The 72,089-nt window shown below is 36.0% G+C and overlaps 1 protein-coding gene across 2 annotated transcripts; it reads left to right on the top strand.

The window, feature by feature from the left end:
* The first annotated feature begins 37,289 nt into the window (after nt 1-37,289).
* Nucleotides 37,290-68,175, top strand: LOC113514445 (DENN domain-containing protein 2A-like). 2 transcript variants are annotated; one of them, XM_052902060.1, is made up of 11 exons: nt 37,290-37,768; nt 53,481-53,589; nt 54,469-54,923; nt 55,733-55,872; nt 56,967-57,063; nt 58,303-58,619; nt 59,401-59,550; nt 63,439-63,610; nt 64,546-64,653; nt 65,554-65,724; nt 66,116-68,175. In XM_052902060.1, exons 2-11 carry the CDS (start codon nt 53,493-53,495, stop codon nt 66,434-66,436), a joined length of 2,028 nt encoding a protein of 675 aa, XP_052758020.1. In that variant the 5' UTR covers nt 37,290-37,768; nt 53,481-53,492; the 3' UTR covers nt 66,437-68,175. The 2 variants fall into 2 exon arrangements, with proteins under 2 accessions (XP_052758020.1, XP_052758019.1); XM_052902059.1 differs by lacking the exon at nt 37,290-37,768 and adding an exon at nt 48,851-48,942.
* Nucleotides 68,176-72,089: the final 3,914 nt, after the last annotated feature.

Raw genomic sequence — 72,089 nt, 5'->3', positions numbered from 1 at the left:
TCCTATATCTACACTAATATTATAAAGAGAAAATATTTGTATTTTTATGTATACTTTGCCGATTTCAAAAATTCTTTCTCCATTAGAAAGCTACATTCACCCTGAGTACCATTGGCTATATTTATTGCTAGAAAAAATTAGGGATCTTTACTAAAACTTTAGTAACGTAACTCAAGGTGTAAAAAAATGCTATAAAATATCTTTAGCCGCGTGCGTTGCGGAAACTATTGGTGATAGAATGAAAGTATGTTCTACAATATTGAAGAAAATATCAATAACTATAAAAAACTTCTCGATACTATATGTCAAACTATTATCATTATGTCAGAATAACCACTTATCAAAATGTTTTAAAAATGTCTACCGGTGCGAAGCCGGGACGGGCCGCTAGTCTAATTATAATTAAAATCATTACTGAATTCGAAGTGTGAAGCAAGAGTGCAATTTCTGTGTATAACTAGAATGACTGCCCAATTCAAAGTGTGAACCGATCGATATCGATATATCGGAGTCTCGATAATGGTTCGCTATATAACTTACTATTCCTTAGTATTATGTTAATAACAAAAAAAAAACAGAAAAAATTACCTATATTCTAAGTAATTTTTCAACTTTAAACCTACGTTTTAATATTTATTGTAATTTCAACAATTTTATTATTTTATATGGCTTAAAAAGTTTCTAAATAGAATAAAGTGTCTATCCAAAAAAATCTTCTTTCCTAGACTGTTAGACTGATTTCAATTATATTTGCGTTTATACCTCGAATAGGCAAAATTCTTAATATGATGAATAGTTTTTTAAACAATCATATTTACATGTAATATGTTTAAAATGAAAAAAAAAAATGGTTGTATTCCGTAGCTTTAAATCAAGGTAAAAAGTATTTTAATTCACGTAATATAAAATATGTGTTAATCATGGATTACCAAGTTTCATTTAAATCCATTTAGCCATCTGAGCATAACTAAATAACAAATGTTTAGACATCTAAATTTACAAACATCTTTACAATCTTTTATATTTATTATACTGATATCCGACTCGAAGGACCATTCTTAGCTATGGTGGTAAAAGACGTTTATTTTATCTTTCTTCACACTTGAACTCTTATGGAGTCTAAGTTAATACTGTATTATTAGATAACCAAGCAATATTTTTACGCAAGTCACACTGAAAGCTAAGCTAACTTCGTTTATATTAGCGCACGTACTTGAATCGTCTTTTGGTACATTGCTACGTTCACACTACGAACTACATTTTTGTTGATTTATAATTTATTAGGAGACACTATGAATAGAAGAATAGAAGAGGCAAAATGCTGGGCCACCTTATGACGATTTTTTTAAGAGCATAGTAGAAGGAAAGATAGAGGGCAAAAGAGGAAGAGGAAGACCGAGGAATAACTACATGGGACAGATAAAGGAAACACTAGGCGTCATGTCGTATAGGGAGTTAAAGGATATGGCCTAGGATAGAGCTGGCTGGAGGAAGATGCATGAATTTGTTGCACCGACAAGAGGAAACACTAAAATGAAAAGAAGAAGGAGACACTATAGTAGTAACAACAGGTTAAAGATATGACCTTAAGTAATAGTGATAATCAACAACAGTTTAGTGACTGATATAAGTAAAATATAAAAGATAAATTCTATTGACATGACAACCCAATACGCATACTTTGTTATGAATACTCTTAAATATACGCTAAGTGAGCTTAGCTAAACGAAGCTATGTTTAGTTAGTTTAGCTCTCAGTGTGGCTTAGTTTTAATAGTAAATTACAGTCCATTGACCGCGTGCTTCTCTTGGACAAAAGCGGAAATGGATGTCGCGATAGATCTTAACAACGCGAATACTGTCCCGTTTGGTGTCCACTTGCAATAAAACTTGTTACTATTAGGGATAATATAACTTATTGTAGCTTCTTTGGTTTTCAAGAGTTACAATTTTCATAGTAAACGGATATAATATATTTGTGCAATTTTTTTTTTTTTTACAACACAGGGGGCAAACGAACATGCGGCTCACCTTATGGTAAGTGACTACCGCCGCCCATGATCACCCACAACACTAGCGGCATTGCAGGTGTGCTGCCGGCCTTTTAAATTTTTAACTATAATAATATTTAATATAATTTCTTAAACTTATATTAGGTTATTGTTTATTAACTGGCGTTGATTGTTTTTACAGTAACTATTTTTAGCTTCAATAACATCAACAATTTAACTGTTTTATTTCATTGTCATTTTATTAATAAAAATAAAATAAAACTATCTAGCAAATTTCAATATTTGTTGTATGGCGAATTATTAATTTCTTTTCTTCTTATAAATTAACTAATGACTTATTATTATATTAATAATAATATATAGGAGAAAATAAGAGAACAAAATATTATTAAGCATTAAGCGCATATATTAGAGACGCATATAAAAACAATTCCATTTAAAGTTACTAAACTCATTATTACAATAAAAATTGTCCAAAATCAAATAACTCCACTCGGTAGTACATCTCTAATTTCTTACAATATCAACTTAAAACTCACAGTTCTACAATAATTTAATAAGTTATAACAGAGACGGGTTTTGTGCAACACTGTAATAAAGTACAGTCAGAATATGCAGCGGATAAAGACTTAATTTTTATAATTTCTTCTAAAGCGTGTGAGATAATTAAAATATTTGCTATAATAATAATAATAATAATAATAAGCCTTCCAAAGTCCAACCCCGCGTCCGAGCTCACCATCTAGCTCACGTGGAAGGCGGTCACGCGTATAAATTAAACCTACGCGGCTAAAGGGGCAATGGCAAAAATAAAGATGGCGGATAATAATAACGGAGAGAGTATAGGGTCGCTGCCCGGGGGTCGCCGGGGCCTCCGGCATGCCATAATGAACACGTATCAATTGAAGAGAATGAAACAAAAAATATACAAACAATGCTACAACTGGCGGTAGGCGCGGCAGAATGCGAGCCAGCCGACCGGCCCCACCACCTGGCCGGTCCGACCCCTCGCCATCGACATCAGCTGGCTTGGCGCCGGCAGGGCCGTCACAGGCCCAGCAATCGGTGCCCGCCACTGGTGGTACACGTCGCATGAGGTGGACAAGAGCCATGAATGAGGACCTCATGCGTGCGTTCTTCAGGGCTACAGGGACAGAAACAGGCAGAACAGGATACCGGGCAGTAATGCACCGCGAGTTTCTGCGTCTTTTACCGGATCTAACCGTCTCGGAACAGAACCTAGCCGACAGAGTTCGGTACATACAGCGCTCTGGTATGTTTAGCGCGACCGAACTCGAACGATTGCGAAGTGAAGTTGTTCCAGAAGCAAATTCCGCGACCGTAGAGCAACCCATCTCAGACGTGCTACCTAGCGTAGAGGTGGTTGCCTAAAGAAACGATAGAACTTATCTTCTACTGAAACGCTTTCAGAAGCGGATGCGGACGGAACAACTTCCCAGGATATAGAGCATATGAGGAGCATACTAGAGGAGGCGATTCTAGAGATCCGAAGAACTCCCCTCGAAGAGAGACCGAAGCTTCCCCGGATATATCCAAATGTGGCGACGCGGGATGCCATTGAGGCCACAAATGGACTGCTGCCTCAGTACCTTGAGGGCAGCGGTGACCTGGGAGAGACGAGTTCAATCCTGTTTGGCGCTGCGTTGGCAGTATGCCGATATACCGGCGCAAAAATGCCCCGGGCTGGACGTAATATCCAAAGGGATAATATGAAACCAGCCTGGAAAAGAAGGATTGAACGACGGATCGCCCAGGCCAGAGTCCTCATTGGTAGACTGCTCTGCTTCAGGGAGGGCAACACACGCCCGAGAATTATGCGCTCCGTAAAAGAGGCCTTTGCTGGGACAGGTGTACGTCTGTTCCAGCCGGACTTCGGGCACAAACTTACGGAGCGCATAGATGAACTGAAGCAGAAGATCGCTGCATGGGGGAAGCGACTCCGACGGTACTCTGAGAGGGTTGAGAGGTATCAACAGAATCGCCTCTTTATGAGTGATCAACGGAAGTTTTATAGGAACTTGGAGCGCCCAAAACTACAGCCCACAGGACAAAGACCCGAAACAGCCAATTTCGTCGCCTTCTGGAGACAGCTGTGGTCTGAACCTGTGGAACATGAGGAGGGCGCATGGATGCACGATGTTGAGGAAGCATGTGCTCGAATAACGCCGATGAACGCCATTGCCATTACGGAGGAAGACGTGGTTGCCGCGATCCGTCGGGCTCCGAACTGGAAAAGTCCGGGGATCGACGGATTGCAGCACTACTGGTTAAAGGCGTTCTCGGCCAGCCATGCGACCTTAGCCGTGCAATTCCAGAGTGCCCTCGAAAACAGGACGCTCCCGAACTTCCTTACAACCGGGATCACTCATTTAGCTCCTAAGACGGACGATACCGCGGATCCATCTAAATATCGCCCCATCACTTGTCTTACGACAATATATAAGACGTTAACATCCGTTCTGAGCGCTAAGATCTCTCGTCATGTGTACGAGAATAAGATCCTATCTAGCGCTCAGAACGGATGCAGGGGCGGTAACCGCGGATCGAAGGAGCTGCTCCTCATTGATGCTGTCGCTGGGCACGTGGTCAAGCGGAACCGTCGGAATTTCTCCGCCGCCTGGATAGATTATAAAAAGGCGTTCGATTCCGTGCCCCATTCATGGCTCCGGAGGATACTCGAGCTGTACAAGATCGACGGTACAGTTCGAGTGTTCTTGGAGGCATGCATGAGGCAGTGGACGACGATCCTGACTATCCAGGGCGAGCGATTGACGGATACCGCTGACCGGATAGAGATAAAGAGGGGAATATTCCAGGGCGATTGTTTGAGTCCACTTTGGTTTTGCCTGTCCCTGAATCCACTCAGTACTTTACTGGAGAATTCGGGGACTGGATTTCAGTATCGGAGAGGAGGTACACGAGTGTCTCACCTTCTGTACATGGATGACTTGAAACTGCTAGCTCCGAGCGTCGAACGCCTGACGGAGCTGCTAAATATCGTAAACGATTATAGCAGCTCTATTAGGATTGCGCTCGGAATAGACAAGTGCGCGGTCCTCCATGTGCAGAGGGGACGGGTCACTCAAACTGAAGGGATCGCCACAGATCCCTCTAATATTAAAACCCTCTCCGAGGCTGAAACATACCGGTATCTGGGCATGTCACAAAACATCGGTGTGAAGGAGACGGATATGAAACAGTCAGTCCGCGAGGAATTTTTTGCGCGCCTTACAAGAGTACTGAAAAGTTCTTTGTCGGGCGCCAATAAAATCCGAGCTTATAACGGCTGGGTCATACCCGTACTCCTTTACACTTTTGGCGTGCTCAGATGGTCTCAAACTGATGATGATGAACCGATTCGAAGCCCTGGATCGGAAAGTCCGCACAACTATGACCCTCCATAGAATGCATCACCCGAAATCGTCAGTCATGAGGCTGTATATCCCGCGGAAAGCTGGTGGTCGAGGCTTGTTAAGCGTTAAGACCATGCACAACCGCGAGATTGACAGCCTCAGGACATATTTTCTGGAGAAAAGAGACGAGGGTTTGCATAGAGAGGTCATAGAATGTGACAAAGGATTCACCCCTCTTTCTCTGGCTAAAGAGGACTGGCGAAAACCCGAAGTTTTGGGTACCTCTCAGCGGGAGGCCGTATGGAAAGAGAAGGAGTTGCACGGAAGGTTCTTCAAAGCCCTTCACGGGCCGTACGTAAACACGAAGACCTCCGTGCACTGGCTACAGTTCGGTGATCTCTTCGGAGAGACCGAGGGTTTTGTCTGTGCAATACAGGATCAGGTGGTTAAGACGAACAATTACCGAAAGCACATTCTGAAGGATGGCACTGAGGACATCTGTCGAGCATGTCGCCATCCCGGAGAGTCACTCAGACATGTGCTTTCGGGTTGTTCAGCTCTTGCCAACACTGAGTACTTGCACAGACACAACCAGGTAGCCAAAATACTCCATCAAGAGCTAGCTCTGAAGTACGGCCTCGCGAATGAGAGGTTGCCGTACTATAAGTACGAGCCCCAGCCGGTCCTCGAAAGCGACAGCGTAAGGCTCTACTGGGACCGATCCATCATCACGGACAGGACCGTTCTTGCGAACAAACCTGATATCGTGGTGATGGATCGGGCACTCTCGAGGGTGTTTTTGGTGGATGTCACCATACCGCATGACGAGAACCTCGTGAAAGCCGAAACCGAGAAGAAGAGAAAATATCTCGACCTGGCTCACGAGGTGACCGAAATGTGGGGGGTGACATCTACCGAAATCATCCCAATCGTTATGTCGGTGAACGGTCTTATCCCAACCAGTCTGGAACAACATCTCAGACGGTTGGGATTCCGAGGCGGCTCACTTCCGGGAAAGATGCAGAAAGCGGTGCTCTTAGATTCTGCCCGCATTGTACGCCGGTTTCTCTCCCTGGGGCCCTGAACCCCGGCCGACTGTGCTTCTGCCGGGGGTTAGTTGCCATCTCCTCTCCTTAAGAGGGGAGATGAGAATTTTAGTGAAATTTAAAAAATAATAATAATAATTACCGAAAGCACATTCTGAAGGATGGCACTGAGGACATCTGTCGAGCATGTCGCCATCCTGGAGAGTCACTCAGACATGTGCTTTCGGGTTGTTCAGCTCTTGCCAACACAGAGTACTTGCACAGGCACAACCAGGTAGCCAAAATACTCCATCAAGAGCTAGCTCTGAAGTACGGCCTCGCGAATGAGAGGTTGCCGTACTATAAGTACGAGCCACAGCCGGTCCTCGAAAGCGACAGCGTCAGGCTCTACTGGGACCGATCCATCATCACGGACAGGACTGTTCTTGCGAACAAACCTGATATCGTGGTGATGGACCGGGCACTTTCGAGGGTGTTTTTGGTGGATGTCACCATACCGCATGACGAGAACCTCGTGAAAGCCGAAACCGAGAAGAAGAGAAAATATCTCGACCTGGCTCACGAGGTGACCGAAATGTGGTGGTTGACATCTACCGAAATCATCCCAATCGTTATGTCGGTGAACGGTCTTATCCCAACCAGTCTGGAACAACATCTCAGACGGTTGGGATTCCGAGGCGGCTCACTCCCGGGAAAGATGCAGAAAGCGGTGCTCTTAGATTCTGCCCGCATTGTACGCCGGTTTCTCTCCCTGGGGCCCTGAACCCCGGCCGACTGTGCTTCTGCCGGGGGTTAGTTGCCATCTCCTCTCCTTAAGAGGGGAGATGAGAATTTTAGTGAAATTTAAAAAATAATAATAATAATTACCGAAAGCACATTCTGAAGGATGGCACTGAGGACATCTGTCGAGCATGTCGCCATCCTGGAGAGTCACTCAGACATGTGCTTTCGGGTTGTTCAGCTCTTGCCAACACAGAGTACTTGCACAGGCACAACCAGGTAGCCAAAATACTCCATCAAGAGCTAGCTCTGAAGTACGGCCTCGCGAATGAGAGGTTGCCGTACTATAAGTACGAGCCACAGCCGGTCCTCGAAAGCGACAGCGTCAGGCTCTACTGGGACCGATCCATCATCACGGACAGGACTGTTCTTGCGAACAAACCTGATATCGTGGTGATGGACCGGGCACTTTCGAGGGTGTTTTTGGTGGATGTCACCATACCGCATGACGAGAACCTCGTGAAAGCCGAAACCGAGAAGAAGAGAAAATATCTCGACCTGGCTCACGAGGTGACCGAAATGTGGGGGGTGACATCTACCGAAATCATCCCAATCGTTATGTCGGTGAACGGTCTTATCCCAACCAGTCTGGAACAACATCTCAGACGGTTGGGATTCCGAGGCGGCTCACTCCCGGGAAAGATGCAGAAAGCGGTGCTCTTAGATTCTGCCCGCATTGTACGCCGGTTTCTCTCCCTGGGGCCCTGAACCCCGGCCGACTGTGCTTCTGCCGGGGGTTAGTTGCCATCTCCTCTCCTTAAGAGGGGAGATGAGAATTTTGGTAAAATTTAAAAATAATAATAATAATAATAAAGCCTTTATTCTCTGACATTTTTACTTTAACTTATATACTACTTATTACTAAGGTAGCTTTCTAGCAACCATTATGTTAGTCAGGTTGTCTGTCGACATAGGCCTCCCCCAACTGTTTCCACTTTCCCCTATCCCTAGCTGACTTTCTCCATCCTTTAGGTAAATCGTCCTCCCATCTTTTGATTTGTCCTCCTCGTTGTCTTTTCCCATTTCTAGGATACCATTCTATTATAACTGCCATATCGCACCTTTCAATCCGAAATAGCGATGCAAACACAACTGCTTTACTGCTTAAAACACGAGTGGGACAGAGGTAATCAAGTAAACGACTTTTGTACAGTCTCCTTCTTGTATTTTTTTTTATTAAAAATATATCGAAGGTGATGTCGTCGCGATCAAAGCCGGAAAATTTGCTAAAAAGCTTTATGACAAGCTCGAGATATATTATGCTTCTCCCCTTCCCGTAACCTTGACCTTTGCTCGTTATACTTACCACTGGAAGCGACTGTCCACCTAATGGAAAGTGGGAGGGAATGTGATTGTTGGAATGGGGATGTTTGAACCCATTACTAATGGGGTTTGTGTATAATGTGTATGTATTTATTTACATTACTTTCCAGTGGGTGTCGTTAGAAGTGACTATAGGAACTTAAGGGACGAGGGATGGGCAGTAGTGTCCCCCCCCCCCCCTCTCCTTCCCAGTTTATGTGAGAGGCCTATGCTCAGTAGTGGACAGATAATGGCTAATATGATGATAATTTATTTACAAAAATAATCTTTCTATTCTAGAATCCACAATACAAGCTTTGCTTAGTTGGGACTAAATGGAAAAGTCCTGGAGCTGTCCATATATAGAAACAGCTGAGGTGACTCCTATTACCAGCAACATTAATTGTTCTTTTTTCTTTTTGTTGTTTTAATTTTTAATTTTCTTGATAATGGTAATAAAGGTCTATCTATCTATCTATCTAAAAGTATAATATATCCAGTAGACGACGTACTCCAAAATGATACCACTTTTATAGTTCCACTAGTGTTTTTTATATTTATTTACATAACAAAATTAAAGTTATAAAACATTACACGAAGAGAAACAAGAATGGTATGCAAAAATTCAAATTATTCTTTTTCTTTTTTTTTTTAAATATACTATATGGTTTCTTTCCAGCCATGACTATCCAGTGATACTTATTATTTCTCCTAACTTATCATTTATTATACAGCACTATCATACCTACTTGTACAACAATTAGTCCATTACCCTAAGGTTGCCTTGAAAAGATTGCTCTCAGTAATAAGACCGCCTTACTGTACTTATACAATTGTATCGTTGTGTTTGTAAATTGTCTTGCTTATTTCCTATATTGTATGATGCAAATAAAGTATACTCATTCATCTCTCACTGGTTTCCCTCCAACGTATACCGATAGCACAGGCGGGGTGAAAGTTCTATTTTTTTATTTCAAAGAAACCTGATGGAAAGTGGAAACTACTACTATGGTTGTAAGGATAACCGGATTGATTTACATGTATTTTTGTCGAGAATGTTTTATGACTAGTTTTAAGATCATCCGGGACCCTTAATCGTGAGCTGCAGTTAGGCCGTGACGCAAGCTGTACTGTATTGTGGCTTTTGCGTCAAATATTGGACAAGAGTATTTTTTCTTCTTTACTTTATAATCTTAAATAACTCGTGCATTGCTGTTTCTTATAAAATAAAAAATAAAATAGTCACATTAAATTTTAAAGTATATATTTACCCGACTTACTAAGACTGTAGTGTCAAGTATTATATTATCTATGGTAGTGTTATAATTTTTGGATGGATGTAGAGTCATGTGGGGTAAACGTACGCATTTTTTAGTTAATTGCTTCCAGAATAAAAGATTTTGATAATTGAAAAGAAAAAAACTTTTATTTTAACGTTAAAAACATTTGAGAAGAAAAACAAAATGTAAAATTTCAATTCTAACAATAACTATTAGTTTTATTTAATAATTTAATGAACAAGGGAAACGCGGGTTTTTACCCGCATCGGCGGATATCCGCACACCTTCGGTTAAGTGTACGCACGTAAACTTAATTTACTATTGCACAAAAATCACATGTGAATGTACCCTCTTCGTAACTTGTACAGGCGTCGTATATAACAGATATAACTTTATGGCGTTGTATCTCCTTAACGTCTACTGTGCTTATAGAGTTCAAAGAAGGTATATTTTGAGCTATAGCATCAGCAGATAGATTACACATATCAAGAACTGCAGATGGTGTAAATTCTGCTTCTGTAAATAAATCGTCTTCCACGCACAACCACTCTTTGGAATCAACTTCCAGCAGTAGTATTTCCGAACCGATACGACAACATAATCTTCAAGAAAAGAGTATATTCCTTTTTAAAGGCCGGCAGCATACCTGCAATGCCGCTGGTGTTGTGGATGAACATGGGCGGCGGTACTCACTTACCACAGGGGGCAAACGAGCATGCGGCTCGCATGCTCGTTTGCCCCCTGTATATATTCCAGTCATCCTGAATGCACAAACTGTGTTACCTACAGTAGCAATTTTTTTAAACGCTCTGTCGAAAATAGAAGTTACTTGGTATTGATTAATAGATCTATCAGGATGCTGTGTTATCCATTTATCAGCTTCAAGCGCGTACTGATTTTTTAGAGGACTGTAAATGGTTCTATCCAAGGGTTGTATATTGTGACTACTGTGAGGTGGCAATGTAAGTACAACGATGTTATTCTCTCTGCAATACAGAGTAGCTTGCAAGCTGATATGACTTGAATGATTGTCAATAATCAGTATTGGTGAAGTGCATTCCTTGAAGTGTACCAGCCACTGAAAATATAAGTCCGCGTTGGTGAATCCGGAATCAGATGTCATGCCAATGCTACCAGCCGGAGCTCCGTCCATAAGTTCACCCTTCATTCTTTTTCGAGGCAAAATAAATGCAGGCGGCACATAATTTTCAGTTGCATTAACACAACAAACTACGGTTATAGTTTGACCACGTTCTCCGGAAACAATTTTGTCAACTAGAAGGCAAACAAATATGACTGGGTAAGTATATGCATTTTAATTAATGCGGACACTTACCCCATCCCATTAAAGCAAATAAAAATAATAAAATTTCGAAGTATGACTTACCTTAGACAAAATAAATAGATTCACACAAAATATTGAATAACTTCTGTTCTCAGTCACTTTATTATACAATCAGACTAATAACATTGCTTCAGTAACTATGCAAATTAATTTTAAAGAAAAAAATAACAAATCCGTGCAAAAGCAATACTGCTGTGTAAGTTTCTACAGCATTGTGCAGCAAACCTGTAACGTAGTACTCTCACTTGGTGGTCAAGTGCTAACTAAACGCGATAGGTCTCGACCTGGTGTCATCCATGGGGTTCGCAGAATGTTCACTGCGGACACTTTTTCGCCGCGTACGTTTACCCCACATGACTCTATGTGTGGTTTAATTTATATGACATTACATTTATTTATCGTTTATATTTATATTTTTATATAGCTATTTACTTATCGTAAAATTACCTGTATATATATATATATATATATATATATATATATATATATATATATATATATATATATATATATATATATATATATATATATATATATATATATATATATATATATATAACCCAAAAAAAAATTGCCTGTGTGAAAAAATATGACGATAGTAAATTAAAAATGGCGGCCATAAACTGTCGAAAAACTTCGAAAATTATCTTAACATGCGGGTTTTTGTAACTTTGTTACATCAACCTATTAATGTTCCACTTCACAAATGGTTGAAACATCATTAAGTTCGTTAATTGGATCTAATTACTTGAACAGCCGTGCATCGCTTGGCGGAAGCCAATTTCATGGGAGTGTTTCTTGTAGGCTATTGAGAAATAGAATAAAATCAACACTGACAATAGATTTCTATTTCTTTTGTCATCTAAAAGAGCCTAACACTGTATTGCCATGTTCTATATTATTAGCTAGTAACGCCTTTAACTTTGTACAAAAGTCGTTTGCTTGAGTATCTCTGTCCCATTCGTTTTTCAACCGTAAAACAGTTGTGTTTGCATGGCTGTGTTTCGGTTTGAAGGGTGGGATATGGCGTGAATTTACAGGGTACAGAGGAATAACATCTGAGTTCTCAGGAATGGCTACGCATGGAGGGTATCACGGGCGAAACAGTATACTCTCTTATGTCCATGGTACTGCTCATGTGTATAGGCGACGGTCACCACTTTCCATCAGGTGGGCCGTCACCTTGTTTGCCATTCTAAGTTGTATAAAAAAAGCCTGGCAGTTTAGCTTTCGTAAATTAAACTCTTGTAAATTAAAATCTTATCATTGAGGTTTCGACTGTTAATAATTACATTGTACGGCTCGCCATCGACAGGGAGTTCACCCTCATACCCTACAGTCTAAATGGTCGCGTACAACGCGGTTTCAGAGATGTTTTCTCCCACGAACACTCGGGTTATGGAATGAGCTCCCTGCCGAGATTTTCCCAAGAGACTATAGCATGGGGTTCTTCAAAAGGGGTTTCTTCGGGATCGGCGACGCGCGCGTAATACCTCTGGTATTGCAGGCGTTTATAGACTACGGTAACCACTTACTATCAGGTGGGCCGTATGCTTGTTTGCCACCTCAGTGGTATAAAGATTATTGTGTTAAAATCAGTTTTGTTTCAAAAACGAAACAACTGAACCGATTTTGATAATATTTATATGGGATCAATCTGTAAATATATCCTTTCAGATGGAAAAACAAAAAGAATTTTTCTAATTTATAATTAACGCAGTTGTGAATTGACAAATATAAAAAAAAAAAAAAATTGTGAACCTTCTTAAAACCGGTTGAAAATCTTAATGAACGATGAGATGTATGTTAAGTAGATACATTAGACTGATAGATTTGGTTTCGCAACAAGACAAACGGCAGTGTTGAACGTCACAAAATTAAAATGCGTCCAACACGAGAGTGAAGCTAGAAATTGCATAGAGAATTGTAATAATCGATTCAGAATTAGCAATGCAATCGCGTAACGTAGTCACTAGAACGTTTAGTCGAATTGAGTTGTTCCTTTTGGAAGTAATTTTAAAATATAGAGCGGGTAGTAGATACTAGGCATGGGTAATATTTTTTTTATACAACTTAGAATGGCAAACAAGCTGACGGCCCAACTGATTGAAAGTGGTAATCGTCGCCTATAGACATGAGCAGTACCATGGACTTAGCAGAGTTTACTGTTTCGCCCATTATACCCCCTATGCGTTGCATTCCTGAGGACTCAGATGTTATTCCTCTGTACCCTGCAAATTCACGCCACATCTCACCTTTCAAACCGAAACACAGCCATGCAAACACAACTGCTTCACGGTTGAAACACGAATGGATCAGAGGTACCCTAGCAAACGACTTTTGTATAAAGTCTCCCTCTGGTAGATGGATAGATACTGATTCGATATCTATATATTGGATTCCTCTGGATATCATCCCATATCTGTTGGATATCCATTTTCGAAGTCTGTTATTCAATATAAGTTTTTGGATAACAGATTTTTAAAATATTCGTTATTGGACCAATATATAGATATTGCAACTAATATAAAATTAGATATTGCTATATATTATCCATCCCTAGTAGGTACTAATGTTTATAATAATAATAATTAGCGTTATTGGTAAGCGAAAGTACTCCTAGTATTGACGAATTGCGTGTTAACAGAGAAAGTATTGAACGTGGGCGATAGCATAACGACTTTTTGTCGACATGTGGGCAGTCATTGTGAGGTAATCAGTCCGTCTGATGATCCGTGATCGTCAGTTGTATTATTGTTATATAACACTGAATGTATATTCATAAATTAATAGAAAATAATTAGATGATATAATCACACATTATGCTACTTCCTCAAATCACGAATTCTCAAGCTCTGTTATGAAGAATGAGACAATAAGGGAACAGATTCCCTGAATGGTAATCCAGGAAATCTGGGGTGAAAGGGATTGTTAGTAATGGACACTGAGAATCCCATTGCTAGCAATATATCTAATCAGGTCGACCTCCTCGCGGTTCTCCCTGGAAACTATCATGGTTAATTTCTGATTTCATCATGATGGGCTAACTGACCTGTTTTCATTCTCATCTATTATCCTTCACTGGTGCTCCGCCAGCGTATCCCGTTAGCGCAGGCGGGGTTACCATACTATTTTCACCCATCAAAAAAAATACCATTCAATATAATAAATCAAAATCAGCTTGGATCTAGGTATTTTTGATAATATTTTAAAAATATTTATATAGATATTTGAAAAATACCAAAGCTGATTTTGATTTATTATATTTTGAGAATTTATACTTATTTATCTAACTTCTAGAGAAAGGAAGGTAGTCTTAGATTATATAGATAGTGTGGCTCAATACAAAAGCTTCACTAAAAACAGGATATTTTTTTTCATTTAAGCAGCATGAATAAGGTTACCATTATGTAAAATTACTAAATACATGGGTAAATATATTTAGTAATAAATATAAAAAATACGCAACAGAATTCCTAAAACATTTGAAAGAATCAGAAAAACAGTCCATAATGATTCGTAATGATGCTTTACTGAATACTTTGATTTATATCTGAGTAAACACAAAATGATGATGACGATGATGATGTAAGACAAAATGTTTTCTTTTTTATATAATTGAAAATGGCCGCCATTATATTGATTTGTAAGCAATACTTACATTTCTATTATTATATCATAGAAGTAGTTTCCAATTGTAATTTAAAAATATAGGGAATTTTTATTCTAAATACTTGCAACAGTGAAAGAAAAGTGAAAGTTATGTTTCTTTTTAAATCTCTCTGTAACTCTATCTGTCAGCCAATTTGACGTTTGGCTGACTAAAACTTATCACGTTTTTTACACTCGACACTCTATCTACATAATTTAAGTATAAAATATTATAAGAGATTAGACTGTTCTAAAGTCTTCTAAATTCTAGTACCAACTGTGTATCAGTTTGAAGATACAACTGCTTATTTTATCAACCATTTTCTGATGATTAGGAAACAAGATATTAATTACTATTATATGATAGATACAATAGCTAGATCTTAATGTGTTAATTTACTAAAGTCATACTTTAAGATTTTTATGATTTCCTTTATAATATCGGGGTGTCACTCAGGGCACTTCACTCGGTCCACCTTACGTTTTATAGTCTTACCAAAGCTTGCATGATACAGTCGATCATATCTCCGCTTATCGACAAAAAATAACATACGTCCAGCTATTTATAGCCACTAAAGTGAACTAATTTTAGAAACGCTTCCCCATTCATAACTGTTATCCTATGTATATATTATTAGAAACAGGTCCGCTGTGTCGTTTTCTATTCTAACAAAAGGAACGTTGCCCGTGCAATTTTGTATTTCAAACACGTACACGTTTTGAGAATTCATTGTATTTAGTGAATGCATAAGTATTTCTGTTTAGAAATTGAATATTTTATTCTATAACAAGTATGTATGTATGTACAGATGAAGTGAATTCTATTTTCTTAGTGCGTTAATTGTGATATGAGTTTTCGTCAGTTTTAAAAACTTTCTCTTTTAAATTGACATCAAAAAGAAAGAGGTTTTTATTCGCTTGTATTTTTTTATGTTTGTTTTCTCATAACACCGTCAGTTCTAAACTGATTTGGAAAATCATTTTTTTATCTGAAAGTATACTGGTGCTTATAGATTGGCCCCATAGAAATTTTATCAAAATCGGTCAAATAGTTTACGTTTCTAGAACAAAATAACTGGTTTTACTATATTTAAAGGCGGTTTTCTTAAGGGATACAATCTTTAACTATTTTTAAATCAGTTGAAGAGGGTCGTTATAATTTGTAGTTCCGCCTCTACTTTTTTTTTAATGGATGAAGATAGAATGGTAGCCCCGCCTGCACTATCGGTATACACAGGCGGGGCACCAGTGAAGAGTGACAAATGAGAATGAAGGCAGATCAGTTGACCCATAGTAACTAATTGAACAACAATTAACCACTATGGTTTCCAGGGGGAACCGTATGGAGGTCGACCTGATGAGGGGGGGTGTATTGCTAGCAATGGGGCTATTAAATCTCATCACTAACAATCCCACTTCCGCCTGTACTGTCGGGGTATATGTTGGTGGAGTACCAGTAAGGTATGATAAGTTAATATTCATGATCTCTATACTCGATGACTTAATAAGATATACATATATTGCTAGCAATTGAGATGTTTTAGGCCCATCTCATAATTTCTTTGCTCCTCTGTATATACGGTATTTACCATCAGGCGGAGCGCATGTTTGAATGTTAAATTATAGATAAAAAAAATAGTGGCAAGAATTTGCTGCAGGCAAGCAAAGCCAGTTGTGTTACGTTAACAGTGAGCATTTCCTTTAGTACGCAGTTGCGTAAATATGGCCGTAATGGCGTTACGAGGTCACTTCCTCTTTAGATAAAGGAAATGCATAGTAAAAAAAATCAATATTCTGCAATGGCTTGGTTTTAGGCTATTACGTCACTGAGTTTCATTACAATTGGTCCAGCAGTTTGATGTGTTTATTTTTTGTGTGTATGTTACGCAACATCTTCATCAAATTCGAGTCGATAGATTTTTTGTAATCAAAAGAATTTCTTCTTCTGCCTTTTTTCATTCATTCATATCAGCAAATGACTGTCCACTGCTGGTCATAGGTCTTTCTCTATTAAGGAGTTTTGCCAGTAGTAAAAAAAAGCATATTCCTTAGGTTTAGAACTGACAGAGTTACGAGGTAACGAAGACAAAGAAAAAAAAAATTCAAACGAATTCAATACCTTCTTCTTTTTGAAGCCGATTGAAAAAATAAAAACATAGTTTGGCAACCTGGAAAGGTTAAATATTTATAGTAAAATATATTTTACTGCTTGTAAAAAAAATCCATATAAAATACAAAAACTCGATGTGCAAACAACGTCGTGACATCCTTTTTTAAATTATAAATGTGATTTCCTATAAGGCGTTATCAAGTTGTGATAAGGTGACTAAATCGCCGTTAGGTATTCAGATTATTAAGTACTTTATATCATTCTCAATTTCGTGTATAATATAGTAGATTTTATATATGTGTAAGTACATTTTGTTGTAAATAGCAGGATGCAGTAATAAAACATATATGTATTTGTGATATAAAATAATAAGTTTAGTGAAAAAAATACGAGACATAAAAATCTTATAAAAAATAATACATTGACATATATGAATTTTAACAAAATTACTAGTACGCATTCAAGTATTCTAACACTTCCCTATGGTTGACTGGGAGAGAATGCTTTTAGCATTAAGTCCGCCATGTACACATATATGTACTAATAAATAAATAAATTATTATTAAGTTTTTTTCGCCCGAGTAACATGTCAGTAGCCTAGCTTAGAATACGATAGAATAGAATAGAAATAATCTTTAATCAAGTGGATTTGTTTACAAGCTCTTTTAAATCGTCGATATTTTATGATACTACTGCTAGGTTCGAAATGTTGTTATGTGCTGTAAAGAACCAGTAAGAAACTATACAGTAGCTCTTTTTGAATTATTATGTACAAGATAATTTTACATTTGTATAGGTACTGTGTAGGAGTCCTTCGCAGTGTAGGACGATCCTCCACTAGATGGAGTGACGACCGAAAATCATTGCAAGGAGTCATTGGATATTAGTGGCTCAGGACCGTTCTTTATGGCAGTCTATGGGGGAGGCTTATGTCCAGCAATGGACGGATAATGGCCGAAATGATGATGATGATGATGATAGGTACTGTGATTGTAATTAGCATGACTTCTATTTATATGTAATAACTACCAGTTTAACTTACGTGTAATTACATCGTAAAAGCTCGACTATTTTCGGGATAATTTCGTAAGTTCATTCTTAATCATGAGCGGCATTCAGATTCACGCTCGCATCACAGCCGCTCGTAACTAAGGATCACGAAGTGATCCCGAAACTAGTCGAACTTTCTCGATCTATTTAAATTAAATCGGTAATAGCGGTATTAAAATATTATTAAATAGAAAATAAACAAGCTAAAGAAAATGGTGTACACTATTATAATAAATACCTTTGCACATATTACAACAGCGACATCTAGTCGCAAACAAAGCAAAGTTTGTATCGATATTAGACAAGAAATAGTACTTAATATTAAAATATTTTTTTATACTCGTATCTTTAAGGCGTTCGCGGTTTTTTTAGTGAATCTACCTAATTATTGGAGCGGTGAGCGCGACGGTTAATTATCTAAGGACATGGATTCATTGGATCCGAAATCATTTGTTGATATAATATTGAATATCGAAGTCTTGTGTGGAATCATACCCAAATATATCACTGTAAGATCGTAATTGTTCATAACGAACAATCTGCATGTGTGCTGTGGTATGGACCCTTTCTGGTCTGTTCTAAATTCTGAGGTGTGGGTAATCAAAGAGTTTGAAGTAAAAAAGGTATAAAAATAAGTATTATAGCATCAATTTCCCACAGACAAAGAACAATGCACCAGGTCACTGGTACTGATCTTATCGGTTACGTCACAAGTAATTACGTTATCGTGAAATGGCTCAGTCGACTGCTAACAGTTTAATATGCTCTCTATCAGCGAGAAGCAAGAAGAATGGCGAGATTACTGATCAATATGAATTATTACGATCTATCATTGTTTTTAAATTACTTCTAAAAGAAGTTCTTAATTTGTATGATTTGCGAGTTTGTTGCGGAATTTCGTTTTCAACATTGAACCTATACATAACAAGAACCAGCATATTTTACAAACATAACTAGTGGTCCTTCGAGTCGGATATGAACCAGCGACCTATGGATGTATGATTTGTTTGTAAAATATGCTGGTCCTTATTATATATATGTATTATTTAATTATATTATTTGTAATTGAAAATGCCGTCGTTTCAATTGTTTATAAATATTCTTTTTTATAAAAAACTACAATTGTCAATATATAAAAAGGTTAATTTTAAACAGAATCTATTTTCATATTATTTTCAATGTGTTTGTTGGTCCTATTTTAATTTTGTGACTTGGAATTTATTTTAATTATGATTAGGTTATTTGAAAATGGTCAAATGTGTGTCTATCGCCATTTCGTGTAGGTAAAAAAAAAAACAAATAAGTAGGTATTTATGTGTTCATGTACTTGGAAGACCAACAGCTTTTTCTACAATAACAGTAAATATAAGTATTATATCAACATGGGCATTATGATACAAAACAGGTATAAAAATTAATAAAATATTTATTGCCAGATTAGATCAGGTTCTCGAGTTGTTCTATTAGTCGTGATTTCTTGTTTGTGCATCAGAAATAGTACAGTCCAAGCTACTACTCCATACGGAATCAGGCATGCTTGTTGTTACAAAATAGAAAAACATTAGATGGTATTGCAGTGGAATGGAAGTATCAAAACACCGTATTACCGAGTTGTACGCAGTAATATTGGGTTTTTAGTCTATTTAGACAAGTGTTAGTGACGGGTGACAGAATGAAGCCATATTGCTACAACTTGAATCATTTGTAGCTGAAAATGATACCATCCACCAGGTGATTATACAGACAATTTGCGTAGGCAGCAGATTCGCTTCTAGGCAATAGTGTCAAGGGTGTTTCCATCTACTATCGCAATTAGTCTTGTAACAGAGAGTAGGTGCAGTAGATTTGAATGTTCCATTGTTGACTGTGTTGGCAGGAAGCGTTAGAAAGTTGTGCCGTTTAAACTGGGTCTAAGGACCATTCTGGGCTGGGACTATTTTTCGAATTGACTAGTGGATATGGATTTCTGGGCCGGGCCCTAAAATATTTGTTAACGACTATTTGGTCTACGTGTACATGAGATTTGGTACATATAGTCTTTGCAATATGATTCTTATGGACGTGAACAGCAGAGAGTGAATACACATATTTGGTATTTCAACTCTCAAATTTGTTGTACATAGAACCTAAACCACGAATTCCAGATGGGCCAATTGCGAGATAGATGGCTACACTTGCATAGGATGAGCAATATGAGAGGATCTTTTCATTATTCAGAACACTAATTGCATAGATATTGTATATTTTAGTATAAGTGTTCTTAGTTATAAAGACGAATTCCAAATTGCTATATCTACCAACAACCTCCAGCTTGGACAGATAATATGATAAGATTTTGAACATCTGAACTTATCGACAATTTTCACCTCAACCCTACAATATTACAAAGTTATTGCAAGGTTATAATCTTGCTGTTATTAATAGTTAGTCCCGATTTGCTGGGAATTCTAACCTCGTCTCTAATTCTCACTTGGTATGGGATGGGTAACAATATTTTTCTCGTTTAAAAAAAAGTTTTCCCTAAAGCGACTAGTAAGATCGTGGATAAATACCTTATTTCGTAAACTCTATGCGTTTTAAAAAATAAAAGTCAAGGATTGTGTTATCTGTAAAACAACTCGGTAACCCTGAACTCTAATGGCATTGAATTGTAAACTTGTTTGCTAAGATCAAAGTAATTAATTCTTATCATTAATAAACATTAGTATTTGCTTAGATTTACTTCAAGATCTAAACGCAACAGTTACGAAAAGGAATGACAGTACGATAACAAATGATTGTTTTTAAAATTTTTTGGACAAATTTTAACAGTTTTATCTAAGGGACATAGGATAGTAAACGAATCCATTTAACACAAAGTAACCTTGCTTGTAGGAGGTACACATGATTATCAAAGTGGATGTCACAATGAATATTGTGCTACGAATGGCATCGCTTTATGTATTGACATTTTTATAATATAATTGTGTATTGGATATTATCTTTTGTATTGATGATTGATCTTACAGATTTTAAAACAGGTGATCTACCATGAAATGACATTCCGAATTTTGAGGCTCGATTTCGTGTTTTTGTTCATACCAAAATAGGCCCAGTTAATGGAGCTTAATATTTTGTTCGTCATAAACTCTACTATAATAGTTTAAAGGAAAGATATTTTAATATTTTTAATTATTTTAAACGGTATGTATTATGTAATTGTAACATCAAACTTGTTTCGTTCGGCCCCGAAATTTTGGAAAATATGTCTTGGTCTTTAGATTTTGCTGTGAAAAATATTAGGGATTTGAATTGTGACAAAATTAATATTGACCAGTATTTTCTTTGGGTGGGAAATAACAGTGAAATGGGTATCGTAAGTCCTCTTCATGTGACACGGGTCGACTCTGTAGCACAATAGTGACATCTCAACTCTCTTAGACAAGTGGCAAACTAATGGAAGTTGTCGCTGCCGAATACGTGAGATATGATTGTATTGTGTGTATTGTGTTTGATATGGTACGCAGTTAGATGTTTTCAGTCATTTAAAAAGATTGTGTTCCGCAAAAATAACCGACTTCAGTTATTGCAAAACTAGTTATTTTGATTTTAAATCTAAACTACTGATTTCAGGGGGGAAAGGGATTGTTAGTAATGGAGACTGAGAATCTCAATGCTAGCAATATAACCCAACCAGGTCGACTTCCTTGCGGTTCCCCCTGGAAACTATCATGGTTAATTCCTGATGAATTCATCATGATAGGCTAACTGGCCTGTTTTTATTCTCATCGATCACCCTTCGTTGGTGCTCCGCCAGCGTATCCCGTTAGCGCAGGCGGGGTTACCATACCATTTTCATCCATCAAAAAAAAAACTACTGATTTCAATAAAATTTATATTTTTTATCCGAAAGTATCTACTAATTGTAACTAGATTTTTTCGGATAAATGATGCAGATAGATTAGAACTGATGCAGTTATACAACCGATTTGAAAACCTCCTTTTTTTGAAGTCGTTTGAAATTAATTGTAATTGAGCAAGCTTCATACAGACGTCGAAACTAAACAAAACGGATCGTTATATTTATTTATTCAATGTTCATTCCAATAAAATAACTGTAGGCAAACAAAGTCTGAATAGTACTAACGAAAAGATCCTTCTCCCATACTAACACGGCGTATTCAGCTGTTGAGTTTTTTTATGGGTCTTACACATGGAATGGTAAAACCACCTGCCCTCTCGGTGTATATTGGCGACGTATCAGCGAGGATGAAAGTAGGTCAGTTAACCCATCGTGATAAATTCCACAAGAATTAATTAACCATGATGGTCTCCAAGGGGAAACACGTGGATGTCGATAGGGTTTATATCATAACAATGGGGCTGTTAGACCCCATTATTAATAGTTCCTATCCTCCCCAGTTGTTGAGTATGGGAGAAGTTTATTGTCTTTTTTTTAATTTTGGATGCGCGATAATTTCTATTCTATTCTTTGACATGAGTAGATTAGCCTTACCATAGTCCGGACACATACAAAAGTCACGTGTGCTTATCACAACTACAGAAACAACGCCCATACACGTGACGTTGTGTGCGTGTGTAGATGAGATGTGGTGGTAGATTGTGATTAGCGCGGGAAAATAGAGTTTGGGTGTTTGAGAGGGGGTGAGGCCAAATTGCAGCGGGCGGCGGGGACTGTCCATATTGTACTTTATTATTATTACTTATACTGTGGTTTTACTTACCGCTAACGATTTCGATTTCACCATATCTTTTGCGGAGTAAAACGCACTTGGTTTCTTTCTCATCTCATACAATTTGTTTACATCTTATTTAAGGAAGCTGGTGTTATAGGCGTATTTAAATAAGTGCGATCGCTTGTCAGACGGGTCTTATGCTTGTATACGCCGTAATATTATTAATACGCCGCAGACATTGTACCTCGGGCAGGCCAAACAGGCGTCACTAGTGGCCCACTAGGCTGAACTCTTCTATTGTGACACCAGCCAAGAATCTAAACAATAGTGGCGCAATCATTGTTAGCAGATGCCTATCTAACTAGGTTAGTTATAGCGTTACTGATACGCTTCGACGGAAAATGTAAACACCCTCGACGAAATGTAAACAATAGTTTTTTTTTCAATTGATTTTAAAAGAAGGCAATTCTCGATTCGTATTTCTTTTTCACGTTTGTCACTACTCATAACTGTGTCTGTTGTAAACCGATTTATATTTTTTATTTATTTAAAAACTTATTATTATTCTTTTACTGTTCCAGCTGTTAGATATTGGAACACACTCCCGCTTGACATAAGATCTACTCTAAGCAAGCTAGCTTTTAAACACAAATTGCGCACCTATTTCTTAGAAAAATCACTTACCCTTTAAACTTCTTCTGCTGGTTACTCTGTGTCATAGATTGTTATTTGCTCTTCTATTACAGTTGTTATGTATTTATTTATGTATGTATTTATTGTATGTATATATTTATTTATTTAATATATTATGTGTATGTTTATATTATTTTAATATATCAAGTATTGCTTGATTATTTCTTGGGTTACCCGATGGTTGACTGGTAGAGAACACTGTTCGGTGTTAAGTCCGCCAAATGTACATAGAATTTTACTGTGTGTGTGTGTGTAGATGTGCACCGCTTTCGCATAGTAGCGTAGAAACAATTAACACGCGCCTCGGCGAACATTCCCGACGCACTACAAAACCGGGACAGCCCCAACAGTACCCTAAACGCATTATTATACTGGACTCGTATGGCGCTGTACTGTTTCTGTGTATAAAAAGCCCACAGACTACTCGTGTAAACGAGGACGTACAAAATGCTCTAAAAAGAGTGATTTTGACATCCCTCGAACAACGTGTGTATATATTGTGTGTGTTATGCTGTCATAATGTATAAATAGACGGATTTAAATGTGTATGTAATGTCGTTAGGGGCATGTTAATTATTTGTATAGTGAGAGCATGTAAATGTGAAAGTGAGTTTGTTACCTCTTAACGATTTAACGGCTTAACCAATCGCTATGAAATTTGGTATTTATATATACATATATGTACTATATACGATGGAGAGAAACTTTTAACCCTGCCACGCGGACGAAGTCGTGAGTAAAAGCTAGTAATAAATAACATAATGTGTGTAACATAATCACGGTAACTGCCTGATCCTAACATATACAGATAATAAGCCAGAACATCCGTGTGAGCATTGCTCTTAAACATTTTTTTACCCTAAAATTTAACTATTCTTTCATTACTGATGTGACTAAATTCGTTTCAGAGAAAAGAAAATATTAATAACTAGCTTTTACCCACGACTCTGTTTGTATGACCTTGATATGTTTTTCTCCAAACCACATAGTACGTGTATACCAAATAAATACAATAAATCATCATAATTGGTTAATTCATTAAGCCGCTAAGAGAAAAAAAAAATCTATTTTTACATTAATAACAACAGTAAGGATTTCCTTTCTGGGCCAATCGGGTAAAACTGGGGGGAAAGGGATTGTTAGTAATGGAAACTGAGAATCTCATTGCTAGCAATATACCCAACCAGGTCGACCTCCTCGCGGTTCTCCCTGGAAACTATCATGGTTAATTCCTGATGAATTCATCATGATGGGCTAACTGGCCTGTTTTCATTCTCATCTATCACCCTTCACTGGTGCTCTGCAAGCGTATACCGTTAGCGCAGGCGGGGTTACCATACAATTTTCACCCATAAAAAAAAATCGGGTAAAACTCATTATTTCCTATCTACCAAATCTTACCACTCACATGGTTGACAATTTCCGAAGCTAAAGAGCAGGTGTCGTGGACCGGTTCGCGCCGCGACCTATCCCACGTTGTAGTGTCAATGAACGATAGACGTCCACCTCCCGCTTCAGTTCCTCTGCGGTTGCATTCGATATAGAGTTACCTCAGTGATTGGGTATTAATTTGAGACTATTACATTTCATTTGAAGTCTTAAAACAAGCATATTCTCCGTGGAAAGATCAGTAACTTTAATCGTGACAAGAAGTCAATCGCAAACAATAATTTATTTGTATAAACATAGGTACAGCAGATTCCCTTCATTCACCAATTTCCTTTACGCTTTTCCAATGTTCCCTTCCTTTTTTCCTCAATCCTTACCTCCATACCGTAGGTGGCGGAAACCACCAACAAATACATTCCCAAAGAGGGTTGACGTCAGGCAGGTGGCCGGTCGTAAAACTAAAAACCAAATCTTTTTGTAATATGGATAAAATCATATTACGCCGACCCTAAATGATTGGGATAAGGGTAGGAAGATGATGATGATGATGATAGGTACATCAGACTTGAAGATATAAATACAAATAAAAATTAATTGGAAACATGTTTACTTATTCGCCGTGTTAGGTCCCAGCATAGAATGGGCTTAAGAGACGATAAGGGGAACTAAATGGTAGAGGAATAGACAGCAGCGTCCCTCCTAAAACATAACTAAAAGCCTAACTGCGGTTGCCAACCCGCCTGATAAGCGTGGCAACTTCTGGCAAGACTCGTCTTCTGGGGAAGGCTTATGTACAGTTGAGGGCTGATATAATGATGAGGGTAACGTTTTTTTTTATACAACTTAGAATGGCAAACAAGCTGACGGCCCACCTGATCGAAAGTGGTAACTGTCGCCTATAGACATGAGCGTTACCATGGACATAACAGAGTATACTGTTTCGCCCATGATACCCCCCATACGTTGCCATTCCTGAGGACTCAGGTGTTATTCCTCTATACCCAGTAAATTCACGCCATATCCCACCCTTCAAGCCGAAACACAGTCATGCAAACACAACTGCTTCACGGTTGAAACACGAATGGGACAGAGGTACCCAAGCAATCGACTTTTGTACTTATAGCTGATCGTACCATACCATCAAGGTTACAGACCATAGATAATAAAGTACAAAATGATAGTGGCGACACCATGTACCCATACAGACTATATGTGAGGCTATATGCGTTCTAGGCGAAATTTATATTAAAAATGTTTGCGACGAAATGCTACACGCTATTTCAAAAATTTAAGTCGGCGCAAAGGGAATATATTTGAATTTAGAACCCGAAATCACGTGTCTAAAGGAGATCATGCGTCACAATAAGCAGGATTTGCTCATCAGTAAAATTTGTTGATTTGAAGTTCCATACATACACACATACATATCTGTCACGCCTGTCTCCCATTAGGGTAGGCAGAAACAATGGAACACCAAATGCTTCGATTCAAACAAACCTCTTTCGCTTCTTCCACATTCATCAATCTTTTCATACACGCTTGCCGGTCACGGGTACTTTTAATTTGGCTCTTCTTCAGCAGTTCCATTGTTTCGATTTTTTTTTTAAATTCTACATCTCACCGTCACGTCATTAAACCAGACATAACGTTGATACTATTTTTTTTATTAAAAAGCAAAACAAAATCGATGCGATAGTAAATATTTACATACAGTTATAGGCCTTTTCGAGCTGATAAATAAAACCGGTAGTATTACGGGTTTCACTTTCAAATCGTGTACTTGGCGTAACGCGCACCGGTTTGAACCTGCGAGCACTTTGCGGTTTGATACTTAACATGTGACACGTAACTCTGCGTGCAGTCAATAATATCCTACTAGACATATTAATTTTTTTTTATACACCTTAGAATGGCAAACAAGCTGACGGCCCACCTGATGGAAAGTGGTAACCATCGCCTATAGACATGAGCAGTACCATGGACATAACAAAGTATACTGTTTCGCCCATGATGCCCCCCATGCATTGCCATTCCTGAGGACTCAGATGTTATTCCTCTGTACCCTGTAAATTCACGCCATATCCCACCCTTCAAACCGATACACAGCCATGCAAACACAACTGCTTCACGGTTGAAACACGAATGGGACAGAGGTACCCAAGCATTCCTCTGGTGATTATTTCATTGTGATTATTTTTTGTAATTGTTTATATTTATAATAAGTTTACTGTTATATATTCTTTTGGAGGAAACAATAACGAGTATCTATCTATCTTTAATTACAATATAATTTATGAATCAAAACAAAAGATTTGCATTTATGAGGTAATGTTAGATTATCCCGAGTGGGATTAGCTATAAATTTTGAAGATGGTTCATTTTTGGCAAAGAAGTAATTTTAAGATTACTATTTTTTCAAATAATAAAGAAATAAAAATGTACCTGCTGCATCGTTGGAGCGTGACTCTACACCATCATAGGTACTAACGTTCTCAATTATAAAAGTTACTAGAATCATCTCCGTGAACTATTGTGTCATGATGACTATTCAAACAATGGCCGGGTCATTAATGGCGACGTCGGATGTACTTTCTAATGCCAATCGCGTGGCTTATGGCCTATTAAATGAAAGTTGTAGTTCACAATGACATTTTGTCGATGATGATTGGGGTTTGAGATTCGATTAATAAATTGACTTTAGTGACCTCGGTATGATAATTATAATATTTCATTGATTAAGCAGTAAGCGGTGTTTCCCAATGTGGGGCCCACGCCCCACAGGCGAGCAATTTGATAGTTAAGGGGGGGCAATTAAAAATGGACTCGAAGCGATTTTAATTCTCTTGCTCCGGGCCATTTAAATGCAATGCTACGAGTGTATATCGGTGCCAAATTTAACAAAAAAGTAAATTAAAATAAGTGCTGTAAATATTTATTAGGTATAATTTCGTTTGACGTTACCAAAATATCAACTGGGCGATTAGAGTCGTCAAGTAAACTTTGTCGGGAAAAATTGTGTATGGGGGCATAAAAATTTTAGAAATGTTCAAGTGGGGCATGCCACAATAAAAGTTGGGAAGCACCGGCAGTAAGGCTGATCGCTACAGTCAAGGTATTTTTGTGCAACTTGGAGTGACAAACAAATTAACGGTCTGTTGGGAAATGGTAGCTGACGTCTGTAGACGGAAAAGCACGTCTGTCGAGATCAAAGAGTGGTTTCACAACGGGTTACTTGTGGGCGAATAGCAGTAAACTTATTAAAATTTAATTAAGTTTCGATGAATTTTATTACAGAAGTATTCTCTAAATCAAATTAGAACAAATTAAAACAAACAACAATTTCAACGATTGAACTCATTCAACGATTTTTGATTTATATTACTAATGAACATGAGCAAATATTGCAAAATGTTTAGGGCGTACAAAATCTAAATCCCAATATAGTGTATTTCAATAGAACCTAGTGAAAATTTAACCAAAAATAGTAGTGAATTTCCTATGAATTTACTAAGGTATAACACCTTAGTCCAGGGGGGAAAAGGTTTGTTACTAACAAACCTTTTCCCCCCTGGACTAAGCGGACTATCAGTCCCATTGCTAGCAATATACCCTATCAGGTCGATCTCGACGTGGTCTTCCCTGGAAACCATCGTACATAATTTCAAGTGGATCCATTACGGTGGGCTAACTGATTTGCCTTTTCATCTCACGTATCATCCCTCACTGATACCCCGCCAGAGTATACCGTTAGCGCTGGTGGGGTCACCATTCTGTTATCATTCATTGAAAAATAAAACACCCTATTCCTCAGGAATGGCAACGTATGGGGGGTATCATGGGCGAATCAGTATACTCTGTTATGTCCATGATACTGCTCATGTCTATAGCTTGTTTGCCATTGCAAGTTGCATAAAAAAACCATTATCATAAAAACACTTTATCACAGTAATAAATCGAAACATTCGATCAATTAATAGATTTTTGATATGTACTATTATTGAACATTAATAGACTGTATTTTATGGTTCGGTCAATTATTTGTTATCTGAACTCAAAATTTGAACTGAGAGTTTCGAGTTCAGTGGAACGTGGGCCGTAGGAAATCTAAGTTCCACTGTACGGTCAGTTTCGACGTCCTTCCTATTGGTATTGTTTACTGTTACACAATTTTTTATTGGAAGTGATTTTTCAAATCTATTTAAGTGAAAAAATGTCAATGGATGAATAGATAAGTTGAAATTATTGTTAAGGTAACCTATAAAGTTTTTTTTTTATACAACTTAGAATGGCAAACAAGATCCACCTGATGGAATGTGGTAACCGTCGCCTATAGACATGAGCAGTAGCATGGATATAACAGAGTATACTGTTTCGCCCATGATACCTCCCATGCGTTGCCATTCCTGAGGACTCAGGTGTTATTCCTCTGTACCCAGTAAATTCACACCATATCCCACCCTTCAAACTGAAACTCAGACATGCAAACACAAATGCAAAAACAAGTTGCTTAGTATATATCTTACTGTCGTCGAATGTGCCTCGGCATAGAATGGGCCTCTCTTACCTTTCCCGTGATTGTTGTAAGAGGCGACTAAGGAAGGGCGAGGGATGGGCAGCAGCGTCCCTCTTAAAACATCTGTAAAAGCCTAACTGCAGTTGTCAACTCGTCTGCCAAACGTGGCAACTATTAGCAAAACTCTTTTTATGGGCAAGGCTTATGTCCAGTAGTGGACTGTTAACTGCTGAAATAATAATAATAATTATATATCTTACTAACAGATCTGCATATGCTAGTCTGTAAATGACACATTAATCTCTAAGCTGCTACAATTTATCCTGTACAGAGTTCATTAAAATGTCGTTAAAGTCTTCCCACGCCAATTAAAGTTTTAACATCACTTGCCTGAGTCTTCATTTACACTGTTACTGTTATTTTATTTAAGTAGTTTATTTTTTTAATATTGAGTTTCTTCATGAAAAAGTCCCTACAAAATTTATTTCTGACGACAGGGAATAAAAGACGTGGTGCAACAAGCGCTTGAAATCACAGAATTAAGTTATCGTTCATCTTTCTTTTTTGGCCTATAGATTGTATAACATTGTAGAATCAAACTGAAGACGATAGTCCATCCTACATAATTAGTGAAGGATGTTTAAAAGCAATATTTACGATTTTAATTATAGGACAATGATAACTATAAAAAAGTTTATCCTGATGGTCACTTTGATGGTTGAATAAGACAAATATCATTCAGATTCTGTTAGACGTCCTCTCAATTAATATTATATTAATCCAGGTCACTAATCTACGATTTGTTTGTTCCAGAAACAACAAATTTACGATATACCATACGACATAACGAGATCAAAACCCGTGTCTTCGTCCAGTCCAAAATCCGACTTCCAGAAGCTTCGGAGTAATTTCGAAAATGGGTTCCGGCAATCCCAAGTTGAAGTGAAAGTAAAAGAAATCACAACAGAACCGAAAAAGACTGAAAAACCAGCACTTTTAACACCGAAACCTGATTTTGTCTTCACAAAAAACAAGGTTTCGAAATCTACGGAAAATTTGGCGGGCGATTTCAAAACGGCGAAGCGAAACGTCGAAAGGAAATTCGGCACCGAGAAACGATACAGAAATAGGTGCGAGACGAACTCAAACATTCGGATGAGTTTGCCCAAAAAGGACAACATGCAGTTGGACATCGACAGAGAGAATGTAAGTATTTTATTTCAAGTATTAGTTGCTTAACAAAACAGATATACAACATGTGGCAGATCTAGACTAATGTGTTCTAATTAGATAGATCATTTTTATTTTATTGTTTTTTTATTATTTATTATTAATATATCATGGTATATTTGAAGGAGTCAAGAGTCTTCGGAGACGAGTTATGAAAGTGTAGGATACAAGAGATGTATGTAAGAGGCTTTTGGTATTTGGTTGTCTCCGTTTAACCCACAAAAGTTTTAGCTTGAAGATAGATATATTAATAGGACATCGGCATAGTCCCACTGTTCGGTCAACACTATCAATACCGGGACTAATCCCTGCGCCGTAAGTAAAGAAAGTACTGAATGAAGAGACGAATTCCTGGCCTATAGATAGTAGTATCCTAGCTCGCTTAGGACTCTATAATCGCTGTACTTGTTTTATTCTTCACTAGAGGGAGACTTTGTACAAAAGTCGATTGCTTGGGTACCTCTGTCCTATTCGTGTTTCAACCGTGAAGCAGTTGTGTTTGCATGGCTGTGTTTTGGTTTGAAGGGTGGGATATGGCGTGAGTTGACAGAGTACAGAGGAATAACACCTGAGTCCTCAGGAATGGCAACGCATGGGGGTATCATGGGCGAAACAGTACACTCTGTTATGTCCATGGTACTGCTCATGTCTATAGGCGACGGTTACCATTATCCATCAGGTGGACCGTCAGCTTGTTTGCCATTCTAAGTTGCATAAAAAAATTCTTTCGCGCGAAAAACTACCTTTGTTTTAAATTAATTGCTGAAATAAAAAGCTGTCATTTATCCACAGTAAGACATCTTATCATGGCTTATACAAACAAATTGGTTCTACCACGTTATTCATCAATTAACTTGCTAATTATCAAACAAATTTCAATCTTATCCTTTGTAATTTAAGAATTAAAATCAATGCCCTATTAAAATGTTAACACGGTATTGCGATAGAAAGAAACAGGTATACGCTTTTACGTTTGAAAGACAAAGATGGTCTTAATGTAAGCAGGTTGATTATTCACAGTACAGTCGCGACGACAAGTAATTTTAGTTTAAGACTAGTTAAAACTGTTGGCTGCGACGTGCGAAGCAAAAACTATATAGATTTTTAAGGTATTTTAAAAATCTATAGTTTTTAGTTTCATTGTAGAATTTATACTTTTTAGTAAGAGCAATATGATTTTGTTTAAAATGCTTAATTAAAATGATCGTTTAAAGTTTTCGCTATGGCTTTCTAATTCAATCATAATTTTTTTATATGACTTGAATGATAAATAAGGCGACGACAGTCTACATGATAGAAAGTGGTAAACAGCACCTTATTTGACATTGAAATACACTGTGACACCCGTAGTACTACTATGTTGTAGACTAGTATGTTATGTTTCTGTATTTGGTCATGTCATTGCCATATTTTTACACCGATACACAGTAATACACGTAGCTTTTTCGTTTTGTATACCGTTTTCGTCTGGTGATTAATGTTAGGACATTTATAAATACAGGAATATTTTTAATTAATAAATAGCTCAGATATTTTTTTTTTATACAACTTAGAATGGCAAACAAGCTGACGGCCCACCTGATGGAAAGTGGTAACCGTCGCCGATAGACATGAGCAGTACCATGGACATAACAGAGTATACTGTTTCGCCCATGATACCCCCCATGCGTTGCCACTCCTGAGGACTTAGGTGTTATTCCTCTGTAATATTTGTAGAGTAGTTGTAAATCAGTTTTTTTACTGAGCAATTTGAGATTAGGGCAGTTAGTAAATTACTAGTTATTAGCGAAAAGTCTTGTAAAGTTTCTTGTCCATTTAGATTCGAAATAATGACAATATTTCTTATTTATTCTTATAGAAGTAAAGAAAGACATATTTTTGTTCAAGTAAACTTAGATTTTTTTGAATAATTTTTTTTTTTATGATTCTACCATCCAAGCCAAGAAGAGCGAGTATGAAATTTAGCCGTTGATTTTTTCAATAAGTTTATTTATATATTATGAATTTCATGTGACAACTTACTACTAAGCAGTATCAGATTATAAAATTTAAAATATATAGTATGTATTTAAAACAAATTAATATAACATATATATATAGTTAAATTAAAATAGTTACGTACCACGTAATAATCAGTAATCACATATTACACAGTAAAATGCATGCTTTAATTAATAATAAAACCGATACACAAAATAATCATCAGTATTGGCTTTAAAATCAAATATACTGTTACTATATAACTTAGAGTATGTTATATTTTTCTTAATCACTGAATAATTAGTTAGAAATTAAATGAAATTTATTTGCCAGAAGCATTGTAGATAAGATGTTGCATTTGTCAAGTTTACAAGTTGGATATTTCAAAGGGAAACTTATATATTATCATACTACGATTATATAATAATATTTACCGTTAATGGAAAATAAAAACGACATACAAAATGACTTTTTATATATTTATATAGTTTAATATTTAATAATAGTGCGCCACCTACCCTTTGTCTTTTTCTCGATGTCCTCTACCCAAAGGTTGTCTGGAAGAGATTGCTTAGCGATAAGACCGCCTTTTGTATCACTTCTCATTAATATTTACTGTATTTGTTATTTCTCTTTTTACTTATTTCAATCGTGCTCATGTCTATGGGCGACGGTTACCACTTTCCATCAGGTGGGCCGTCAGCTTGTTTGCCATTCTAAGTCGTAAAAAACAAAAAAAACTTGGTGCAATAAAGTGTAAAATAAATAAATAAATAACCAACTAACGTTTTTCGTCACAACTATACTCAGAGTACAATAGTATGGAACAGAGACTATTACGTGTACAAGTAAGTACTAGACAGAACAGTTGGGGGCATTATCTTTTCCATGACTCACGTGGTCGTGGAAATGAAATATGCAATATCCTTAGGTAACATGACGTTGGAATATTATGGTAGTTCTCAATTCGTTTGTATTTTTATGGCGTTTACATATAAGGTGGAATGTGATAAATTTGTCAGGTGGTCCCGGCATAGAATAGACCACTCTTTTCTTTCACGTGGGTATCGTAAGAAGCGATTAACAGAGGGTGAGGGATGGCCAGCAGCGTTCCTCTTAAAATATCTCCAAAGCCTAATTTCGGTTGCTAATCCGCCTGCCAGGCGCGGCAACTACTAGCAAAATCCCACTGGGGGACGTTTTTGTTCAGCAGTGGATAGTTAAAGACTGGCATGATGATGATGATGATGATGTAATTGCATTACAAGAAACGATATGTGTATTTATGACTGGCAATAGGTACAAATTCAGCATTTGCTGAAGTCACGTAGTATCTATTTATTGGGGAGAGGAAAGGGATTGTTAGTAAAAGGAGCTGACAGCCCCATTGCTAGCAATATACCTTAACAGATCGACAACCCCCCCCCCCCCGGAAATAATTATGGTTACTTTTGTAAAATTCGTCACGATGGGCTATCTGATCTGCTTTCATCCCCATTTGTCATCCTTCACTGGTGCCCCGCCAGTGTATACCGATAGCGCAAACGGGGTTACCATTCCGTTATCTTACTTTTTAATGGATAATAATGGTATGGTAACCCCGCCTGCGCTATCGGCATACACTGGCGGGGCACCAGTGAGGAATGATAGGTGAGGACGAACCATTCTATCATAACACCTGAGTTCTCAGGAATGGCAACGCATGGGGGGTGTCATGGGTGAAACGGTATACTCTGTTATGTCCATGGTACTGCTCATGTCTATAGGCGACGGTCACCACTTTCCATCAGGTGGGCGTCAGCTTGTTTTCCATTCTAAGTTGTATAAAAAACAAATCATCTATTAAAAAAAAAAATACTATCTATTAATTTTACGACATTAATATTATCAACAGCTGTACGTGTAAAGTCGGTTATTTGCCTGTTTATTTCACATTGAACAATACATATAAATAGAACTCTATGCTAATTGGGGGGAAAGGGATTGTTAGTAATGGGGTCAAAATAGCCCTATTACTAGCAATATACCCTGTCAGGTCGAGCTCCACGTGGTTCCACCTGGAAACCATCGTGACTAATTTTAGTTTAATTCGTCAGGATGGGCTAACTGTCCTACTTTCATCTTCGTCTGTCATCCCTCACTGGTGCCCTGCCAGTGTATACCAATAGCGCAGACGGGGTTACCATACCATTATCACCCATTAAAAAAAAACTCATGCTAATTATAACCATAATACACATACAAATGTAAAATTATCTTGTACATAAACGAATTGGAAAGAGCAACTGTTGATTCTTGCGAGTTCTTCTCGACAGGTAACAACACTCCGAATCCAACAGTAGAATTATAAAAAGTGACGATTTGAAAGACTGTGTAAACATGTTTATATGAATAAATATCATTTCTATTGTATTCCTCAGTAATGCATGCATTTAGTTTCGTGAAACCGAAACAGTTTACTGCACCATGCAACCTCGTTGTGGTGTGTTCCGTTATTTGAGATTTATTTCCTGTTTATTTACAAATATTGGCTTTTTTAATAATACTAATATGTTTATTTTACAAAAATACTTACCAATTAATCTATACTTATAATAAATCTGTAGAGAGGTCAATTCTGTACATGAAATATATTTACAAAATAATTATCAGGAGGTGATTAGTGATCGATACTGATGCCAAAAATGCAATTAGTAAAATTTCTGTCTGTCTGTTTGTATGTTCGTTATAGAAACAGAAACTACTCGACGGATTTTAACGAAACTTGGTACAATTATTCTTCATACTCCTGGGCAGGTTATAGTATACTTTTCATCACGCTACCATCAATAGGAGCAGAGCAGCGAAGGGAAATGTTGGGAAAACGGAAGAAGTTACTCCATTTTTAAGCTTCCGTCGCGTGAGCAGCCTTAATGGCCACTTTTTAAATTGTAAAAATGTCCACCCGTGCGACGCCGGGACGGGCCGCTAGTCAATAATGCTACCGTAGATTATATAGATGGAGTGACTCCATAGAAATGCTTCGAGAAAAACGGCTCAACTTTTTCATGCAAAATTGCATGATAAATAGTTGTGAGTGATATATTTGTAACCTGTATATTTATTTTGTCTTATAATTTCTCCATCTTTTTAATGCGTTAACAATCATTTTATTTATTAAGTAATATATCAAGACACATTTTATGCGTAATTATATAGAACACTGATAAAAACTACGAGTCAGCTAATTTGACAATTAGCTGACAAGAAGTTGACCCTTTTTTTTTTTATACAACTTAGAATGGCAAACAAGCTGACGGCCCACCTGATGGAAAGTGGTAACCGTCGCCTATAGACATGAGCAGTACCATGGACATAACAGAATATACTGTTTCGCCCATGATACCCCCCATGCGTTGCCATTCCTGAGGACTCAGGTGTTATTCCTCTGTACCCAGTAAATTCACGCCATATCCCACCCTTCAAACCGAAACAAAAACCCGTTTTTGAGACTCGATGCTCTATCTATATAATCTAATAAAGCTACATATTCAAATCATTACTCCAGTTTTACATCGAGTCTCGTCTATAGAGACAATTCAATATAATCTAAAGAGAACTGAAACCCAAAACTCTATCCGTCATCAGTCAGACTACGTAGTCTTACAGTTGACCAGTTTTTGAAAACTTTGTTGCCTTAAAATCGATGTCGTTTTTGGAATAGTAAAAGGGATAGTCAATAACGGGGTCTAACAGCCCCATTGCTGGGGGGGGAAAGGGATTGTTAGTAATGAAGACTGAGAATCCCATTGCTAGCGATATACCATGGGTTACCATACCATTTTCACCCATCAAAAAAAATATTGGTTGTTGGGCCAAAATATAGATATCTTAACTAAAATATATATAGATATTGCTGTATATAACCCACCCCTAGTTTATATCTTGACTTAATAGAATACTTTACGTACTGATTTACGCAGGCAAAGCCACGGAATACAGCTAGTGTGTTATAAATGTAATAAAAAAATAATAAAATAGAGCATAAAGCGGCGGAATAATTTGTGACTCACCATCATCGCTCGAAAAACTACTGTAACAGTGTTATGGCGGGTTCACATAGCGCCCAACCCAATATTCTACAGTTCTAATAGTTCGTTAGAATAGACTGAGATAGATTTGCAATAGTATTTATAAATATTTAAAAAAATCTGAAAGACTACTGATTGACAAATGTTATTATAATATTGACGAATTTTTAAGTGACAAATTTTAATTTGTTTCTCTTTTAACATTTGCTATTGACATTATAATTTTATTTGACTTTTTATTTGTTTTGAATTTTATATGACTTTATTTGACTTTGTTAATATGGTTTTGTTAATATTGTTCTCTCCTAACAATAACATTAAGTATTTAGTTTATATCTAATCTTCACAAAACATTAATATATTTTGTAAGGCATAGATAGATAGAAAGCATAGGTTTACTTTGTAAGGCAATTGAAATTGCCACTGTCCTTAAAATAATATTTTGCACGCTAATTTTAGCAAAACATGTTAGAACTATATAAATCTTACAATGCACAACAAGCATGTCTTTGCACTTACTATGTACACATGTTTGCAATTAAATTTATCTTTATTTTTTAAATTAATTATCTTTCTAATTCTGGATACGCATCAATAACACATGTATTAGTAGTTATCTAATCATAATTAATTTTTAGTAATAAAGCCGAATATAGATATTAAGAATACAGATTATATCTATTAATTTTATTCTGTAAATAATTCGTATTATCATTGTGGAATTTAAATTGCATTTTTATCACTAATTCGTTTAATGTCATGTAAACTCGCCCTTATCAATGGCAAGGATTCCACAACACGCAACGCCAGTCTCAGTTCGCTTACCGCCGGTGCGCTCTGTTGTTAAATAACGAAACATTTTAATCTTCCTAATTAAATATAGACAAATACGTGTAAATATTTGAAATAAAAGTAATGATATTTGTGTTTGCTTTATCTGTGGTATTGTTCGATAACTTCATAAGGAGTAAGGGATTTGAAAATAGAACGTAATAATTTGTATTTCGATCGTGTTTTTTTAGTGTTTTTTTTTTTATTCCAATGAACGTGTTACGCTTGTGAATCTGTGGTATGAGCAATTTGGCGGTATTCGCCTTTAATAATGGCAGTGTATTGTAAACAGTGATTAAAAAGAGCAAATTTATATAAACCAAAAGCTTAGTATTGAAGTTGTTGTTAAAGTGCCTACCTATATATAGATTTATGTGCGTTTCTCTTGTGACATAATTGAAATATTTTTGGATCATGAATGGAGTCACTTGAAGGAGGTATACCTATTTTTTTTATCATGATCTAGATAGTAGTGGCAGTTGTTATAATCTGTGTTTATATTAATCTCTATCTTGTTTATATTTGTTATCAGTTGGTAATGGCCTCAGAGATGAGACAAGGCTAACAAATAACGCTGATCTACCTATATTGCCTTGTAGTGAAGTTACCAGAACTCCTAGAGGGATATTTTTCTTAGACCGATTTTATTATTGTACATGGAACAAAGTAATATTGTAAATCTGAAATCTAATTAAGTAATTGTTAGTAATGGAGATTGTATTATTGTTAGCAATATACCTTGTCTGGTAGACCTCCTCGCGGTCCCTCTGGAAATGTGCTTAAATTCAGGTGATTTTATCACTGTAGTCTAACTGATCTGCCTTTTCATCCTCACCTATTATTTTTCACTGGTGACCGGCCAGTGTATACATTTCGATTATCATCTATTAAAAAAAAAACTCTTATGTCATTGTCGTAAGATTTAATTTAACGATGAGGCCAATTGTTTCCTTCAAATGTTTTAGTTACATTCTACGCATAATAAAATAGCACTATTTTCTTATAAGGTTTCTAAATTTGTACTTTATACGTATTTATTTATTCATTAGTACAAATATGTGTACATGGCGAATTTAATGCTAAAAGCATTCTCTCCCAGTCAACCATAGGGAAGTGTCAGAATACTCGAATGCGGTACTAGTAATTATTGATATACATACATACTAAAATTACATATATAAACGAATAAAGATATATAATTAAACAAATATACTTACACATATATGACATGTACTATATTATACACGAAGTTGAGAATAATATAAAGTATTTACTGCTCGGATGTATGTATATGTAAAATAAGCATTTCAGAACAAACAGCTACTGGCAACATTGTCTTTTATATCAAAGTTGGTCTCTTTAGCTTTAGGGATTAATTGAAAAATGTCATGGACAGTAATAGGTAATCGCTATTATTAGAACAGGCGTATATAAGGGAGTGGCGGATGGGTCGGACCCACCCTGAAATCGTCTAGCTACCCCACAATACGAGCAAAGCTTCACAGACATGTTTGAGAATAGATATGCGCCTATTTCAACCGACTTCTGTCCCATTCGTGTTTCTACCGTGAAGCAGTTGTGTTTGCATGGCTGTGTTTCGGTTTGAAGGGTGGGATATGGCGTGAATTTACAGAGTACAGAAGAATAACATCTGAGTCCTTAGGAATGGCAACGCATGAGGGGTATCATGAGCGAAACAGTATACTCTGTTATGTCCATGGTACTGCTCATGTCGATAGGCGACGGTTACCCCTTTCCATCAGGTGGGCCGTCAGCTCGTTTGTCATTCTAAGTTGTATAATAAAAAAAAAACTTCAGAAGGAAGTTCCCAATTCGCTTGTATTTTTTATTATTTTACGTTTGTTACCTCATAACTCCGTCAGTTCTAAACCGATTTGTGAAATGTTTATATGAAAAGATATACTTACAGGTTGGTCTCAAAGAAATTTTATGAAAATTGGTTTAGGAGTTTGATTTTTATATCAAAATAACTGATTTTGTTACAATTGAAATGGTTTTTGTTTTGAAAAATTTTTTGAAAAGCTCTCTTTATTAAAAGAATCCCTGAAAAATAATCTTGAACACGTTTAACATCACAGTATAGTCCCGAATATATTTCGGGATTGATAGTAGACAAAGAAATGTCATTGTCAAAGTGACATTTCGGAGTTTGTCAACATTTCCGTAAACATATAATGTAATGTAAATAGGACTCCATTTTCTGTACTTAGCTCATTTGGGCCGTTGTGCGTATGAGTCGTGGCTAGTACAACCAACCAAGCTCTGCCCAAAAGCACAGAAGCTTCCTGGGTTCTTCACAGGCCTCATGGAATTACCTTACCGTTCCGAGGATTTCTAAACGTTGATGGGCCACAGCTTCACATTCCAGGATTACGTGAGCAGCCGTTTCTTCGGCGTCGAAACAGCCTCGACATAGAGGGCTGTCTGTGGCTCCTATTGTGTATAAATGTTTGTTTAATGGACAATGGCCCGTTATTGTCCCTATCATTATTTTGAGGTTTTTCCTATCTACTCCATAAACATATAAGTATGTGAGTCCGCGATTTTATGCATAATTTTGTTTGTAGATTTTTATTGTATATAATACACTTAGATTATATAGATAGAGCATCGAACCTCAAAAACGGGTCAACTTTTTGTCAGCTAATTCTCAAATTAGCTGACTTGTTTTTTTTTTTTATCATATTCTATATACTTGCGCATATAATGTATTTTGACGTATCTATATTTAATTATTTACTAAATAAAATAACATTTTTTTTTGTATTAAAAAGATACAAAAAGTATAAAACGATATTTATTTCGTATAAATTATAAAAGAAACACCCGATTATTTGTCACACAAAATTGTATGAAATAATTAAAATATACTTATATTGACTCAGATTATACAAGGAAATATCACCTAAATTACTCGATAATTGTCAAAACAAATTATTAGCTCATGAAACAATCGTTATCTGGACAGACAGACATCGTCCAACGAAAAATTTAACAAATATTTGAAAACAAAAATGCCGAATTGATCCATTGTCGGTCTCTAGTTTTATGCTTAACAACAAACTTAGGGTTTCATTTATATAGATAATAGTAGGTTATTTCTAGAATAATTCATAATATTATGTTTAAAAATTTCTGTATTATCTCTGTATAATCACTTTGATGAAAGGACCTAAAAATTATTTACGTAAAAATTTAAAATGATGACGTTCGTAAAGAGATAGATATAAAAAGACATTAGTTAAATGTTTTGACGTATCGCCAGAACTAAAAATATTTTCGATATACGTATAAAAGTGCCATAGCTTCGTAGTAACTCGCTAGAAGTTTGAAGGTTTTGTTTTGTTGTTAAAAAACATTGCTCTGCCAAGAACGACAGCTTCAATGAGGGCACTAAATGAATATAGGGTCAACTCTGAGGTAAATCCAATATATTATAAAATAATCGTGAAAATCGGTTTGTGATTGGCAATGTAATAGTACACATACACACACAAAGAAAAAACTTCGAAATTAGTGGTGAATCTACGTATTCTGTTTCGTTGGTAAACTTCTAAATTGTGACTGTAAGAGATAGAAGTCCACTACTGCATGTTAAATATTTTTATATTTCTTCAATTTTAGAATTGTTAATCGTTTACCTAGTTATATTTTAATGCTGGGAGAAACATCAGGCGGTTAAGAGTCAAACCAGCTCCACTATACACTGGGCTACTGTGTAGAAATGGATCAGCCAATGTAGAAATATATTATACTTATATGTAGTTATATAGTATAAAATAAATTTTCCTCATAATTATATTCTAAATTTATAATGTTGAATGTATTCATACTAGGATTATTTGTTTGCAGTTTATTGGAATCTAAATTGCAGAATCGTAAAATGCTCCGTTTGTTTCTATTATAAAAATTATGTCGCACAAAAAAACCGACTTCAATTGTCACAAATCCTAACTAAATTTTTAAACTTTGACCTAAAAAGTAAGCTATTGAATCGATTTTGATAAAATTTATATGGGACCAAACTGTATGTGAAATCGGTTAAGAACAATAAATTGAGCACACCTGCAATGCTGTTGGTGTTGTGGGTGATCATGGGCGGCGGTAGTCACTTACCATCAGGTGAGCCGCACGCTCGTTTGCCCCCTGTGTTGTATAAAAAAACCTCCCGTTTGAAGTAGGTTGATAAACGTTTGTGGCTCGAGTATGGTTTTTCTTTGTTGTAGCCAAAACATTAGCATCTTTAGCGGATAGCTTGGGAGTCTAAAATAGAGAGTGTGCTACCGTGTTTAGATCTACTAGTCTTCTGACGCTCTTGAAAGCTATATTTAGATTAATTCGCCGTTTCGCCCATATATTTCATACTCTTGATTTATCGCCATCAAGAATCCAATCTAAAGAAATAAACTGTACTATTAACGAAGTAACCAAACCAAACGAAATAGTTTTATAAATAAATTATAGTATAGAAATATTTGTATGTACCTAATTGGTTCCTTTTAAAGGACTTTAACACAGAAGGTCCTCAATTGGTTTGAGCAGTTTTGTAACGCAAATACACCACCAATTTTGATAATTCTTTTTGCCTAATTGATTGGATTCACTTTCGTGTGTCGTTGAAGTTACCGGTTTCTTTTGGAGGAAATACTAAGTTCTAAGACTGAAACCCGATTTCTAAAATCACGCCCCAAAAAGTGCGAAATTCCGAGGGTTTCCCTAAAGACTACAGTATGGGGCTGGTCAAATTAAAGTCTCTTCATGGTCGGTAACGCGTACCGTCTATACGTACGACATCCCTAGTCTTGCAAGTCGTATACATATGATGCAGTGACCGTTTGCCACCCTCGTGGTACAAAAGAAAATTATCAGAGGATACACATTAGAGGAGATATTAATTACTAATATTTCCTTCTATCTTCTTTATTATTTTTCTTTCTATCTTAATTGCATTTTCCAACAAATTGATTTTCCTCAAAAACGTAGAGTCTGAACGAGACTGTTCTATGTCAATATGTTATGTTATTAATCCTTGATTAAAAGGAAATAGCCGTGATAAATACAGTGCTATTATCAATGCACATTTTCTGATTAGAAATATTACAAGCATAGAGACTGCTGCATAATGTAGTGGTTTTAAATTTATTGTCACTGCCCATTTATTATAATATACTAATATATATATATCTTTGTTTTTTTTTTTTGTCTAATTTGACTTGACCTTTTTACGTGTGTGACATCCGTGTCGTTTATGTATATTTTAGCTTAATACGTAAGTATCTAATTTCGCCACGTATATAAGACTATCACTTTGCAATGTTCTTTTTTATTTATTTAAATGCACTATCGGGACTTATGATGATTATCATATCAGCTTTTAACTGTCCACTGCTGAACATAAGCCTCCCTCTTGGGGTGTTTGACAGTAGTTGCCACGTTTAGCAGGTGGACTGGCAACCGCAGTCATGCTTTAGATATGTTTTAAAAGAGACGACGATGTCCATCCCTTGCCCTCTTTAGTCGACTTTTACGACACCCACAGGAAAGGAAAGGGTGGCCTATTCTATGCCGGGACCATACAGCCGGGACTTGGCACGATGAAAAATGTTTTAGGTAAATAGTACCTACATATCTGCTTCTATATTGCCGACGTTTCAACAACGCGAAAGTCACTTTTTTCTGTTGTTTTTAAACATCAATCAAATTACTGTCTTCAACTTTGAACGTCATCTACAAAATTCTTAATATCCTACTTGGCAAAATAGTTTGTTTTGTTTGAACAAGTAGAATCTTGTTCCATAAATAATTAAAAATTTTGTTCCACAAAAAAAAAAACACTTCAATGTGCAAAACCATTTATTGTGGTCTAAAACCTACTAAATCGACTTTGATAACATTTCCATGGGACCAAACCGTAAAGTTTAGATGCAGTTGCCAAACCGCCTACCAAGTATGGCAGCTACTGGTAAAACCCCACAACAAGGAAAGGTCTATGCCCAACAGTGGACAGTTAATGACTGATGTGATGATGATGATGAAATTTACTTCTAAAGATGGCCGAAAATGTAGGAAACGCATAAGTAGACATTGTTTGCATGGAAAGCGTGTCATCCGAAAGACAGTTATTGTGTCGAATTTGGCACAGTAAGTAAGTACTGTTTGTCATTATGTTTGTTGTAAGTGGCTCAAGTGTAGATGCAGATTGACTTTCATTACGGTTCTCTGATGACGGACAGACAGATGCGTTTTTAGAAAGTAATTACTAAATAATAATAATAATAGTATATTCAGCTCTGCGGAATTGTTCGGATTGATACGTACTGCTGATTTTCACCACTGTACAACCCACCACAAACTAAAGTTCCATCCCAACCATCTGGATGAGTGGCGGTCTTCCAACGTGCGTCTTTCAAGGCACTTTCTTCCACGCACAACTACTCTTTGGAATCAACGTCCAACAGCAGTATTTCCCAGTATTAAGTCTCAATTGTGTATGTAAAATAATATTTTATTGTATAAAAAGTCCCCTGTGGGGTTACTATTAAAATAAATTCCAATAAATCAATATTAGAAACGTTTCACACTATTAAATTGCAATACTAGCGACATAATACCCTTTGGGGGCGTTTGCCAGTAGTTACCACGCTTGGCAGGCGGATTGGCAATCGCAGTTAGGCTTTAGAGATGTTTCAAGAGGGACACTGCTGCCCATCCCTTGCCCTTCCTTAGTCACGTTACGATGCCCACGGGAAAGGAAGGGGTGGCCTGTTCAATGTCGGGACCACGCGACTAGTTATATTAGTAATATTACTTATTGATACAAACACTTTACCCCTTTATTCATAAACACTAAAACCCATAAACCTACTTTACCTATTACACTGTTTTGTCACTTTCATTCGGACTGAAAATTTAGCGCAAAAGAAAGAGACAAAAGAGTATATCCAAAAAAAATGTTTATGAGAGGTTTAACGTTTTTATAAAGAACGGGGTTAGTCTTCACTCGCTACTTTGTCCGCACGACCGGGATGAAAACTAGTATTAACTAGTACTTACCAGAGGGAGACTGTACAAAAGTCGATTGCTTGGGTACCTCTGTCCCATTCGTGTTTCAATCGTGAAGCAGTTGTGTTTGCATGGCTGTGTTTCGGTTTGAAGGGTGGGATATGGCGTGAATTTACAGGGTACAGAGGAATAACATCTGAGTCCTCAGGAATGGCAACGCATGGGGGGTATCACGGGCGAAACAGTATACTCTGTTATGTCCATGGTACTGCTCATACCACTTTCCATCAGGTGGGCCGTCAGCTTGTTTGCCATTCTAAGTTGTATAAAAAAAAAGTATTAAACTAATTCTAAACCATACTACCATCACCGTAATAATAATTACAGTTATTTCTTATCCCCATTGATCGACGTCAACCAACCAGTGCAACTGAAATGAGCGATACCAACCACATAGTTTAATTTTAACTTGTGAGTCACAAACACCATTGATAACTCATATCCGCTGCGGCACGTCGGTAGGGGAATGGGAAAAAATATTATATGAGTAATCAGCTTTCGGCCAATGATTGCTTTTTGCTATATAATAATTACCTGTTATAGAATACACGTAATACACTTGTTTTGACTGGTGATTTGGTTAGAATCATCATCATCATCATATCACTCGTTAACCTTTTTTTCATAATGGTGGAAATTTCCATCGTAACATTGAATGTCCAAAAATTATTTAAAAGAACAACTTCACTTTAAGTTGATCGTGTCTGGATACCTTTTTAATGTCCATCTCAGAAAAAAAAAACATAGCTGTCTAATTTATTTTTTTAGTCATTTTTCCTTTAATTTTGAACATGAATTATATCACCTTAATTTATTTCACCAATAAAAAAAATCATACAAAGAAGGGTTAACTGTATTCAAGTTCTTCATATTTTAGGGATTGGAGTATCAGCAATACTTATGGTGTTAGGAGTGTTTATGATTTATCGCTTATCATCAAGCAAGCCGTATGCAAGATTATCATTCTATATAAAACACATGGTAGATATTTTTGATATCTTATACCATATCAGCCGTTAACTGTCCACTGCTGAACATGGGCCTCCCCCATAAGGGGGGGTTTGCTAATAGTTGCCACGTTGGCAGGCGGGTTAGTAATCGCAGTTAGGCTTTGGTGATGTTTTGAGAAGGTTACTGCTGCTCATTATTGGTTACAATATGCTTACAATATTTTTGTTTAATTTTTTTTATACAACTTAGAATGACAAACAAGCTGACGGCCCACCTGATGGAAAGTGGTAACCGTCACTTTGAATGCCCTACTTTTTTAGTAGTTTACCCCATTCAAACTATAGTTTGAATACCCCATTGCTAGCAATATGCCCTATTAGGTCAACCTCTACGTGGTTCCTCCTGGAAACCATCGTGAACAATTCTTGTCGAATTCGTCACGATGGGCTAACTGACCTGCTTCATTCTCACCTATCATCCTTCACTGGTGTCCCGCCGGTGTATACCGATAGCACGGATGGGGTTACCACTCCATTATCACTCATTAAAAAAAAAACAGATTAAAGAAAATTAAAATTATAATAATTTGAATTTTAATTAAGAAAACATATTTTAGTACAGAGTGAAAATTTGCCTTTATTTTTATACGCCTCAATTGTAGACAAGTACAATATAAGTAAAGTATTATGCGATTGACCATGATATCACTGATATAAGTCATCAATTAGTGCTAATCATTACGTAGTACGCACACCATACACAGTAGCATAGCACGACTATGTTCTTGGAATTATGTGATTTACAATTGAATTCCATTTACCTGGACTACCATGTTATCCTATAATCTTTTGGCTATTTTAATAATTAAATTAATTGTTATAATTCCATGGGGTGACAGGGTAATGCCACCACGTTATTTTATCCTCAGTAATCCTATTTTAACTGGGAGGGGAAAGAATACTTAGTAATGAGATCTAACAGTCCTATTGTTAACAATATACCCAGGTTGTTAGCAATATAATCAGGTTAACCTCCACGTAATTTCCTATCTTAGTTTGGGAACTACCTATATATGTGGTTAATTTTAGGGAAATTCGTCACGATGGTCTAACTGACCAGCTTTCATCCTCACCTGTCATCTTTCATTAGTATCACCGAAGAGTTACCATTCCATTTTTACCTATTAAAAAATCTTTACTATTTTTTTTTATACAACTTAGAATGGCAAACAAGCTGACGGCCCACCTGATGGAAAGTGGTAACCGTCACCTATAGACATGAGCAGTACCATGGACAACAGAGTATACTGTTTGGCCCATGATACCCTCCATGCGTTGCTATTCCTGAGGATTCAGGTGTTATTCCTCTGTAGCCAGTAAATTTAGTAATCCTATACTACCAATATAAGAAAAGGAAATTGTAAATAACATTTAATAGCCACAATTACAGTAGTTTATATATCTTCTTATAGCCCAGCAGTGGGGTAGTAATGGGTTGTTAAGGTAATGCCCATCTATTCGTCTAATCAGTCCATATAAACTACTAGGCAGAATCCTCTATTTTCGGACGCCACTTGTGCTTGTAAAAGTCCTGTGCTAATTTTATCCACTTCATCCTCGCTGTCATCCAACTATCCGATTGGTGGTCTATCGACTGTTCTCTGTCTCACTCTTGGGCATTAAGGTAAACAAACCGAAGTGAAAAATCTATATGTATAGAGGCCGTTACAACGCTACGAATTTCGGACGATAGAAATAATGAAGTACATATAATAATAACTATTAGCTCTGAGGTAATTACTCTAAAATATAAGGACAAATGACATCATTATGTTTGTGATTTGTTGTCTGTATGTATGATTGTCTATCTGTCCTAATTAACGTTGAGAACACATTGATAATATAATAATAAATAAATATTCTGACTCACATATCAATTTTTCTAAAATATTTCCTATATATTATACATTGGTTACAATTTTATTTATTTATTTATTACATCTTCTGGATGAGCTTTACAGTCTTCCAATACGCTCACTCGGGGGAAAGGGATTGTTAGTAATAGAGACTGAGAATCCCATTGCTAGCAATATACCCAACCAGTTCGACCTCCACGATAGGTTCCCCCTAAAAACTATCATGGTTAATTCCTAATGAATTCATCATGATGGGCTAACTGGTCTGTTTTCATTCTCATCTTATCACCCTTCACTGGTGTTCCGCCAGCGTATCCTATTAGCGCAGGCGGGGTTACCATTTTATTTTCACCCATAAAAAAAATACGCTCACCCAGGAAACCATCAGTACAATAACATATATAATACATATAAATAAATTTAGTTTCTAAATTTCTGCACACAAACACCTTGTGGTCATTCGACGAAACTCCAGCAAGTTGGAGGCAAACACATCCAATTGCGGATACCGGTTCAAAATATCATTGAGTAGTTTCAATACAAGAGATAGGGGAGCTTGCTTAGCCAACTCTGTTCTTCTTAATGAAACATCAAATAATTGCCGTGTACGTAATTATATTTGATGCATATAATATATATGTACTTGTGTATGTATAGACGTATTCAGACAAGATGTATACGTGCGTAACAAAGCAATATGTGCAAATTTCTGTCTGCTTTGTACAAAAAAGAACCATCAACAAAATTGTACGTAATAAGATTTTGTTTCAAAAATATTTACAAGTTCAATATACAGCAGTGGAGTAAATAATTATAAAATCTACCCAGAATAGAACATACAGCATATCATACAAGAAAAAAGGGATTACGATTGGAGATTCTTATGCAACAAGACCGCTATGCTTATTTAAAATCCTTTAAAGTTCTGTATTATTGGCGCTGTAAAGTGTTAAATAAATAAGTAAATTCTTTTTTTAAGGCGCTAAAAATAACCTAACGCATAGGTTTCGAATGTTATAATATCATATGAGTAACACATTGTAGTGTTTTTTTTTTTTTTGATGGGTGAAAATGATATAACAACCCCGCCTGCGCTAACGGGATACGCTGGCGGAGTACCAGTGAAGGGTGATAGATGAGAATGAAAACAGGCCAGGTAGCCCATCATGATGAATTCATCAGGAATTAACCATGATAGTTTCCAGGGGGAACCACGAGGAGGTCGGCCTGGTTGGGTATATTGCTAGCAATGGGATTCTCAGTCTCCATTACTAACAATCTCTTTCCCCCCCAACATTGTAGTGTTCAAAAAACACATGAGTGGTACCATTAACGTCATAGAGTATCTTCTATGGTACTGTCCATGTCCATAGGCGACGGTTACATTTTTCCATTATATGGGCCATCAGTTTGTTTACCTTTTTAAATTGTATGAAAAAAAAACCTTTAAAACGGGATATTACAACAAGTGGAAATGCAGCAGAAATCCCGCAAATTACTAGCACAATGAAAAGGTCTTTGCATTGTTTATTATTGCATAACTGACATAATTATGCCATTATACACGGCCGCAACACGATTCAGTCGCAATTCTTCTGTCAAGTTGGGCGTATGTGTATACGTGTTATTTTTTTCATGGCTAACATGTCTTACAACGATCAGGTACATATTCTCTTTGTTATTAAGTTAATTTTATTATAAACAAACATTTTAATCTTAATAAATATGAAATTTAAATGAATTTATTTATTTATTTATTAGTACAAATATGTGTACATGGCGGACTTAATGCTAAAAGCATTCTCTCCCAGTCAACCATAGGGAAATGTCAGAATACTCGAATGCGGTACTAGTAATTATTGATATACATACATACAATAATAATCTTACTGTTTTTATTTTAAAACAAAAGTCATAAATTTTATTTTTTGTTTAGTATAATCGTGTGTTTATACATAAGTATACGTAGAATTTTTATATGTAAAATAAAACGACAGCTTCAATTCAATAGTCAAATTAATATAAAAAAAGAAACAGATTTACTCCCGAGTAAATCCTATGCAAAAAAATCCGGACAAATTAAGAAACTCTTCCTTTGGAAGGCATTTAAAAAGTTTTTTTTTTAACAACATCCGTTGTTTGATTCGATCGAAAGACAATGAAACTTACATTGTTGACCGCTATTGTGAATAGATTATGGTGTCTGACCATGACGTTTGATTTAACTAGCCATGTTATGGAATACTTGTAGTACGTGCCGCGCATTATGTTATTGTCCGTAACACCATAGAAGGTACAAGTAAAACATTACTACTAACTAATGTTACAAATGTAACTAAACGACTGAATGATTTACATGAAATTTGTTACATGTTGATCACATCCTAGATTTTTTTTTTATACATTTTAGAATGGCAAACAAGCTGACAGCCCATCTGATGGAAAGTGGTAACCGTCGCCTATAGACACGAGCAGTACCATGGACATAACAGAGTATACTGTTTCGCCCATGATACCCCCTATGCGTTGCCATTCCTGAGGACTCGGGTATTATTCCTCCGTACTCAGTAAATTCACGCCATATCCCACCCTTCAAACCGAAACACAGCCATGCAAACACAAATGCTTCATGATAGAAACACGAATGGGATTATCACTATTCGTCATAAGAATATTGTACGGCCATGTTTATATTTAGATAGATAGATAGATAATTTATTTACATTATTTACAGCACACAAATTACAATACAAACATAGGTACACATAATACATAGTAAAAGAGATAAAAGAATGAAAATAATTTGAATAATTTAAAATAATGAATTTTAACGCATGGGGGGTATCGTGGGCGAAACAGTTTACTCTGTTATGTCCATGGTACTGCTCATGTTTATAGGCGACGGTTACCACTTTCCATCAGGTGGGCAGTCAGCTTGCTAGCTATTCTAAGTTGTATATAAAAAAAAAAAAACAAAAAAAGCAATAATAAAAGCAATAAAATTCCCTACAATAAAAAGATAAATGAATCATTATATCTTGTAACTATCCAGGTTTTTTTATTCTCTCTATACCAAAGGTTGTATTAAAGAGACTGCGTTACCGATTGTTGTGGTTTTTTTTAATATGTGATAATGGTATGGTAACCCCGTCTGCGCTATCGGTATGCACTGGCGGTGCACCAGTGATAGATGACTGATGAGGATGAAAGCAGGTCAGTTAGTCCGTCCTGACGAATTCAACTAGAATTAGCCACGATGGTTTCCAGGGGGAACCACGTGAAGGTCGATCTGACAGGGTATATTGCTAGTAATGGGGCTATTTGACCCAATCACTAACAATCCCTTCCCCCCTACCGATTGTTGTATCAGCTGGTAATTGTCCACTGTTTAACATAACCTCTCCCATAAGGAGGGGTTTTTTTTATGGGTGAAAAAGGAATGGTAACCCCGCCTGCGCTAACGGGATACGCTGGCGGAGCACCAGTGAAGGGTGATAGATGAGAATGAAAACAGGCCAGTTAGCCCATCATGATGAATTCAACAGGAATCAACCATGATAGTTTCCAGGGAGAACCGCGAGGAGGTCGACCTGGTTGGGTATACTGCTAGCAATGAAATTCTCAGTCTCCATCACTAACAGTCGTTTTCCCCCCAAAATCATAAGTAGGGTTTTACCAGTAGTAGCCACTCTTGGCGGGCGGGTTAACAACTGCAATTTGGTTTTCGGTAAAGTTTTTAAAGGGACACTGCTACCCATCCCTTCACTATAAGCTCTCTTAGTCGCTTAATACGACACTCAAGGGAAAGGAATAAATGGCCCATTCTATGCTGGGACCTACACAGTAAATTTTACCGATTACTCTAATTATATTGTTTGTATTATTCTTTACCTAATGCTAGACAAAATAAAAACATTTTGCAAGCATCTTTAAATATCTCATTTGAAATAAAATTATGTAAAATTTCTCGGTTTGTTCTTTTTTGAATAAACTATTTCGCGCGTAACTCATAAGTCACTTATCAAGACAATATATTGAATGTTATATAGTATACAAAATAGATCATTTGTTACTGCGTTCGCTTCGCACTAAGTGGTCTCGCGTTGTTAATAAGAATTTTGCTCAAATTGGCTACGGACTGAAAGCAAGAGACGCGGACTAGAAACTAGTACTTGTTCGGTCCAGGTATTGTGTATTTAATGCAAAATGGATTTGAAAAGTTTAAGAGGTTTGTACATAATTAAAAATAAATAGAAAGATTATAAGAACAATTTTTGGGGTGTGATATTTAATATAACTAAAGGTCAGAATGTAATCGTTAAGCCTGTGCTTAAAAGAAAGATGTTTGTTTTTTTTTTATATAATATAAGGAGTGTGCAGGTAGGTATGAAGACCACAATAGCATATACTTGTAGGTGAAAGGGATTGCTAGTAATGAAAACTGAGAATCCCATTGCTAGCAATAAACCCAACCAGGTCGACCTCCTCGCGGTTCCCCTTGGAAACTATCATGGTTAGTTCCTGATAAATTCATCATGATGGGCTAACTAGCCTGTTTTCATTCTCATATATCACCCTTCACTGGTGCTCCGCCAGCGTATCCCGTTAGCGCAGGCGGGGTCACCATACCATTTTCACCCATCAACAACCCACATGTTAGCCATAACACCTGAAGGAGTTATTTACCAGTCAATTACGAGGCAAACAGAGATGTTTGGTGACAGTACTTTTACACTCATCTGTGGATTAAAACAATTTAGCCAATGCTCAACTGAGCTTTTATATTCTTATCTGTTAAATTGATAAGAAATAATTATCATAAATTTATTATTATTTATAAATTAAAATTCTATTAAATTCTAGATCAAAATATTCTTAGATTATCACCAAACAATTGCAGTGTTTTCTTCTTGCCTCTGTTTTGCATGTAATGATACTTTAATTCTATTAAACGCATGACCTTTAGGATTATCGATAGTGCATGTTTGTTTTTGTTTGTATTTAAAGGTTATCTCCTTGGACCACATATGGTCACACGCTGTTAATTTACAATAACTTTCCATTTGATGCCAAAGAGGTATTTTATCATTCATTTGTATCGATCGATTTACTTTTTTAAAAGTAAGTGTGGATCTATCCTTTAGGGTTGACAATTCGTCCATAACACGTCGCTTTCGTACCTTTAATTTTAACATTTAAGCGCGATAAAGTAACAAACGTGTAAAAATTTCCACAAACTCTTGCATTCGTAATATTAGAAGAGTATTTGTTAGTGTATTTTTTTATAACAGGGGGCAAACAAGCATGCGGCTCACCTGATGGTAAGTGACCATTGCCGCCTACGATTACCTACAACATCAAATGCATTGCAGCTGTCCTGCTGTCCTTTTAAAAAGGAATATGCTCTTTTCTTGAAGGTTATGATGTCGTATCGGTTCGGAAATACTGCGGCTGGAAGTTGATTCCAAAGTGCGGTTGTGCGTAAACAATGTAAATATTAATTTTATATATTAAATGAAACACTATTATTTGTATTACGTTGAAATAAAATAACATAAGCAATGGATACAAAAAATACGACAGTTTTTCTAAGACAATCTTATAGGATTTAATTCTTGAATAAGTAGGTATGCAAATAACAAAGTCAAAAATACTTGTAATATTTCAGTAGATCAAGGAAAATAATTATAAATACTTATATGTATATTAATGTTAAAATCAATAGCGTGTGGTTATAATGGTGGTTTATATGAAAATTATAATGTAATCGCATATTATACTAGCGGACATTGTTTTCCCTCTATCATTACCTAACTCTCAAGTTGAAGCAAACAATACATTTATTATATATTTACAAAATTTCATTAAAATTTGGTCGAGCACAATCGGAGATTAACGTGAACGAACATCGTAACGTGAGGTTTCTTTATATTCATCATCCATCATATCAGCCATCAAGTTTAGATACTTGACGGCTGTTAAATATAAGCCTCGTCCTTTTGAGGGGTTTTGACATTAATTGCTAAGTATGGCAGGCGGTTTGGCAACAGCAATTAGGCTTAGGAAATGTTTTAAAATGGGCACTGCTGTCCATCCCTCGCCCTTCCTTAGTCGCCTCTTACGACGCCTCTTGCCCATCCCTCAAGCATTAAGATTCCTTAGTCGCCTGTATATTAACGTCTGTCAATTGTTGTCCACAGTTGAACCGTCTGATGAACGAGATCTACGACACAGTGACGGCCGTGTGCAACATGGACGATCATAAACCGGGCAGCTTTCCCACCGAATCTGACGGGAGCACAAGCGAAGGTGGGTCATAGTCGCGTTCGTTTAATAGTTTCCCAAATAAATGTGATGTTTCTATATGACTTGGAATGACAAATTAGCTAATGGTCCACATTATTCATTATAAAATGGCCTATAAATATGAACAGTATATTAAACGTTATATATCCATGGTATTCCGGGCTTAGGTCTTTTTTAATTGGTGAGAATAGAATAGTAACCTCTCCTGAGATGGGTGAAAGTAGACCAATTAGCCCATCGAGACGAATTCCAGAAGAATTAACTAACAAGTTAACAGGGGAAATTGCGTGGAGGGCGACTTGATAGAGGGTATATTGCTAGCAATGGGGCTGTAAGACCCCATTACTAACAATTCCTTCCCTCCAGGAACTAAGGTATTAAGTCATCGTGCCCTGTCATTTTGTTGCCATAGCTCATCGCTTAAATCGAAACAAAATCATGTAAGCACAAACTGATTAGTTGTAGAATCATGCGAGAGACTCATGTAATCATGCAGATGATTTGTACAATGTCTCCAACTGGTAAGATTTGCCGTTTCTCAAGTGTCATTTATTCTCCTGATCACTTGCTCTTCGCGAAATTAACTAGAGAACCCGTGTTGTTCCTGTCAAAATTTAAGTTACAGCAAACTTCTAAATTATATTGTTGTATCCGCCGTTAATTTTCCACTGCTGAAAATAGCCTTCTCCATAAAGAGCAGTTTGCCAGTAGTTGCCACCCTTGGCAGGCTGGTTGTCAGCCGAAGTTTGGCTTTTGGTGATGTTTTAAAAGGGACGCTGCTGCCCATCCCTCCTATCCTATTCTAATATCCTACATAATATTAATATATATCAATTATAAATTTAGTATTACTTATTCATATAATGATTATATATCTTTCAGATTCAGTGAAAATAACAAGAAGTTTGACTGAAAAACGTAAAAACTACGTACGTCGGGTGTCCTCCAGGGTCGCATACTTGGACCAGAAAAACGTAAAAGTCCAAAGATTTAGGCACCAGACCTCGATCTGCTCCTACAAATCAGAGGTCATAGACAATCCATACTCTACATTCCGCTCTTGGAAAAGTTTCCGCACGTCCCAGAATAACTTGGCGAAAGACAAAATGAACGAGTCGGACTCTAAAAATAATTTGACCGATGCCAGTGGCAATGCACTGTCAATGGACTTTAGTGATAGTAGCATAGACAACGTGAGCATAGACGAGAAGACTGGCTGTGTAGATATCGACTTGCCCTTCGAAACCAGAGACAAGGGATTGTTTAATATTTCTTTACTGGTGGGCTTGAACTACATGAGCGGCGAAGCTTATGTGAAGAGCGTATTTCCTAGTCAGGTAATTTATATACATTTTTTTAATTTTTATACAACATAGAATGGCAAACAAGCTGACGGCCCACCTGGTGGAAAGCGGTAACCGTCGTCTATAGACATGAGCAGTAGCATGCACATAACAGAGTATACAGTTTCGCTCATGATACCCCCCATGCGTTGCCATTCCTGAGGACTCAGGTGTTATTCCTCTGTACCCAGTAAATCCACGCCATATCCCACCCTTCAAACCGAAACACAGCCATGCAAACACTACTGCTTCACGGTTGAAACACGAATGGGACAGAGGTACTCAAGCAATCGACTTTTGTACAAAGTCTCCCTCTGGTACAAATAACTTCTTATATATACAAATTTACTAATCTTTACATATAGCCTGATCTTAACTGCCTATATACGATTTTAACTCGAAGACTATTGAACAGATCGATATTTAGTTTAAAGCAGGTCTGGATATTTTAGTCTGGGGCCTGAATTCTGATATTAAATTATTTCAATTTAGTATCAGAAATCAGATACATATGTATTTGTAACCTGGATAAAGCCACGGATAAAAAAAAAATAGACAACACAAGTTAATGTTAAGAATATTTTACCAGGAAAATAATCATCGTTCATATCAGCTTTTAACTTGTAGTTTTGCCAGTAGCCACGCTTGGCATTTTGTATTAAACAATTAGTTACTACATTCTCTTAGTGATTTTAAATTAATACTTAAGAAATCACATTTTCTTTGATACAATACTATAAATATACAATAAAATTCTATAGCAGACCCCAAACTATTTAGCAATTGAATCCGATCTTCTCCAGGTTCACGTGCCACCCCACATTGAGAATCTCATATTCCCGGAAACGTTAAGCTGGACTAGCAATGGAGAGTGGTCGGCTGACGCGAGTGCACAGTGCTACTCGCTAGTGCTCACCGACGAGCGGGGCGAGAGGAGCTACGGGTGAGTGCTTTGCTTTAATGGATGATGAACTGGTGCCCCGCCTTCGCTATCGGTATACACTGGCAAGGCACCAGTGGGGGATGATAAGTGAAGGTGAAGCAGGTCAGTTAGCCCATCGTGGCGAATGAAACATGCATTAATTACAATAGTCTCCAGGGGGAACCGCGAGTAGGTCGACCTGATAGGATAATTGTTAGTAATAGGGTTGCTAGTTCCGTTTACTAAAATTCCCTTTCTCCCATAGGTGAGTGTTATTCTCCATATTGAAGAACTTTGTCAGTTGGAGAAATTGGAATTTTGATAATGGTGAAATCGAGATTTTTATATACGTAAATTGTAAATAAGTGTACAACACATCTATTCAATATAACCTACGTAGACTTTTGTAGTAGGAACTAAACTGTATTTCTTTTTATATGGCAAACATAAATGCCTGTAACGCTAGAGATTGAAGAATCCTTAATATGCTTAAATTTCAATTAATATCCTTAATATCCTTAAAGCGTTCACGCTCACTTTTTATCTTTATCCGAGCAGTAAGTGCTTTATATTATTCCCAAATTCGTGTATAATATAGTATATATCATATATGTGTAATTATATTTGTTATTCGTTTATATATGTAATTTTAGTATATATGTATATCAATAATTAGTAGTGCCGCATTCGAGTATTCTGACACTTCCCTATTGTTGACTGGGAGAGAATGCTTTTAGCATTAAGTCCGCCATGTACTAATGAATAAATAAATAAATAATATATCTTTTTGAAATACCCCAGACTGTAGTCTTTAAGGATATATATATATATATATGTGTGTGAGTGTGTGTGTGTGTGTGTGTGTGTGTGTGTGTGTGTGTGTGTGTATGTGTGTGTGTGTGTGTGTGTGTGTGTGCGTGCGTGCGTGCGTGCGTGCGTGCGTGCGTGCGTGCGTGCGTGCGTGCGTGCGTGCGTGTGTGTTATGACTATTCAAATGCTCCTAAAGCAATTAATGCAAATGAATTGCTAATGTCGCTGGTGATGATTAATCTACGGTCACTTAAATGGTCATTAAAAAAGGTTTGTTTGATATATTAAAATTATTTCTATTTCAGTTATTGTCGGCGCGTGCTACCAGAGGGCGCTACGACATGTCTACCGCTCTGTTACTGTATCATTGGGAAATATAGGGCGCCCGGGTTTTATTATAAGGTATATATTAAATTAGCACATTTTTTTTCGCTAATGTCATTTCGTATTTATACTCTTTCCATTCATAAAATAATACTTTTTTTACTAAACATTTATTGAAAAGTTTTGGTATGTTTTTATCGACTGGTGATAACAATTAATTATTTAGTACTAACTGTTTCTTGCGGCTTTGCCCGCATGCATCAGTGTATAAAGAGACTGACGACCTACTTGATGGAAAGTGATAACCGTCGCCTATAGATATAAGTTAGGATAAAACTATCGTATGTACCAAATTTTATTCAATTCGATTTAGTACTTTTTTCGTGATAGAATAGCAGTCATCCATGTATGTATAAATACTCATAAATTGACTGTAATTCAGCTGTACGTTTTTCAAAAAATAAATAAATAAAAAGTATTTAGAATATCGGTATTATTACATATTATTGCAATAAAGTATTTTTTTTAATGGATGATAATGGAATGGTAACCCCACCCGCGCTATCAGTATACACCGGCGGGCCACCAGTGAAGGATGATAGGCGAGGATGAAGCAGGTCAGTTAGCTCATCGTGACGAATTCAACAAGAATTGTTCACGATGGTTTCCAGGGGGAACCACGTGGAGGTCGACCTAATAGGGCATATTGCTAGCAATGGGGCTGTCAAACTCCATTGCTAACAATCCCTTTCCCCCGCAATAAAGTATTAGCTTTGAAATAAATATATAATTTTAATGATATATGTAAATAAATGATAAAATTGTACAAGAACCGGACTGTAAATGGCAGTAAATATGGATTAAATTAGCCACTCACCGATTACTACGATGCAGGCTTGCGAGCCTAGTGTAGTGATCACTGTTTAGTAAATTGTATACCCGCATTTTTATTCAATTTTTTTTATACAACTTAGAATGGCAAACAAGCTGACTGCCCACCTGATGGAAAGTGGTAACCGTCGCCTATAGACATGAGCGGTACCATGGACATAACAGAGTGTACTGTTACACCCATGATACCCCCCATGCGTTGCCATACCTGAGGTCTCAGGTGTTGTTTCTCTGTACCCTGTAAATTCACGCCATATCCCACCTTTCAAACCGAAACACAGCCATGCAAACACAGCTGCTACACGGTAGAAACACGAATGGGACAGAGGTACCCAAGCAATCGACTTTTGTACAAAGTCTCCCTCTGGTGAAAATTGGTCAAATAAAGTTATAATTAAAAAAAATAAATACGAACGAATTCCATAGGTGTTACAAGAAATAGAATCTCACCACGGCAGCTCCGAGACGGAGATCCAGTCGATACTCCAGCAGCTCATCGACACGGACTTCCCCGATCCGGGCGAGGAGATCACCATTACGTACTCGAACACCAGCCGACGCTCCATAGAGCTGGACACCATGAAGTGCAAAACCATGCCCGACCTGCGACGGAGCGGCGGGAAGCCGGACGAGCAGTACTTGGAAGGGTTCGCCGACAAGTCTGAAAGCTTGGGCGATGAGTTACCAAGGTTTTTGGACTTAGAGAACAACAATGACGTGAAGAGTGGACGCTACACGCCAAGGTATGTGTGAGTCATAAATTAAATATATAAACATATATATATATATATATATATATATATATATATATATATATATATATATATATATATATATATATATATATATATATATCCTTAGGGATGGCAACGCATGGGGGGTATCATGAGCGAAACAGTATACTGTCCATGGTACTGCTCACGTCTATAGGCGACGGTTACCACTTTCTATCAGGTGGACCGTCAGTTTGTTTGCCATTCTAAGTTGTATAAAAAAAATATGTTAAATTTCTACCACAGCCCATGAACACTTGCAATATTAGAGCCGTCGCTCTCGCGGTCCTGACCCCTTTTACACGAGACTTCTGAATTATAATATATATACATTATTTTCACTGACATAAATTCAATTTTTAAAGGCTAAATAAAAAAAAAATGTTTTTTTGGAGTTTTAAATAAAAGATATGCCATTGCTATTTATGACCTAAGAAGTGTTAAAACTGTAGTTTTCAAGTGTTATATACAAAGATAGAGATATCATAGTATATAGCATATTTTTTATGCAACTTAGAATGGCATACAAGCTGACGGCCCGCCTGATGGAAAGTGGTAACCGTCGCCTATAGACATGAGCAGTACCGTGGACATAACAGAGTATACTGTTTAGCGTACCATATGTTCGATTTCCAGCCTATAAAAATATATAATAGTGTTGTGGGTGACCATGGGCGGCGGTAGTCACTCACCATCAGGTGAGCCGCATGCTCGTGTGCCCCCTGTGTTGTAAAAAAAAAATTCATTACAGACCAAAAATCTTAAAACGTCCCATCGAGCCGCGAGCTGACGAAGACAATTTGTCGGTTCTGCTCGACTCGCTGGGTGCCGGCCTGGTGATTAAAGTCTTCGGCTCTTTGCTGCTCGAGCGGAAGGTCATCGTCATCAGTGATCAGCTCAGGTGAGTTTCTCCGTGTAGTGTAGAATACTATAGTTATTTCCACACGCGCAAAAATTCTATTTTTTTTAATTTATTTGTTCTTTTGGGTGAGCATTACAGTACGCTCGCCCAGGAGAGCATCAGCACTATAACAAATACTTTATAACTACAAATAACAATACGAATTGACACTATATCACTATAATAGAAAAAAACATTTAATTTTTTTATTATATAAACACAAATATTGTATTTTATTTAAATTTAAATAATCTTTATACTTCAAAAAGACTTGTTTACAAGCACTTTTAAATCATCAGTTTTTTTTAATCTCTTTATATATATATATATATATATATATATATATATATATATATATATATATATATATATATATATATATATATATATATATATATATATATATATATATATATATATATATATAAGAGATTTTTTTTTATTTTATACCAAAATCAGTGTCTTAAAAAATAACTAGCTAAGTCTCTTAAACATTATAACGATGTTTCTATAAAAACAAAAATTTTGATTCATATGAAGGGTAGGCAATAATGATGAATGTCCTTTGTCTTTTGTTTTATATAATTGAGTTTTAAATTTTTAAACCCATATATAAAAAACTCAAACATAAAGATAATTAAATTTTGATATATAAAAATTAAATAACATGTATCAAAGCATTATTTATTTGGAAAATTAATAATTCAAAATATTATAAACTAATTAAAAATAATGTTAATCAAAAGTAAGTCTTTAAAATATAAATATAATGTATAATAGTATGATATAAATAAATAGTAAAATGACTGTTTTATATACGTGCCTGTACTTATATGCAACATGAGGAAGTTCATCGATATTAACGTCATCCATTCAGGCCTACAGAACTTTTTTAGGAACTGCAGGTCGTTATATTTTGCTGTTGAAAAAGTTTGTTATTATAAGACGACAAACCATTAATTTGAATTTGGTCATTAACTGCCTTCATAACTGCAAAAGAAGGATTTCTGGTGGATTTTAGACGGAGACGCAACACGTTACACACAAGATCCCATGGACTATTATTGAAATATCTCTCAAGAAACATGATATCCTTCTGGACTCGAGATTCACGCACCGGTCTATGAGGAAAAGGACAAGTTTTTTTGTAAACATTTCATGATAATCAGTCCACTAAATGCTTCTTGTTTTATAATTTAGATGTTTTAAGAATTTTTCTGAATGTTTTCTGTCTGCTTATAAATTATATAGTTTGGGTTCCATATTATCAGCTGTTCAATACTCTAAAACGCCTTTTGATAGATAAAGAGTTTTTTACAATCACACTCCGAAAATGGTCTGACACCTGAAATATAACTGTGACTAATTTTTGTATCGCCTTATAAGAAATCGAATGAATATGTAGTGTAGCAGTAAAGATGGTATAATTTTTATTTTGACCACCACACGAGTTTTTTTATTAGAAAATTAATAAGAAGACTTATTTAACTCCATTTTGTTTTATGAAATGAAACAGATGAGAGGCTACATTCTGATTGAGATTTTTTGTTTGTCTCATCGTAAGCGAAAAAATAAGATGAAGAATTTACAATCAAGACTATTATGAATATTAAACATAAAATAACTCAAAAACTGCCTTTTATAATATACATCGTTTGTAGTTATATTCGGTACAGAAAGATTTTTTGAAAAATCCATTGCAATCGCTACTGTTGTAACATCTTGCCTAGCTGTCAAACGAGCTTTTCCAAGCTTTTTTTATCATAAAAGACTTCAAAATCTTTTTGTGTGACTAAATTTTCTATTATCAATATCTCGCATGACGTCATGAACAAAATTAGTGATTTTTCTTTCCCATTGTTGAGAAGAGGAGCAATCTTAATTGATGATGAACTGTTTTTTCTCAGTTTTTCATCAAACAAGTCGAACATGTATCCACCCTTCTCTATAACCGAATGATATTTGAAATTTTATGAACTGAAAAAGCCATTTTCCAAATTTTAGGCATATAACCATCTTTAAGTTTATTAAAAATGTAAGATTGTTTTTGCATTTAATAAAAAATATTGTGAATTTTAGAACAAGTTTGAATCATCCGACAGATATATTTTTTAAAGACTCTCGATAGTAAATTATAATGTGCCTTTCTTGCGTTATTATTTCTATCAGAGTGTTGAAAATTTTTGTCGAAAAAATCATTGAAAGCTTATAATCAATAGTTTGTTTAGATCACCATAGCTTTTTTAACATAATTGCCTTTGTTCTATCTTTTTGGACAACGCCAAAAAGTTTTGGTGATTTCTTTTAAGATTTATTGAAGTCTTCTTCCATGATACCATATAAGGATATAAAAGCTTTTTTGCCTACACACCGGTAAATGTAACATCATCAACAGATCATACGAATTTTTTAAGTTACGATGACTTTAGATTTTGTTTAATCAGCATTTATTAACGGTTTATTATACCAGATAGGATATTAGATACGATTATAAGCCCAGGAACATAGATAATTATCTTGATCGTAAAATGTTCGCAAAACTATTAAATTGTCTTAATATTCTTGCTCTCTGCTACTTCATTTATCATTTTAAAACATTTAAAACGATTACACTTTTATCATTACACCATTTTCATGCCCTAATAGAGTCATTATAGATGTTTCTATTAAAACATAATAAATTCTTCCATATATAAGTTTTCTTTCAATTGTATTCAAAATAATACATTTCGTATATAATCAATCATATATACAAATCATCAGTATTTAACTCTCTTTATATATATACGACCTTGCAGAATGCAAGATGCACAAATTATTTGAAATAAACAAATTATTTCTATAATAATAATAATAATTTATTTATTTGCCAGATTTGATAATAATGGTCAAATATAATAGATCTACACATTTCGATCTAGATGGACATTTATCATTATAATTTAGTGAATACCTGTGACGTATATTCTAGCCGTGTAATCAAAATATTAAAAACATATTTATCTAGTGGTAGCAGCAAACAGATACTGCTAAGTTCAAAGAAGATTTAATACATACATTGTCAAGTAATATAATGGCAAATGTCATACAATACAATTTAAACATTTTTACATTCATCATTATTTTAAAAAGTGGACCCTTCATATATAAGTAACTTATACAATTGAAATCAAAATACATACATATCGTATATAATATTATATATTTATATACATTATATCATCAGTTTTTTGTTGAAATCTCTTTATATATATACAGTTAACTATGTATGATCTCAAACGTTATTCATATTCGGTTTTGTATTATTTGAAATAAACAAATTATTTCTACTGAAACATTATAAAATTATTTGTTAAATGCAAAACAAATTGTCCTAACCCTCCCTACTTATGAGAGATCTAAAAATAAGTAGAGTACATTTTAATGGCATTAACGCGTTCTCAAAGATAATTATGTGTGCCACTTTCACCAGAGGGAGACTTTGTAAAAAAGTCGTTTGCTTGGGCACCTCTGTTCCATTCGTGTTTCTACCGTGAAACAATTTTGTTTGCATGGCTGTGTTTCGGTTCGGTTTCAAAGGTAGGATATGGCAGTGAATTTACAGGGTACAGAGGAATAACACCTGAGTCCTCAGGAATGGCAACGCATGGGGGGTATCATGGGCGAAACAGTATACTCTGTTATGTCCATAGTACTGCTCATGTCTATAGGCGACGTTTACCACTTTCAATCAGGAGGGCCGTCAGCTTGTTTGCAATTCTAAATTGTATAAAAAAATACTTTCACCCAGTCTAATATTAATATCATAATCTAATATAAAATCATGTGGAGGTACTTTATGTTATTTAGTTTACATATTGTTACGATGTTACCACACTGTATCGGCAGCGTGCTGTCGTCATGCATGGAGGCGCTGCAGTGGTCGCTGTACCCGCTGGTGTGGCAGCAGCCGCTCATCTCGTGCATCCCGTCCGCCATACAGCGGGACGTGCTCGAAGCCCCCTTACCGATCCTTGCTGGGATGCTCACCTGCAAACCGACAGACACCACCATACATGAGGTATGGCTTAATGGATTACAATGGAATCATACCTTCGCGTGGGTGTGAGGTACCAATGACAGAATAGCTAGTGGGGTTTGTGCATAAATTTAAATGAAAAAACTTGTATGGAAATATAAGTAGTCACTTACCAACAGGTGAGCCGCATGCTCGTTTCCTCCCTGTGTTATAAATTAAAAAAAAAATTAGAAATATCTGCAAAAGGAGCAAGTAAGCTTTAGATACATAGACACGGAAATATAGGTACAAACGAATCTATCAATAGAATCGCTGGAAGGCGCTCACATGAGAAAGAGTAAGCACACGTTGTCGTCTTATTCTATCTGATGGACTCGCCAGTGATAACGATTCTCTCGATTGATTAATTTGTACTAGGGGGAAGGGTAGTAGGGACCTGACACAATTTTTTAACAAGACCAATAGGCATACACTGGCGGGGCACCAGAGAGGGATGATAGATGAATAATGAAAAAGCAGGTCAGTTAGCCCATCGTGATGAATGCATTTGGAATTCAGCACGATGGTTTATTTTATTTTATTGGCACATAAAACAGATCACAACCATAAAAAACTTAAGGTTTCAAGGGGGAATCGCGTGAAGGTCGACCTGACAGGGTATATTGCTAGCAATGGAACTGGTAACCTGAATTACCAACAATCCTTTCCCCTCACCTGACAAAAATTGTCGATGTCAACAATAACATAATAATATAAATATTAGTACAAAGGTTTATATTTATTTCTGATTGCGTCAAACAAAACTAGGTTACCAGTTTCGATCACGTGGGCTCTTGTTTGTTTTGTGGGATATTGTTTGTTACCCTTAATGACCCTTTTCCCTTGGCTCTGTCATGTTAAATCAAAAAATGGCCAGAAACTATTCTAGCTAGGATTAAATACGTGAGCATGTTCACTATAAATTATAACTATTGCAGGGTATGCTGATAGACCTGAGGCACCCGTCCAAAGTGCTTCACTGTCAGGGCGACGAGTCCACCATACTGCCCACCGCCAGTTACAAGACATTGAAGACGGCTCTGCAGGTGAGCACACAGCGTGTCTGATCATGAGAGGCCATCCAGATCTCTCTCAGTACTTACGTCTATCTAATTGTAGAATAGATTAGAATACTTGGTTTGCTTTTAATAGGTAATAACAAAGTTCTTATTGAATAATTAAACAGTTCCATATTCAGCTAATTTGTCGTGTATCAGTCTAGGCATAGAATAGGCTACCCCTTCCTTTACCGTGGGTGTCGTAAGAGGCGACTAAGTAGGGCGAGGGATGGGCAGCAGCGTCCCTCTTAAAATACCTCTAAAAAAATAACGGGCAAAACTCCCCTTAATGGGGAAAGTTTATGTTCAACAGTGGACATTTAACGGCTGAAATAATAATAATAAAAAATTATAATATTTAGCTAATATTAATCGTGCAAATAATAACTTCACTGTTGGACATAGCGTCCCCCATAAGAGGGTTTTGCCATGTTTTAGTTGCTACGTTCGTCAGGCAAGTTGGAAATAGCAGGTTTTGGTGATGTTTTATGAATGACGCTCTTGCCCATCCCTCGACTATTCCCTTAGTCGCCTGTTACGACATCCACGGGAAAGGAAGGGGTTTCTACACAATAGGAGCCACAGACAGCCCTCTATGTCGAGGCTGTTTCGACGTCAAAGAAACGGCTGCTCACGTAATCCTGGAATGTGAGGCTGTGGCCCATCAATGTTTAGAAATCCTCGAAACGGTGAGGTCGCTCCGTGAGGCCTGTAAAGAACCCAGGAAGCTTCTGTGCTTCTGGGCGGAGCTAGGTTGGCTGTACTAGCCACGACTCATACGCACAACGGCCCAAATGAGAGGCTAAGCGCGGAAAATAGTCTTTCTCACATTCACAATCACAAGGACCACCTGAAAAACTAATTCATAATATTAATATTTATTTTCAGATGGAGTCTTTGAAATACAAGGATCGCTCGGAGGACTCGAAAACCCGTAACGTGATGATATCGGAAGCGTTTCTCCGGTTCTTTGTGGACATCCTCGGCGACTTCTGGCGGTTCTTCGCCGAGGGAGAGGTGAAAGACGGCGCCCTGGGGAAGGGGGGAGTTGTGTTCGACGTGAGTTACTGATAATTTATCGCTCATAATGGAAGTAGAAGAAAAGTTTATACAAAAGAAGTCTGCTTGGGTGTCTCTATCTAACTCATGTTTCTGAAGTATGTATGTAAATTAAAGTCGTGTAGATCTCGATTCAAAACGGCATGGCATTCTTTTCCCGTGGGTGTCATAAGAGGTGACTAAGAGAACTTATGGTCAAGGAATGGGCAGCAGCGTCTCTCTTAAAACATCACCAAAGACCTGAGTGTGGTTACTATACCGCCTACCAAGCGTGGTAACTACTGGCAAAACTGCCCTTGTGGGGAAGGTCTGTGTTCAAGCAGTGGTCAATTAACGGCTAATATAATAAAATAATTGTAAGTAATTTATATATATATTTTTTTTATTCCAGAAAGAGGCGTTCACAAAGAGCGCGACGTCGAAACAAAACCAGTACTTCCTCGAGTGGTTCACGGAGACGGCCATGTTTAACCATTTCATACAGAACATGGCGACGTGTCACCGCCGCCGCGCGTCCTCCGCGTCATCGACCACCGTCGACGAGGGCTTCGTCGACGCCCCACTGCCCAACTTTTACCAACTATTCGAGGAACGCGTCCGCAACAGAAGCAAAAGTGACTCTCACAAGAATTCCGAAAGTAAAAACTATAGAAGTGCTGTGAATAAAAAAGTGAAGTTATTAAAAAGTAAATTAAGAGACTTGATTACATAAAAAGACGTGTTGAAGTGTAATTTATTGGCTATGTCTACATTATGGTAATATTTTTTTTTAAACTGACTGTCAAAATGAAGTCTCGATTCAAATGTATTTTTTGTGTATCACTCTGTATCTTTCAATCGATTTTTGAAAATATATGCAGTAATAGTCCAGTTTTTTTACAACACGGGAATGGACTCTTTCGATTAAAAAAGAATCATTAGTATTGGTTCCCTATTGGCCAATATTTTATATGTAGAACAAATACAAAAACAATACAGTTGATTTAAACTTCTTTTTACGGTTGTTTGAAAATGTAATGCTTTAAGTATAAACTATGTTCAGTTTAAATAAAAAATGTGTATGTTTACGACTGTAATCCTTAATGGGGTAGTCAGATAATCGGAGCTTATTCGAATACGTTGAGACAGGGGGTTTATGGTTTTTTCTTGCCATATAATGTCCTCTTGGAAAAATTTTATGTTAATGATTGTTTTTCACTATCAGAATGTTAGTCAGGAATTTAAATGGACTTTTTAGTGATATATAAACTGATGACCTTTTTGAGTTGACAATATTGACATTTTGGAATTAGAAAATTCAATTTTTTTCTAATTTCTTTTTATGGAATAAAGTAAACTGTACAATAATGGAGTTAGATTTTCCAGACAAATATTCTATCATGACTTATGACCACCGCAAATACTTTTTTATACAGCTAACTACATTCATGACAACATAGCAAACGTTATAAAGTAACCTGTGTCCAGTGTTAATCGTTAATATTTTTTAATTAATAAATACAAAATTTTACTACTACTAAGGTAACTAAATATGTTAAAGTAAAGAGTAATCTTAGGTCTTCATATCAATTCACAATAATTTTGATGTAAAAATTATTTCTCTATGTAACATAGAAAAGGAGATATGTAAGGTTGGAAAAGATTTATACAACTATTTTGTATACGTTGGTATTTATTGTTGGTAAACCGTCGTTATGTCCTTCACCAAATATTACATACTAGTTTTACTCTGTGGCTTCACTCTTGGTCGTATTGTGATGTTGCCTATAATCTTCCTCTACAAATAAGCTATCAAATGCAAATAGAATTTATAAAATCCGACTGTTAGTTCTAGAGATTAATGTTTTTAAACAAATAAATGGATATTCGTGTTTTTACCGTGATGCAGTTGTGTTTGCATCCCTGTATTTCGGTTTAAAGGGTGCGATATGGTAGTGAATTTACAGGGTACAGAGGAATAACACCTGAGTCCTCAGGAACGACAACGCATGGGGGGTATCAGGGGCGAAACAGTATACTCTGTTATGTCCATGGTACTGCTCATGTGTATAGGCGACGGTTACCACTTTCCATCAGGTGGACCATCAGCTTGTTTGCCATTCTAAGTTGTATAAAGAACACTTCAACTCTTTATTACATATGTCTAATTTTTTAAACATTATTTAATGTGCACCAATAAACAAGCAAAGGTACTCACATTTATAATAAAAAGGACATTTGTCAAATGATTTGGTTTTCCATTCGTTGTAAGTTTAAAGAACCTTTTCAAGCATCGGAATGTTCTAATTGTTTATTAAAGCAATTTTGTGTATATATATACACACACTACATATATCTATATGGCAATCTATAAGAGAGATATGTATGTTTAGTAGTGGACAGATAATGGCTGAGTTAATGCTGATAATGGCCGAGTTAATGCTGATAATGACCGAGTTAATGCTGATAATGGCTGATGATACTACATATCATTGTAAACTGCATTTATTTGTATCCATTTTCTTTTCTTTCTCTCTTTGCTTAAGATTTGATATTTATTGTTTATTTGGTCATTTATAAATGAATAGCAATTTTTTAAGGATGGGGATATTGTTACGAGGTTGTCGACCAGTTCATAATATTAAAAAAAAAAAACTATGTTTAGTTTAGATATCTCATGCTTTAATACAAACAATTTTTTATTAATGTAAATTGTCAATGAAATACTTTGTGGATATTATTTTTTAATTAATAGATTTCTTGTATTATTGAATCTCTGAATTTTAATTTAATTGTAATAGGAATGAATTAGTTTTATAATATTGTATCTGTATTTTGCCTCTCTTCCATTCCATTGATTTCTTGTATGATAAATAAATGAAGTTGTATGTGTGTAGCGTGACTTTGAAGTTATTCGTTATATTGAATCACTAAGTTCTTTACAGGGTAGGCAGAGAGAAGCGAAGTGATAGTTTTGGCAATCGGTATTTTAAACTGAAAATATAAAATTTGGAATACAATTACGTAGCAGATGATGCGGCGATCCACACATTGTCTGTTTATTCATAAAAACATAAAATTTTTCATAAACCTATTTTAGTTATTGATCTGTTTTGTCTCTTTTTTTTGCACTAAACTCGCCCTGCCGGCCTTCTGACTATGGCGAGTAATTTTTAATTATTGTAATTTTTTTTATTATGTACTATGTTAAAGTAGTTTTGAAGTAGTTAACAATATAATGTAAATGTAAAGAGACATTATTAAATCAACTCTAAGACAGTTGACACATGTCCCAACAGTAGTAGAAATAAAAAATCTAATAATTGATTGAACGTTTTAGATTTTTTATTAATTTCATTTATTTATTTATTTTATTTAATTGTACACACCAGTTATTTATAAGAATGTGACAGAGGTAATCAAATGTACAAAGACGATTAAGTAGTGTTTGAAAGAGACTGTAGTACAATAAATGCAAGAACAAATATACAAATACAGGATTTGTCGGTTAAATTCGACTGCGACGTTACAAGCGTTTGTTGGAGAAATCCGCTTCGAGCCCTTAAAAGATGGATGACGATGTTAAAACTTAATAGACGCTCTTGAATTCCATAATTTATTTATATAAACTCATACATATCATTTTATTGCCTATTGCTATCTAAACATTTGTTAAGTCCGGTAGCCATTTTGCTGTTTTAGTAAAGGGAGTTCTGTTTGTACATGTGATATAGTTAGTGTTAATTATTTGTTGTATATTCCTTCGATTATTCTAATAATAAAATCGTTTACAATAAAGTAGTTATTTGATTTGACGCATATAAAGTTTTATTAACTGCGTTGAAATTAATCTCTAATCAGAGGGGCTGAAAAACTAAAGTTCTTTGCGTAAGTGATAAAAAAAGAATATAAAAATATAAAAAAAGAATCAAAACACTTCATGACACTTCATAAATATCAACAGATTGTCTACGATTAAAAAGGTACGTCCTTCCAAAATCTAAAGAGTTAAAATTGTCTAAGTAAAAATATTTTCAAAGTTTTGACCAATGCTCTTATGGACATTAGCATCGCTACTGATGACGTCTTCTCACAAACATAAACAGAGCACCACTTCTGTATTAAAGTAAAAATTTGGAGATGCGTGCCACGTTAAAGTAGTCAATCTATACCTAATTAATTTCTTGAAAGCTCGAGCAAAATGTTAACAAAACCAAAACAGGATACCTAACGGATTACATTACGTTCATTATCTATGCTAAAAAATTAACAAAAGAAAAAAAAGCTATGTTCCCGCCAAAAATATTACCGATATTTATATATCATATTAAACAATGCCCCTTTTTTCTATCATATTACAGTATGTAAATTTGGTTTAAAAATGTAATTTCTAAATATGTTAAACAGATTTTAATAATGAATAAAAGTGTTTTTTTTTTTTTATATGTTTGTTCCGTTGTCGAACAGGCTAAGGTCGGAGACCATGCTGCCTAGTCTTGAATATCTAAAAATGTTTAGTCCGATAGTCATCACTTCACTTTAAAATCGATTTAAAAAAAATACTTTTTTGATGCTTAAGGACAACTACGCATACAGCCAAATCTTGAAGTAATTAGTGCTTAGCATAACTGAAATACTGTTATAGAACATTCGAAAATTGTTAATGTTTTTTTTAATAATGTAATTATTTGTTAGTCCTATAATGAAATGTAATATATATAAGTAATATAGTGTGTTTGTACTCTAAGTAGGTCCTATATAAAAATTCCATAATAGTATATTATTCAAATAAAATCAAGTGCCTGTATCTCTTAGAAACAAGTTATAAAAAAGTAAAGCAATACATTAAAAATTGTCTTTTTATTTTTAACTACCTATGTGTACCCAAATTGTAAAGGATATTTTTTTTTTATAAACAAAACTGCCTCTCATACAACAAAGGCTTGAAACAATATTCTGTTTTGTTTCACCGATTTTAATTAATCCCAAGTAAATAAATTTCGTTCAAATAATAACATATTTTTTTATTCAAGTAAATTTAACTATAAACATTTTTAAACAGTTATTTTTATAACTACCTCCCAATAAGGAATGCAGTTTCAGCCGAGAAGAATGGGCAAAGAAACACTGCTGTTACTTTTTTAAATACATATTATTCAACAATTCCTCGTTATGATAGCAAACAGACTTCAAATCTAAAAACATATTTCATTTTATTTATTTCAAGCTTCTTCAGCAATTATTTACAAAAACATCAGTTTTTTAGATGACTATTATTACGGTATTGTTTTTTAAGGTTTCTCAGCCATTCGCTATACACGAAATCAATATTTTTTTATACCACTGAAATGGCAAACACACTTACAGCCCACCTGATGATAAGCAGTTACCGTAACCTATGAACGTCTGCAATACCAGGGGCATTACGCGCGCGTTAGATATTTATTTTAAATTATATTAATTTTCTTAAACATTTTGTGTCAAAATGTGTACCTACATTTATTAATAAAATCAGACTAACTACTTTAAATATAATAAAACGTTAAAATTGGTATTATACCAAATTTGGTAATAAATTATTCTTGTAAGGTATATAGAACACTAATTTATATTTTAATTAATTTTATAATTATTTATTGTCATGATATTTGAATAAAAAGTAATGAAATTGTAAGAACACGTGGTCTCGCTGACTTGTTCATTCGAATTCGGCCCTGTAGATATAAAAGATTGTTATTTGGGTGGGGAGACATTTCTTGTTCAACTGTTGAACAGAGCAGAGCTCCCTGCCGTATCAAGAGTGAACAAGTATAGTGAACCACGTGGTCATTATATAAAATATATCACAATTATTGCTAATATAAGTCCTAAAGAAGCTGTATTTAAATAAGTGTCAATGGACTAACAGAAGTTGGGTATTTATGTTATATTATTTGTTATATCTCATATACAAAGTAAAATAAGTAAATATATGATTTAATAGTATGATATCTAGATGAAATAAACTAAGTGAACTTGTGCTCTATTTCTATTTATTGCTAAAAGGCTTACAACCTTTATATTGCTAAAGAATATATATCATATACATATATGTAAAGTTAGTGTTACATAGTACCCCACATATCATATTATATATTTATTAAATATTATAAATAATAATACTTACCAAAGTACTTTAAAAAATATGAGAACAAGTCCTTGTCAGACTTACCAGAGGGAGACTTTGTACAAAAGTCGATTGCTTGGGTACCTCTGCCCATTCGTGTTTCAACCGTGAAGCAGTTGTGTTTGCATGGCTGTGTTTCGGTTTGAAGAGTGGGATATGGCGTGAATTTACTGGGTACAGAGGAATAACACCTGAATCCTCAGGAATGGCAACGCATGGG

This window comes from Galleria mellonella, unplaced genomic scaffold (genome assembly GCF_026898425.1).
Source record: "Galleria mellonella isolate WM207_F2 unplaced genomic scaffold, CSIRO_AGI_GalMel_v1 utg87, whole genome shotgun sequence".
NCBI classification, from domain to species: domain Eukaryota; kingdom Metazoa; phylum Arthropoda; class Insecta; order Lepidoptera; family Pyralidae; genus Galleria; species Galleria mellonella.
This window is presented reverse-complemented; position numbering and strand designations above follow the sequence as displayed.

Coding starts and splice junctions, on each gene's coding strand:
- LOC113514445 (XM_052902059.1), top strand. CDS start 48,892: ATGTGTATACGTGTTATTTTTTTCATGGCTAACATGTCTTACAACGAT. Junction 53,590..54,468: donor TGACGGGAGCACAAGCGAAG/GTGGGTCATAGT, acceptor TATATCTTTCAG/ATTCAGTGAAAATAACAAGA. Junction 55,873..56,966: donor CGGGGCGAGAGGAGCTACGG/GTGAGTGCTTTG, acceptor TTTCTATTTCAG/TTATTGTCGGCGCGTGCTAC.